Genomic DNA, 72,089 nt, shown 5'->3' on the forward strand with positions numbered 1-72,089 from the left:
AGGGTTCTATGCATGTCTGCTTCACTGCTGTCTCCTCATTCCATTGTGCTCATAAGTATTGGTTGCATAAATAAAAGATGAAAAATAAATACATGTATCAGTTAAATGTAGTTACTTCTCTCTTATCAGTAGAAGCTAAAATTGGCATGTGCCTTTAAAGAAAACATGGAAAATAAATTATTAGCATATTTAAATATTATTTGTTAGGCAATGCTTTATTATATATGTGCTCTATGAGAGGAAGTATTTTGCAAAAGAAGTACTTTATATTAAAATATATGCAGGTCACTGATGTCATCCCTCATTTATATTTTATGAAAACTAAATTAAGTTCAAAAGATAACAAATTTTCAGAATGGTATACCTGCCTATAAATTGAATATATAACTTATAAATTACTTATGATGAAGATCAAGTCAGAATTTTCTCTTGTTTATTACTAATTTATTTTCAAAATGTCCATTAACTTTCAATTTGTCTAAACTCTCCGAAATTGTATTAAAGATATATATGTATATGCATTATTTATTTAACACGTTTAAACTTAGCAGTGCATTCATAAATGTGGCTCAAAATACGTGCTTGTCCTTCACTTCAAAAGAATTTTATTGTTTTCTTTTTGATGTTGTAGTTTTATGTCCAGGTGGAGCAATTTGTAGTTTCAAAAAGACCATCTGTGGAAACCTACACATTTTTCAGCCATTCTTTCCTCTTAAAAGTAATGAACAATTTCTGGGGGGCAAGGGAATAAGCTGTCTGTGGTGTATTGATATAAAACTGCATTTATACACCACAGTAAGAGTGGGAGTCCTGCAGATAACAAATTATTGCAGTCAGGAACAGCAAGTATCTCAGGAACGTGGAGACAGGATGACTTCAATAAATCCTGCAATGCCTATTCTCAGTGAAAGTTTAGGAACATCAAACTTGTTACCAAAGCAATTCTCTTTTTCTCTTTTACTAAAAGAAGAGAATGGTTAGATACTTTTCCTAAAATAATATCAATGTACCAGGTCAACTGTTTACAAAGTTCTCCTTTGTACCTATGGTCAAATTCATAAAAAAGTGTACATGGAACACTGAGTCTGCTCCTGTATATCAAAGTTTAAGAGGAATATAGTTCAATAAGACCAAATTAGAAGCAATTATACGTGGGAGAGAAGTCAACTTTCACTATGGGATACATACCATTTACCTCCTATGGATATTTATTATTCCTTGTAAACAAAATGTGAGATAGTTATGATTACTATACATGTTCTACAGAAGAAATAACTGGGGTTAAATTTTCCAAGAACATATAATAAGCAAATGGAGTAGCTGGGTTTTCATTCTATATCTGACTGACTCAAAAAAACTAGAGTCTATTTGTAGTAGTTTACTTAGCTGCCATGAGAAAAGACCTTAGACTTAGACTTGGGTGGCTTAGAGAGCAGAAATTTATTTCTCACAGTTCTGGAGGCGGGAAGTCCAAGATCAAGGTGTTGGCACATTGAGCTTCTTTGAAGGCCTCTCTGTTGGCTGCTTTCTTATTGTGTTCTCACATAATATTTTCCCTGATTTCTCTTCTTCTTCTTTTAAAGACAGCAGTCCTGTAGGACTGAAGCCCCACCTTTAAGAACTCATTTAACCTTAATTGCCTCTTTAAAGACCCCCTATCCAAATACAGCCTCATTGAGAGTCAGGGCTTTAACATACGATTTTTATTTTGGGGAGGGGGGCACAATTCAGTCCATAATACTACTAGATTAGAGCCTAGTGTAAAACTAGAGAAATGCTTGGTGAAAAGGAGAATCCTTGGACTGGAGAATAAAAAACTAGATTGAGAAATTTGTTTAGATGGCTATCATGCCAAAGAAGGGTTTAACTTTATGCAGTTTCAGAGGATTGAGCTAAAACTTAGTTTTCGGAACAAGGAAGATCAATCAATACATGTGCCCAACAGTGACATAGGTCTTTCCTAACTGGTGACCTTTCTGTCTTCAAAGGAATTCAAACTGGGGCTGGAGTCTAAACTTGCCCTCTTCCATGTGGCAACACTAGCTACATGTGACTATTTAAATTTAAATTAATTAAAATTACATGAAATTAAAAATTTAGTCTCTCAGTTGTGCTAGTCAAATTTCAAGTGGTCAATAGGCATGCAAATATTTACTAAAAAAATTATCAGTGAGATCCACAAATATAGTTTCATGCTCTCTTCCTATTTCTTTTCTTTTTAATCTTATCAATATTTATATCTTAGTGATGTTTATAATGTCTATAATCTTCAGAGTTTAGATGCATTTACACTGGTGACTAGGTGGTTGGAATTCTCATGGGAATGTTTTTACAGGCACTTCCCAGTTACCACCTTTGGGCTTTTCCTACCTGGTATACCTTTCAAGGCAAAGCCATTATTGACTTACAAGGGCTTCTCAGCCTTTTTCCTGAACCATCAATGGTAAAACTTCTGGGGAGGGGAGGTTTGGTCATTGACTTGAATCTGTCATTACCCAATTATAGTTACATGGACTTTTTTTAATTATTATTCAAGCAAATGGTGGAGAATGTTGCTTACTTAACTTCAAGTACATGTTTTATGAAAGCATAAATAGAAAGGAGAAAACTGAGATACAGAAAGAGAAATCAACCAGCAAGTACTGGTCAGATTTCAAACTAGAATCTGTATTTCCCAATTCAATTACATCGCTGTCTTTTCAAATGATGTCTCCTACTTCCATCAGTTCCTTTAAGAGAAAATGCATCCTGTGATAAAGTCACTATTTTTTCCTCCTTCCTGATAATTATTCTGGAACAATGAGCATGTTACAATTTCCAGGATTTAATATTCAAAGAAATATTTTAGAAGATATATTGATGTCATGAAAAGAATTATCATCAAATATTTTTTAAGAGACAAAGTTTCATAATTATTATTTTAAGAAAATTTGAACTTATATAAAACATTTATTTTATCAAAATACATTTAAATTCTAAAATAATATCAAACTGTACATGTATTTGCACTGATTATATATGTATACTTATATTTATATCTTTATCTCTGCATCTATATTTATATGGATCTATATATAGATATAGATCCATATGTATCTAGATGCACAGATAAAGATACATAAATAGATGTAGGCTTAGGCATAGATATATACATATATAGGTATATGATTAGACATACATTTTAAAATTATAATTATATTCTAATTTTGATAAAAATTAATCAAAACATATAGCATAAAAATTCACTATCCTAAGTGCTATAAAGCTTCCAGAAATTATTCCTGCCTTAAAGGAACTTATCTTCTAAAAGCAGAGTTCAACATTTCATTTTCCCTTCCATTCTAGATCACTGTTTCTGTAAGTCCTATAATAGAAATATGCACAAAGTATATTAAAGAGCAAAAGCTATTTCAAACAGAAAGAGTTCATAACAGAACTGAAAATTCTTTTGAGACTTGAAAGCAGAGTAGGATTTCAAAAGGGAAATACATTTTTTGAAAAGGTGAGTGCATGTATTTTTTGAAGATAATCCTGGCATCACTATATATGCTACCCTAGAACAGTAGTTCTCAACCTTGGCTTCCCATTGAAACCACCTGGGGAGTTTTAAATATACACATGCCACAGTCCCTGCCCCTGAGATTATAATATGATTGATCTCAGAAGAGGCCTGGTCATAGGTTTTTAGGAGCTCCCTGGGTGATTCTCACTGGCAGCCAAGGTTGGGAACCATTGCTTTAGATGATAGTCAAGAGGTTGTATGAAGGGGAAAGATGGCTGTTTTACAAAGCTGTGGTAGAAATCTACTATTTAAAAAACAGTGTTACTCATGAGACTTCATAGTAATTTGATATAAACCATTCTTTTGTGGATGAAGAGGAAATAAACGGCCTCTTTCCCACATAATAGCTTTATGCATGTATATATACATGCATATATAGATATCAAAGTATAGAACTCTTAAATGCTAACATTATACTAATAAATACTTTGCTTCAAAGCAAATGTTATGAAACACTTGGCTTTATAATTGTCAAGAGCACTATTTATGCCATAGCGATGTTTTGACATATAGCCTGGGTCAAAACAAAAGCCAGATCTTCAAGCATTTATCTGACCAAACTATGGCCATGAACAAGTCCTTCTTATTCTGACCCCTGCTCACTCTTCAACTTAATTTCCTGTGTCCATCTTCTTCAACTTACGAGCTCAGAACACACTGGGCTCCTTCACTATACTTGTCTCCTTCACACTCGAAGACACCAACACTATTACCTCCCCTCCCCACCTCTCCCCCTGGACATACACCAGGTACTTTCATGTTGTCTCTGGCATGATATCTTCTTGGGCAGGTTGTCCCCACTTTAATTTAAAACAGACCCTTCTTGTTATCTGTTGGTTTTTCTATTTTTTTTTTCAGAAAATATATTGCAAGTTGTAATATAAGCAACCCCCTCAAAATATAAGCCCATGAAAGCAGGAAGGTAAATTGCTTTGTTCATCACAGTGTACCAATTTCATTTTAGTACTCACAAATTGTTGTTCAATGAATAAAATAAATGAATAAAGAAATGCAACTCTGGCATATGTATAATACAGGAACAAATCTAGCAGTTAAAATAGAACTTCTATGAATAGACCTTTGCCCCAGTGGTTTATGGATTATAGGAGTATGTAGAGGAATGCAATGTCCAGTTTCTCTTTTAGCTATGGCCAAAAATTCAATTAAAATATAAATTATTAATAGGACAAGAGACAATTGAAATATCCTTGGTACAAAAAATAGTTAATATCAAATGATTTTATCAAACATGGAAAATTACAAGTTCTGTTATTAGAAGATAATAGAATCTTATAAATTATTCAAAAGAAATAAGACAGCAACATATGAAATTGGGAAATGACTAGTTTTTTTAATGGTGGGACTATTTGTTTTAAAAGAAATATCAAGCATGATGATAAATTAATCTGATTCGTGGACATAAGAAGCATGACTTGGTCTTAAGTAAAAATGTTTTCTGTAACTCACTGACTTGCACCCTCCATGTAGACTGTCATGAATAGCAGTTTCTACGACTCTGTTTCATTCCTCTGCATTTGTGATATGCATAATTTGAACTGTAAAAGTGAGATAACAGAAGATAGTTGTAAAGCAATGAAACATCTGTTATAAAATAAGAATGTTTCATGTCATGAGGGCAGATCAAGAGGCATGATCCTCAATAATAATGGGAAAAGATATTAACTATGGAAATGATGTTAATTACTTTCTAAATGTCATTCATTCAGTATGTTCATGCTATATTAACAAAAGAAATATCTACTATCTCTTAACAGTTACTAAGGACAAATAAATACCATATTGCTGAAATAATTAAGTCTGTTAAATTTATTTTTAGATATTAAAGTTTTACATGGGTGAAAGTTTCAGAGATCTAGGTAAAAGTGACAAAGTTAATCTGTGCTTCTTAGAGTGTGGCTGAGTTCAGTTATGTAAATAAAGTAAATGACAGAATCAGACAAAAAGAGTATTAGAGATTCAGGACATACAAGTATTAGACATTCAAGAAAGAGATCTTGGGCAAAGGAAAGGTCGGAAGAGTCTTCTGAATGAAATGGTGGTCTGCCTCCTGTTGAAGAAGAGGCAGAAGGAAGGGTAATTGTGTTAGGAAGACTCTTAGACTGTACCATAGTTCCAAGCAAGTTTCAGCCAGGTCCCTAGGGAGTCCTCAAGCTAAAATCATCTATTATAGGAGTTTTTCACCTCACCAGATAACTCCTCAGTAACCCCACTATGCTCTATCATTGCAGCCCACATGAAGCTTAGCCTTAGTGGAACCTTACTGGAGAATACAGAAGGGTAGCAGCTAGTGTCTTCATATCTGCATCAGGGGATTGGCAGAACATATTTTCATGACTTCGATTATACATAGATCTTTATTTGCTCTCTTTCTTTCTTATGTGTCCAGGTCCCTAATATTATTTTATAATTGCTATATAAAAAGGATGTAAATATTTTTAAGGCACATAATACATAATTCCCAAATGTACAAGATAACTAGGGGTAAAGCATAATGTTTTCATAAATATAAGACTCAAATGCATCTTATTATATACTTCTTATCATTGGATGGTAATGTCATTATTAATTTTAATCTTTATGAGTTTGAGAATCATAAAGTTATATTCAGATTTGAATGCAAAGCTGTGTTGTTGTTGTTGTTTAGACTACTTTTGTCATTGCTTGGGGCATAGCAGAACCAGAAACTCAGTTCTTAGCATTTGGGCCCAGAATTCCCATTCCTTCATAGTACAGTATTTGCCTTTTGCTATTGCCTGACTAGGCTTAATGCCAGCCATCTCTTGAAATTCCACCAGTCCCTACTCCTCCCATTCACTTGTGCACTCATTCCATACTGTGCTGGGGCCATGGTAGGAGAGCATATGGAAGATCCCGCCTTGGGAATATTGGAAACAACAGCAGCAGCAGGCCTGCTGGTGGGGAAGCAGCATCTTGTTTGTTAAAGTCAACCCTCTACCCACGGAAGCAGCCCCAGGCAGAAGGGCCATGCAGCCAAGAATGTCAGAAAACATGGAGTGTCCCAGACCTTCACCCAAATTGGCATTTCAGGCAGGAAGACAGCGTTTGCCTAGGGGATGTCACTGCAGAGTTTGATGATTCTTGGTAATTAATCAACAGCTTCAGTGAAGGTGTCAGACTGTATCAGGAAGAGGGAATAAGGACAATACTTCACATGAGTATAAAGGAAACTAGAATTATTCTCAGCAAAGATGATATCACACTGCCATCTTCTCTCCAGAAGAGCGGGTCCCTGCATCTACAAAGAAAATCAATGTTCCTACCATTGCTTTATCGTGAATTTTAGATATAACCTTGGGCATAGGTGGATCTCAGTTTTCTTCACTGTAAAATGAAGCAGTGGATATGAGATCCCTAAGAACCGTTCCAGATTTAATGTTCTGTGTGACCCCATGAACATTTCCCATCTCCAATAGACTGAGGCCTCTTCCTTTCTTACCCACCTGAACTTAGGGGTCGTTTGAATTAATTTTCCTATATCTCTTCACCTTTATCTCTTCACTCAGTTTTGCTATGGTTATGATTATTAAGGAGCTATCTGAAACAACATTTAAGGTAAGTATGTTTCACTCATTCCTCAAAAACCATGTTCTTGTATGCCTCTTATCTTCAGTATGTGCCAATTCTTGAGCAAAATACTTTTCCCAAAAACTACTTTTTTTCCCCTGACTTATTGATTCCTATTTACCTTTTTAGTCAATCAAACTAAACTCCCTGGAATTTTCTTTTAAATCCATCTCCTTTTAGTGCCTTTCACACTTTTCCTCTATTTTCCTACCTTAGTATGTATGTAGTTTACACTACTACTTATCTCTTCATTTAGAGATTCTATATCCCCTTCTTTTCTCTTCTCTTAAATTATTGTATTTATTTACATTTAATACCAGGACAGTTGAGATAAGACTTTTCACTCAACTTTTTGGGGAACACAAGAAGTAGTGATTTTGTTGGTTTAGGATGAGTAAGCCTGGTTCTCGTGACAAGAGACAATGTCAACCAGTTAATGTAAATGAATTAAGCTGAACACTTTTTTTGTGTATGCAAACCAATTCCTAAAATAATTCACTATGACTAATGCCTACATTTCTATATCTGGGTTTTCAGGTATAGCTGATAATAGAAATCTGGCCAAAATAAGATAGTGAAGATTTTAGGCCATTTTGCTAATATATTTTTTGGCTTATCAAAAATTCAGCCTTAGTAATTTCTCTTCTTCTTTTTTGAGAGAGAGAATTATTTCTGTCTATAGCTTCTCTTAATAGTTATGGATCTATGCAGATTTTCTTTTTATTTTTGAGTCATTATTCATGAAAGAAAGTGAATAAAACTTTTGTAGAAAAAATACACATCTTAAAACTTACTGACAAAAGATTGCATTTAGAAATCCCCTATGTTTAACAAAATCTCTTCATATATTTAAGGTCCCCTTTTCCTTTCTAATGTTAAAATCTGCTCTTGCTCTCATTTATCCTTAAATAAATTTATCAGAGGCTTTTCTATTTTTATAGTCTTTTGACAAAAAAAAATCAATTTTAGGGTTAATTGATTGTGTTCTTAGTTTTCTATCTAATTTGGTTTTACCTTTATAATTTTCTTTCCTTCTACATTCTCTGGATTCACTCTGTGGTTATTTTTATAATAGAATTTTGAGTCCATATTACATGTCTGCTTTTGCTGATCTCCTTTCCCCAGCCCCATCTCACCCTATATGGGACATGGGAGAATCTAGGGTAGGTATTGATCATTAATAAGAGAAAATAAAGATTTGTGAATGTAGTATTGTTGCAATACTCCATGAAGCCCTTAGAGAAGAAGCATAAGGTACCATTCGTTCACCACCTAATATCTAATATTTCCTAAATGTTTATATTGGATTTGGGGACGGGGGGATAATTTGCACAATAATCCTAATTTTACTGATGGAAAAAGTTGAGTTTTAGAAGGCTAAAGAGATATAAGTTCACATATACAGTAAATAATGATGCTGTGGTTCAAATAATTTAAAAAACAATGTGCTGCAGCTGAAGAAACAAAAACAATGGTTAGAGGTGAGCTGTGATAGGGACAGAAGACAAGCAATAGCCCTGGAGATGGGGAAATACAGGGACAGATTCCCAAGACATGGGTGAAGCTAGAGCATCTGGGATAATCATCTTAAACAATTGGCTAGGTCAGCATAAGGTTAGGGTCTTGAAGTATTGCCTAGTCACTGTGACACTGAATTACTAAGTTGTTTGTGTTTACCAGAATTGACGGTTTACTGTCTTTGTAATGCCAGAGAGTTTTGGAAAAACAAAGACAGGCAAAATATTAATATAGTCATCAGATTGTATTGCTCAGACATGTTTTCTAAATGTGGGGTTAAGGGATGGGTTTTTACTTTATGATCATAAAACAAGTTCTCTGGAATGATGTCATCCTTCAAGCACCAGGGATACCTTCCTCAGAACTTTCTGTGGTTCTAAACATGCCTGCTGGATATAGCACCAAGAACAGATAGGTTTCTAGATTCTACACACTGTATGAATGCATGTACACTGATGCACAGACACACACACTTGGTTTTTGATGTGGTTCAGGAATTTACTCCCCATGTGCTGCATCCCCTGGCTTCCTAATGGTTCATTTTATGATATGATATTGTTTCACACATGAATGAATTGAAAGACATAAGAAATGATCTACCTGCTGTGAATGCCCTCCTAAATCCCTTCTCCTTTCTTATTCTCCATGCCTTTGAGCTTCTATAACCAAGTGCCAAAAATGATTCTTTTCACTGCTTGATATTTACACTCTGTCTGCATTTCTGCTCTGTCCCACCCTCAAAGAAAACATTTAGATTTAGCTGACAGTTCAGAAAGAATATTTGCATTATAGATTTTCTCTTAACTTTTGCAGTGAAAATGAGAGACAACTCATTCCCTAATGCTCCCATTAAAGGGTATTTGTGTAAAATTAATTGGGAAAAAATTAATATTTTATATGTTTCACATATAGACCCAGATATTTTCTTGGAACTGAGGTAGTACCATGGAAATGTGCAAAAAGTCATGATTTTTCAGAATATAGTCAACATAATACAAACATTCATTTTGTTTTTATTTGTATTGATAAAATGAGCTTCAGGGTTCATAGGTAAGATTTGAAAGAATTCAAATGGAAGGATTTTTCTGCAAAAAAAGAAAAAAAAACCTATCATGGTGCATTATAATAGTTAGTATGAGGTATCTGCAATTACTGATTTTTAATTTTTTTCTGCTAGTATTACTAAATTACATTTTCTTTAGCCACTCATAAACCGATACTATTGACTACTACTCAGTTATAAAAAGCAATGAAATAATGTCTTGTGCAGCAATTTGGATGGAACTGGAGACCATTATCCTAAGTGAAGTATCTCAGGAATGGAAAAACAAACACCACATGTAGTCACTAATAATTGGGAGCTAAACGATGGACACACATGGGCACAAAGAAATGTAAATGACAATGGAAACTGAGAAGGAGGGGTGGGAGGGGGTAAGGGGTAAAATCCATCAGGTACAATGAAAACTATTATGGTGACAGGCACACTGAAAGCCCCGACTTAAGTATTATGCAAGGTATCCATGTAATAAGAACATTTGTACCCCCCTCATATTTTGAAATAAAACAAAATAAAATAAAATTTTAGCACACACACACAAAAAGAATTACCAGGTCACAGTGCTCTTTAAGGGTGGATGCACAATTCACACTGCAGGGGGAGCTCGTGTTATCCACTGAGTCCTTCCCTGATATCAAGGACAGTAGGGGCATAGAGTATCTGGAGGGGAGGGAGGAAGGGATGGTTTGGAGATTTTGGAAGAAGCAGCAAAGATTTTAAAAGCTCTTTGTTCATAATGGAGCGCTTGTTCTTCTGAAAATTCCTTTCCTATTTCTTACTTTTGTCCCTCTTTTTGATCTTTTATTCTCTCTTTGGAATCTGTGCAAATGGTGGCATATGGGACCTAGTTTTGCTTATGAGGCTGAATAAGAACAAATATGGGGTCCAAGAGAAAACAGTCATAAATGAGACTGGTTATAAATTTAGACCAAGGGAATGTTCACAGTATAGAGAGAACCCAGATCAGTCCATCAGGATAGACAGTCCAATAGCAATATGAGAATCAAATACCCTCAACTTATAAGATAATTTTTCCCATGGTTCCCTTTCTGGGCACACATATCCTTCTGCAATATAATAGATATGGAAAATTGATTATTTTTTCATAGATTTAAGCTATTTATTATTTCTTTTTATCATTTTATAGAAATAGTGACCTATTGATATCAGTATTTCCAGAGAAGTTCCCAAATGGCGATTGACCACAGACACCACAGTGCAACAATTATTCCACCTCATGGAAACTTATAAGGATAATAAGTGATATATATAAAGTGAAGGGTCAGAATATCTGTCTGGAAGAGATCAGGGACCCTAAGGTAAATTTAATAACAACTGAACAGCTTCTATTTAATTGTAATTTTTGTTTTAAACCTGTCTGCTTGCTCTGTGAAATATATATCACAAAAGGCACAATAGGAAGAAATGTCTATCTCTTTTTTTAAGAATAGCTTTATAGAGATACACTTCACATACCATAAGTTCACCCACTTTAAGTGCATAATTCAATATTTTTAGCATATTCATAGATATGAGCAACCATCACCATAATCAATTTTAGATCATTTTCATCATTGCAACAGGAAACCCTTTTTTCTTTATTTTTTCCCCTGGCTGAAGAAATTATTTTATGTCTCTGTTAGATAGCTGAGAGGAAACATGAAAAGATCTTTATCAGTGAGTTTTATATTTTCATATGATTTCATGTTACTTCTTATCATCCTTTCAGTTCAAGTTGAAGAACTCGGTTTAGCATTTCCACTCAGGCAGGTCTAGTGGTGATGAACTCCTTCAGCTTTTGTCCGTCTGGAAAAATCTTTCTCTCTCCTTCATTTCTAATGGACAACTTTTCAGGTTAAATTTTCTTGGTTGGAAGTTTTCTTCTTCTTCTTCTTTTTCTTTTAGCACTTTGAATATATCATCCTCCTCTCTCCTAGCTTGTAAGAATCCTGCTGAAAAATCTTTTGAGAACCTATGGAGCTTCCTTGGTATGAGATGAGTTTCTTTTCTCTTGCTGCTTTTAAAATTCTCTTTGATTTTTGATAGTTTTATTATAATGTGTCTAAGTTAAGGTCTCTTGGAGTTGAATCTTTTTTTTTTTTTTTTTGGGGGGACAGGGTCTCACTCTGTTGCCCAGGCTAGAGTGCCATGGTGTCAGCCTAGCTCACAGCAACCTCAAACTCTTGGGCTTAAATGATCCTACTGCCTCAGCCTCTTGAGTGGCTGGGACTACAGGCGTGCGCCACCACGCCCGGCTAATTTTTTCTATATATTTTTAGTTGTCCATCTAATTTCTTTCTATTTTTTTAGTAGAGACAGGTCTTGCCCTTGTTCAGGCTGGTCTCAAACTCCGGAGCTCAAACGATCCACCCACCTCGGCCTCCCAGGGTGTTCAAATTACAGGCATGAGCCACCATGCCTGACCCTAGGAGTTGAATTTTTATGGGGACCAGTGAGCATCATGTGCATAGAATACCCACAGAGCCAAGAACTTGAAAATAGATTTGCATGGAGTGACAGTGGCTTTGAGGCCACGGGCACTGGTTAGCCTGTAGTGGTGGTGGCTCTAGTTCTGAGACAGGGTGCATACAGAGAAGTTGTGGAGCCTGGTCTATAGCATGGGCCTGAACAGAGCAGCTATAGAGCTGAAGTGTAAGTGGAGGTGCACACAGAGCAGCCTCGGCTCTCAGATAGGGGTGGCAGGGCTGGTCCTGGGGAAGCACAGCTGTAAATCTTTCAGAGGTGGGGTACTATAGTGTTTCCCTCTGCAGGGGTCCACAGCTGCTATTCCTTACATCATTGATGAAAGCAGCTGGTGTCCTCTGTGGAACAGACCACTAGGGTTGGAACTGACAAACCTATGGGATCCTCCACTGTGAAAGCTGTGGGAAGTTTGTGGCTGCTATGGTGCTGTTGAGGTCCTCAGCAGCAAAGGTTGCCAGGGTCACCACAGAGCAGGTTTCTGCGAACTATGATGGCATCCACCATATGGTTAACACGGATGACCACAACCTTTTTTCTATCTTCCTAGCCATCTCCAGATGTCTCCACTAAGCTGATCTCCTCGACAGTCTTTTCTGTGTGATTGTTTTCCCTTTTTTGCTCTACTGTGTTGCTGTACATTCTTAATTGGACTCTTGAACCCTCTTGGGCTATTTTCATTCATGCATAGCTGTTTAATTGTTGATTTTCATAGAAGGATAAAGGCTGGTAACTCCTATCATGCCATCATGCCGATATCACCTTGGAAAGTCCATGTCCTTTAGCAATCACCTCTTATTCCCCTCTACTCCTGCCCTAAGAAACTATTAATGTACTTTTTGTCTTATAGATTTTCTGATTCTGGACATTCCATATGAAAGGAATAATACAATATGTTACCTTTCATGAATGGCTTCTTCCACTTGGCATAATGTTTTCAAGGCTCATCCACATTATAGCATGTATTAATATCAGTACTTGTCTTAGTTCATTTCCTGTTGCTTATAACAGAATACCCAAAACTAGGTAATTTATGAAGAAAAGGAATTTATTTCTTATGGTTATGGTGGCTTACTGAAAAGTCCAAAGTCAAGGAGCTGCATCTGGTGAGAGCCTTCTTTTTGGTGCAGACTCTAAGCAGAGTCCAGAGGTTGCACAGGGTATCATTTGGTGAAGATGCTGAGTGTGCTAACCTGCTAGCTCATGTCTTTCTTCCTCTTTTTATAAAGCCATCATTTCCACTCTCATGATAACCTATTAATCCATTCGTGAAGAAAGCACCCTCAACACCCAATCACTTCTTCAAGGCCTCATGTTTCACTACTACCACACTGGGGATTATATTTCAACATGAGATTTGAAGAAGAGAAATATTCAAACTATGGTAGTACTTTATTCCTTTTTATGGCCAAACAATGCATCATTGTATGGATATATCAGTTTTGTTTATCCATTCATTTTTTGATAAACATTTAGGTTGTTTCTACCTTTTGTATATTATGAACAATGTAGCATTAAACACTTATGTACAAATTTTTGCGTGGACATATTTTCATTTCTTTTGGTTATATACTTAGGAGTGAAATTACTAGGTTACATGGTAACTGTTTGTTTAATTATTTGAGGAACTGACAGACTGTTTTCAAAATGGTGGTACCATTTTACAATTGCAATAGGAGTTTATAAGGGTTCTGGTTTCTCCACATCCTCACTAACATTTGTTACTATGTGACTTTTTTATTCTAATCATCATAGTTTCTCTAGAGGCTTTGATCTGCTTATTCCTGATAGCCCATGATATTAAGCATCTGTCTGTAGAATTCCTGGCCATTTGTCTATCTTCTTTAGAGAAATGTCTTTAGATCCTTAGCACACTTTTTAATTGAGTTATTTCTCTTTTTTTATTATTCAGTTGAAAGTGTTCTTCATATATGCTGGATACAAGCCCTTTATCAGATATGTGACTTGTAAATATGTTCTCCTATTTTTGTGGGTTGTTTTTTCACGTTCCTAATAGTGTCTTTTGATTATCAAAGTTGTTGATTTTGAGGGAATCCAATTTGTCTTTTTTTTTTTTTTATTTATTGCCTGTGTTCTTGGTATCATATGTAAGAGTTCATTGCAAAATATGTTGTTATAAAGATTTACACCAGCCTTTTCATCTAAAAGTTTTGTAGCCCTAACATTTAGATTCTTGATACATTTGGGGTCAGTTTTGGATATGGTATCCAAGTTTACTCTATTGCATGTTGCTACTGAGTTCTCCCAGCACCATTTGTTGAAAAGATTATCATTCCTCATTGAATTGACATGGCACCCTTGTTGGAAATCAGTTGAAAGATATATATGTTAATTTATTGAAGCTTAATTTTATGTCATTTTTCCTTAAGTTTATCTTCATTCCAGTACCACATTTTCTTGATTACTGATGTAGTATGTTTTGAAATTAGAACTTGGTGTGAGTCCACCAAGTTTGTATTCTTTTCAAGATTATTGTTTTTCTTTTTCAAGATTGTATGTGTCTCTTTTTATCTCAAAGAAAGTAAAATGAAGTTGACATTGCTGAGAGTATGGACCTACAATTTTCCCACTGGGAAATTAATAGAGAGCTCAAAAACAATATTTCTCTTGTGTAGTCATTTCAGGAACTTATCTAAAGGCTACACAAGCAACCTCACCTACCCTCAGCAATGCAAACTCTGGAACTCAAAATAATTTAGATAAATATAACATTTCCACCTTCAAGCAGAAACTCAGCAGAAGTATGGACAATTCTGAAAATTGTTTGTCATATTACCTGATGAGGAACAAATGGAGTTTAAGAAATTTGATTGGCTTATTATTCTTTCCCACTAGGACATAAGCTCTATAACAATAGATGCAAAACTGTTTCTGTGGCACTTTAGTTTCCAGTATATGAGAGGTATTCATTAAGTTGTTCTTCTCAATTGCATGAGACAGGAATTTGGGGACACTAGTGACAAAACACAGTATCAGAAAAGAGGAAAAACATTTTTAGTTTTGGCTAATTTTAGAACAGAACACTGACAGATATTATAGTGAGTCCAGAAGATTGTGGCCCAAATGACAATGGGATTGGAAATCATGACAAATAAATGATATGGGTGAAATAAATGAAATATTATCTTTTCTAAGTTATGAATAGCAGTCTTCAACATAAAAAAGACTAGCCGTTGTTATTTGAACCTCTTTTTCCAGACATTCATTCCCTATTTTGAGTCACTAGAGTGACTTAGAAATGAGAGAGCAAAATATACAACACAGACTAGTCAAGTTCACAATAGACTCATAAAAATTTTTCCTAGCCTCCTCCTTGAAGAAAATCGAATAGTCTTTATTATGATCTAGTTACCATGCCATCGCTACATCTCACAATAATTTATTATACAACTAACACCTATGGTGTTATATATTGTTTTATATATATATATATTACCTAATTATATAAATTATCTAACAATAATCCTGACAAAAACGGAGCAACAGAATGTATGTGAAGTGTCTCAGGCCTAACCAAGGAATACAAAAGAGTATATGTATAAATGGAGAGAATTTGAATCTTTCTGGAGGAGAATATCTAACATCAATGGTATTTTTATATTTATTTATTAATTTATGGAAACTTTTCAAAATATCAATGGTTTCTTTGGAAATTAGCAAAAGCATTACAAAAAATAGAATGTTTTAAACAAAAATATTGAGGGTATTCTAAATGAGAACTCTAGAATACAGATTCTTTTCTTGTAACAACATACTATAAGGTGAAAATTATTTTTATAATATGGACATAATGCATGAAACTTAATCAATGGAACAAAACAAATAGGTGTTCAGCTTATTTAGAACATATAAATGGGCAGAGAGAACTATCACAATCAATGGGAATACTGATAGGTGGCCCAACAAATGACATTAAAAAGTTCTACAATTTAGAGGAAACTTATTGGATCAAGTTATATTATTCTTTCAAATTTTGCATTAATTATGTTTTGCCTGATTAAAAATGTATATGTGAAAAAGATGGCATTTATGCAAACTTAAAAATACAGAGAAGCCACACATTTGGGAACAATGATAGTCATTGATAGTAGTCATGACAAAGTTCTTAAGAAACATTATATTTGGGTAAAGGGATAAAAATTTAAAAAAATATAGTATTAGTAGGAAATCACGCACATGGAAAAATGCAAAAATAATAACACAGCAGTAATGCCCTAAATTGAAGCATTAGAAAATTCAATAAGAATTTTCCAATAGTAAAACAGGCAAATGATACTAATGGAAGAGTTTCTAAATGAGTAATACAAATGATCAATAAACTTGTGAAACACATAATAAGCTTCCTTTTGAGTGTACATGAAAATAATACGCCATTTTTTACTTATTTAACTAGCACTTGATAAATTGCTATGGGTTTTATGGAGAAACAGCCTCATGTACATTTTGCTGCTAGAAGTGTGAATTGATTGCATTTCTCTAGAAATTTGTTTGGCAATGTCAATCAGAAGACATTTCTAATATTCTAATATTTGACCCAGTACATTTTTTGTCTAGTAATCTATTAGGTAAATGATCATATATATGGACAATTATATTTGATTTTGATAACATAAATACTGTGTAAAAATTGAAATAACATAAATAAGGAAAATTGGCAAAAAAAACTTATAAGCCTTAATGAAATATTTTTAAAAAATTAAAAAATCTCATTTTTGAGCATATGAAATGATAAATTTGCCAAAGCAAAAATTACATATATATATGCACATGCACAAAATATAAGCAGATACATTTATTATATGTTATTGCTTATAGTCCACACTTACCAGTGTTATCAGTGCCTATGGGCTTTGTGAATATAGATTTTTATTTTCTATTGTTTACTTTTATTTTTGTTATGAATTTTTTACTCTGCCCATTGGTTTTAAAAGTGAGGCCCAAGTCTTTCTGAGTGTCTAATATATCCACGAATGAGCTTCACTGTCCTACAGACCCCTTGAAATTGAAATTGCATAGAAAGACTTATTAAACATATAACCTCTCCTGACACAGCAGCATACTCTCCACTAGAAAGGGAAAAGAAAAAAGTATATTTTCTAGTCATCTTTCTCCTTCCTTTACCTATTTAAGTGAATTCTACCTTTGAGTATGATTTTGAGTGATATTCATAGTGTGGAATTTATAATGTAGATTGATAAGGGCAGGAAGAGAGAAAGAAACAAAAATAGAGAAGCAGGAAGGAATAGAAAGAGGTAGAAAAAGATAAGGTTGGTGTAGGGTGTAAATTCAAAGAAAGCATTTGATGGTAAATGACTATTGCAGTGAGTGGCTTAGGAACTGCTGGCTGAGAGTTGATTTGAATGTAAATAAAAGAATATATAATGAAGTGTGTCTTTAGGATATGAATGTGATCCCCTTAATATTTTCTTAGAGATGTAAGTAGTACTTGGAATCTTTTATTACTTTCGTTTGCTGGATTCTATTTCTTCAATGCAATACCATGCTGTGCCAAGATTAGTATACATGTGAAACTGAAATTTAGTAGGGTTACACACATTTATCTAAGGGAAAGGTCTATATAGGTTTAACTAGGCTTCCAAAAAAATCCATTTTATTAGTTGAAAGCAACAGTACTATTTACATCAATTGCATTTATGATTAGAGGCAAACAGTAGGTAGAATAATTTTCCAGAGACATTTCCTTAGTGTTGATCACTTCATCCATCTTTTTGTTTTTAGGTCTTTTTTAGGAATATAACATAGTCTTAGAGTTTTCTCTTTAACTGCATTTAAGTTTTTCTGTATTAATTGAATCGAGGTTCCAGAACATAAAGGGAAAATCAGAAGGGAAAATTAAAAAGAATTCAATAAGGAGATTAGTTATGAAAGTGTCATTAGGGTTAAGGAAATGAACAAAGTAGGGAGAATCACCATGGGTTTAGAAATAATAAGGTTTTGCGATTCCTAGGTCTTAGTTGTAAGCAGTTATTGGAACTTGGGAAGACCTGTACTATGCGAGACAGACCTCACACAAAGGATGTGCCTTTGAAAAAAGGTCATATACACACTCGCAAACCTAGATCCAGCAGGGAGGGGACCAAGAGCATAAGTTTCATGATTTCCATCTTCTCCCACCATCTAATCTCTATGCAGTGCCTCCTGCTAGATTGACCCAATGAGACTATTGTGGATAAAGAGGCATCTTTAAATACAATCCCTGTAGGTCAGGCCTGTGATGTACCAGGAAGAATGGCAAAGGGTAGAGAGCTGATCTTGAGGAACAAATAATGGATAGCCAACACAATTGAAACTACTGTCTATCTGGTAAGTCAATATTTCTACATATGAAGCTGACAGCATCTCGATATACATCCCAAATTACACACAGCATAAGCATAACCTGATTACAAGGATGACAGTGATGGGGCCTTGCATCTATATATAATTATCAGTTTCTCCTTTTGGAGTCTGAACCTAGTAGATGCATTGTCATCTACTCTAAATGGGAACATTTGAGCTTTGGAGAATTAAAGCACAATCTTTTTCTTTTCATTATTTTTTATTTTTATCTACTTTTAAAAATGTTTACCATCTTTCTTCTCAGTTTACTATATTAACTTGAAAGATGTATTTCTGGAACAACCTAGAATGTATTCAAATTCCAGGTCCCCTGTTACTCAGGGTGTAATGACTATTTAACTCCTTAGATTCTACAAAAAAAAAAAAAAAAGTGTACCCTTTTTTAAAAAAGGGAGACTGATACTAACCTCAAAAATAATTTTTGAAGGTTATGTAAGAATTTATAAAAGAAACATATCACTGTGCCTGCCCCATGATACTAATAAAATGTTAGTTTGAGGCTTAACACATTCATCCTGCAAACTTCTCCCTCTTTCCAAAGTAGTGGGCTCATGTTTCTCTCTGAGAGAGACTAAGAATATTCTCCAGCTGTCACAGCATTAAAGATTTAACCAAAAAACAAAAAAAAAACACTTTTATGCATAAAAATGTTTAGTTTAAATGAAGTACATTTGCAGACCTGTGGTTATAGTTGTACAAGTCTGTATGGTTAGGGGTATGGTTTATATCAAAGAAAGAAAACAAATAAACGGGGATATAAAGCTTTCACCATACTTAATAAAACTGAATAAATATGGGAAAGAAGATGGACTGATAAACTGATGAGGCTCTGACCTTTCACCATTGGGAGTATTATTCAAGTTCAACATGGTACCTGAGTGCCACAACTGGAACTATATCCTAGCTATCCGTGGAGGACACTGAATTGACTTCCTATAGGTAAACAGAGAATTGTTTGTTTCGTTAGCTGAGGGCCTAAAATCTGAAATTTTGTAAAAAAAAAAAAAAAACAAAAAAAAAAACAACAAACATTAAAATTCCCATGGTTTTAGTCTCTGAATTAGGAGCATATTTCTGACAGAGGCCTTCATCACCAATCAGTGCATGGTTGACTTTACATCTGCCTTGACAATTTTTCTGTCACTTAAATTAGAGAGATTTAGGATACATGCAAATATAGTTTCATTTGATTCACTGGAAGCACTCTTGTGTGCCTAGAGGGACCTTCCAAAATGTCTGTTTATGATGTACTACTCCAAGCATAAGAAGTTTGCCAATGCTGAGGTGATCAGCTGTAAAAGCCATGATTGTTAATAATTCAAAAGATATCTCTGTAAAAACTATATGACATTCTTTCCCTCCTTTACCATGTTTTTAGATTATCATAACACAACAACATAGCATATGATGATAATTATCTGATGAATTTTCTAGGTATAAAAAATAATGGAAATAAATTAATTTTAATTCTAATTAAAATATCTTTTCATGCAGGATTAGAGAGATTAAATGATAGACCCTTTATAAAGTACCTGGCATATAACAGATAAGTAATAAATAATAGTTACCTCTGAAATATCCCTTCCACTGCTCACCACCTCCATGTGTCCTGTAGCAATACTGTGGCCTTTGCTATGCTATCCTTCATTTTCTCTTATACAAAATAAGGACAATAGCTTCTGTTCTGCAGTGATACTCAAGGATTTGACTGGAAAGGTTTCAAGTGCCCAGTGTAGTGTCTTGCCTATAGTAGTATTCAATAGATTTTTAAAAAAATTCTTCAACTTGACATAAAGCTGACTCTTTAAATAAAATATGAGTCAGTTAATGAGCTATTGGTATAAATATATACAGACATTGCTCCCAGGAACAAACACCGACCTGAGAATACTTGATTCAGAAAGTGTTGCTTGTCACCAATAATTCATTTAAGGAGCCGTTAATTCCTATTAAAATTAATCTAAAACTAACAATATTTCCATTATTTGAAAAATAAACCCAAATATCATTGTGGTGATATTGATGGTATACATTTATATTTACATACTATAGATAACTGTGGAGTTTGTCACTCAGTTAATAACATTCAAACAAATTCCTGAAGCAGCCAGGCACTAAGTGGCAACCACAACATCAGCCATTTCCAATTGTTCAGAAAACAGAGTTAATTGAAACTGTTGAAATCATTCATGGATTATGTTAAACTCGTTTCTTGCATACCTGCATGGGGGAGGGGTACTTTGTGCAAAATACTAATTTTAAGATAAAGTAATACAGGTTAATCCAAACTATTGGTCACAATACTGCACAAAGCAGAGTTCTATACTGAAAACATAACTATGAAAACATGTTTTTCACTACACTGTGGCAGGTTCTGATATTCTATTAAGTACCCCCCACCAAATAACTCAAAAGTGGACATATAAGGCCTCAGATTTTATAAGAAAAATCTTATCAGAAAAGAGCAAAGAGAGTGGAGTGTGGTTCTATGCCTAAAGATCATTTCGACAAAATATACTATAAAATGATAAATATATTTGTATTTCTTTGATATCTAAAATGGACCAATGTAATAAACGTGAAAAATCAGCTTTAATTATGAGATTCTACATGAAAAACCATTTATCTGCCTTCCACTTCCCCACTCCCACTTCTGAGGGGACTTCACAGTGCAGCTAGACCTTGGTGAAAAAGCAGAATTTGAATCAAAACTAAACTAAACACAATGCATTAGATTAGAAACATAACCTGCTATTAATAAATAACATGCTAATAACCTGCTATTAATAAATAATGTGCTAATAAATTATTGTTAGCTCTACTATTGTTTTGATGATATTGCCACTGACTTACCATGTCAGAACTTTTTTGAATCCTTCTGAATGGGAAAGATATCTGACAGATTTTTCACCTGTGCAAATGTAAAGGACAGAGTTTTGCAGAGGGATGTAACCTTTACCATAGGTATGTCCCAGGCTTTCCACCTTGAAGGCCCAGAAACTCCATTTTTATTTTGTCTGTGATGAAAATATGGGTCATTCTCAGGAACACTGCTTTTAGTACAAGAGCTCAAAAAACAAAAAAACACACAAAAAAACCTATATGCAAATGAAAAGTCTAAAGCAAATGATTCTAAGTATCAAGAGAAGTGACTTTTCACATTTGCCCCAAAAGCAATATAATCAAGTTTGTTGAAAACCAGATTCTCAGAACTTGGCTTGAAGAAGTTTGTTAAATGAGCCAAATGTGCAACAGAGTCAGGGCCTTTAATGTGACGCTTCTATCTCCAAAATGGAGATTTAGCTCTTAGGCTGGGCAACCTTTACTCACTCCCCAGGGAGAGCTTTTGAATGGACACTGCCCCACCCATTCCTCTGCATTGATTAATTTTTTCAAGGCTCACAAGAACCCTGTTTGATTGGTACATTTGTTGATTGGACATTGGAGACAAGAGTGAGAGTGTTTTCCTATTTAGGTATTTAGTAAATGTCTTGTCTCTGTGATGTAAGCACTTCAGTCTTTAAATGAGAGTAGGAAACATGGCAAACTGATGGTAAATCAGACTAAATTTTTTTTCTTTAAGGCAAAGCAGTCTAATGGAAACAATGGACTTATGACTCAGATTTAACTTGATACTCTTCCTTACTCCTCATGTGTTAGCTCTGTGATCTTGAGTCATTTGTCAAAGATCTCTGAGCCTCAGTTCTCTCACCTGTATCTACCTTGTGCAATGATCACAGATGCAAAGTGCTAGAACTAAGTAGGTGCTTCATATACACCATCATTCTCCTCTTCTTTCTCTCATGCCATTAGAACACCTACAATAAAACTTGGGAGATACACTCACATTTATATTTTGAGAATTACTTGATTTTCTTGCAAAGCAGTTCATCAAATAACACAAACAACATTATTTCTCCCAAGAAAACCAAGTAATTATTTTCTGCCTGTTCAATCTGTTCCCTCTTCCATCACTAGTGAATTTCTAGATTTCAAATATTTTTAATATGGGGTCTTCTTTTTCATCCCGTGTCCTTCTCCCATATGTATTTTTTTCTCTTTTCTAAAGTGTTATGTCTCTCTTTCCCTCAGATAAAGAGGGTCAAAATTCACTCTTCTCCAACAAAGTTTTAAAAGCTACTTTTAATATTCTGCTTGCCAGGAAATTAAAGTTAAATATTAGCAGAGTTCCTCATTTACTCTTTAAACTTAAATCCAGTGCCTTCATGGCTGAGACAGTCTTTAATTACAATGATGACTTTCATTATTTACAAGTCACTGCTGATGTGTATTTTGTTTAGTCTATAACTAGTGTTTCTTATAGTTCACAGCTGACATTGAGGAGAGAAGGCAGAAAAATCTTTTGGCATTATCATAATGCATAACAATGGGGTCAAAATGTTAACAATTTAAATGAATCCCAAAAAGAAAAAAAAAAAAAAGAAATAGTTTCAGGAAGTTTACAGACAAAGCAAAGAAGTACAAGAAATATGGATTAAACATGGGTCTGAAAAAATCCCCAAATTCTATTTTTTCAACAATCAATACCAGGTTAGTATAATTAAGAAAGAAAAAATCCAATTAATAATTAGAGAACCATTAAAAGTTCCCTTCTTAGAATTACCACATCATTAACATTTTTATTCAAATGTAGTTTCTATATTGAAAGGAATATAATATGCAAATTATTTTAAAGATTCTTTCAAGTAGTTAAAAATATCAAGTATATGAAGAACCTTCCCAATTTATGTTTTTAATTTCAAAATTTCTTAGCAAACTGTTGTTTTGTTTGTTTGTTTGTTTTTTTACTTATTAAGCCTGAGGTATTACACAATCACTATCAACATTATCCAACTCTCTGAATAGATGGAGATCAAAATATTGCATCACTGTTGGCTGAATTAAGAGCATTGGTCTTCTAGAATGGCTGTAGAGTCAATTGTCTGACACTGATTTCATGATTGGCATATAGATCTTTTTACCCAATCCTACCACGTTGGAGAGTGGATGGAGGCCCATCCATTTCTCATCCAATTCTCTCATATCCCTCCCCTCCCACTCCATTCCATAGTAATCTGCTGTTCTCATCTGGTTACCATTATCAATTACTACCTACATTATACCCCAGGCATTTTTATCATATCAAATTTCTCTCTCCTGATAAGCTCTGAGCATTTTAAGGGAAAATACCAAATTTTATTAATTTTTATATCACTTGCAGTACCTATGAGCAGACAAGTACCAAAAGAGATACGTTATAAAGTCAAGAACTATGAAATATATTTTAGATAAAATTTTTGTGATCAAATCCATTTATATCACTTACATGAACTTACGCAAGCACTTAACTTTCCTGAGTTTTGGTGCCCTCCTTTGTAGAATGGAAACACAAGAACCTTACACATTATTTCATGAAACTTTACAAAGTTGTCTTATTTTTAAAGAGAAGCCAGGGTTTATTAGAAACATACCAATTGTGTGTGTTGAATAAGTTAACCTTGTAAGACTCAGTTTAGCAAAATAGATGTGAAAATAATTGCTCTCCCCTAGGATGAGAATGAATATCGAGTAAGAAAATGTAGCTAAATTTCTTAGCAAAGTGTTTTGGTAAATGATCAACTACTTCAACAATTTCACCATATCTCCCCAAAATGACAAATGATAATCTCTTCCCTCCACCTTCAGTCCACTTCTTCACTACCTGTGTGCTACACTTACCCTGGATGAAGTCTAGAATGTCAAGTTAAAAAAAAAAGAAAAAGAGACAGGTTGTGTGCTAGAAGGAGAATAGTTAGCTAAACTGGAGGGCAGGGTAGAGGGACAGAGTTGAATAACTGCCCAATGTTGTTAAATGACAGGAAATACTCATGTGAAATCATCTTTTCAAATATTAAAAAAACAAATAATACAAGGAACATTATGAATCTTTTGAAAAGAAGCACAAGAAGCCGTGGCTAAAATTTTAACATGTTAGAGGCGTTGGCTAAACAAATCCTGACAGCTTAACAGTCACACAGATACCTAACAAAGGCTTGATTTGTGAGGCACCCTTAATAGGTCCCTCTGCATTTTCCTCAAACACTCCATTTTGTTCCTTTTCTATAGATCCTAAAATGTCATTCCGCATTCTCTCTGCTAGCCACTTGTGCTTAAAAAGCACAGCTAACATTTTCCTTCATCCGTGGTCAAAAGAGATTCTCTTCTGCATCTCACTGTATTGATCCTCTATTAAAAAAGGGACATTGTTGAGGAAAGTTAATAACTTGATTCCTTTAAACTTTCAAAATGGACAGTCTTTCTTGAGTTTTTGTCATGTCCTCTGAAATGCTAAAACAGCAGGTAATTCCTATTGCTCCTATTCTTTCTTTTTCTTTTTTTTATTACTTCAGCATATTGTAGGGGTACAAAAGTAGGTTACGTATATTGTCCTTGCCCCCCCCCACCGTGAGTCAAAGCTTCAAGCGTGTCCATCCCTTAGTGCGCATCTTACTCATTATGTATGTATACACCCATCCCCTCCCCGCACCACATGTGGCATCAGTTACTTAAGGGAGAAAGAAGTGTGTGTGTAGCGGGGAGGACAGAATAAGTGAGACTTTGAGGTAGGGAGATAGTTTCCATTATTGTTTAATTTGAGATTATTTTACTGAACCTTTGTGAGTGGTATAACTAGAGAAAGGTGAGTTTGCATGTACATTTTCATGGAAAATCTATCCAGAGATCAATCATATGCTTTAAAAATAAGATATTATCAATACTGTTTTCATGTATTCAAAACAAAAGATCTGAATAGGTAATTTACAAAAGAAAAATTCTGATTGAAAACAGTACATATGGAAATATTCTAACCTCTCAGCCATCAAGTAAACACACATCCAGCTTCAGTGTTAACATGTTCATCTGTCAAATAAGCAAATGTAAAATCAGAAGAGTTAATATGAGAAAATTTACAGTAAAATGGTAGTCTTACTCCAATGGTAAAACAAAAATTAGGGTAGCTTTATCAGAAAATGTCACAGAATATTTCAAACTCTTAAATATTCGCCTAACCCTCAACTTTTATTCTTCTGGAAATATATCCTGAGGGGTAAATAAACAAAACAAACAAACAAACAAAAAACTCCAAACAATAAAAGGTTAAAATATCCACATTAATATATGTATTATATAGTCTTATTCAAAATACTGAACATTTGGAAGTAACACTTATGATTGAAAGGAGGGAAATGGACAAATAACTTATGGCATGATTTATACAAAGAAATGCTATCCAAGAATTAAATATATCTTTTCATATTATTGTAATATCATGGGAATATGCTTGTTTTCTATCACATGAAAAGATATATACAGTTGACCCTTGAACAATGCAAGGGTTAGGAGCACGGAACCCTCATGCAGTCAAAAATCTGCATATAACATTTAACTTTCCAAAGACTTAACTAAGCCTAGTATTGACCAGGAGCCTTACCAATAACATAAATTGTTGAGGAACACATATTTTGCATGGTATAAGTGTTATATACTGTATTCTCACAATAAAGTAAGCCAGAGAAAGGAAAATTTTATTAAGAAAATCATAAGGCAGAGAAAATACATTTATTATTTATTAAATGGAAGTGGATCATCATAAAGGTTTTTATCCTTGCCTGTGGTCTTCACATTGAGAAGGCTCGGAGGAAGAGGAAGAGGAAAGCTTGGTCTTGCTGTCTCAGGGGTAGCAGAGGCAGAAGAGGCAGAGGAAGTAGAAGAGGAGGCAAGAGAGGCGGACACACTTGGTGTAATTTTTGTTGAAAACAAATCCACATATAAGTGGATCTAAGCAGTTCAAACCCATGTTGTTCAAGGGTTAACTATACTTGCCTATTTTAATCTGATCTCAAAATTCTGTATAGATTAAAAAACAAAGTATCAAGGAATTAGTCCAAAGTGTTCATTTTATCAGTGACTCTGATATTATAGACACTCTATTTTCTGTATTCCAAATATTTTCTCATGAGCACATATTAATTTTTAAAATTGATAAAAATAAATATCATTAAAATTAATTTTAAGATGAGCCTTAGTGTTTGGAAGGCTTCTTGGGGAGGGTTTATCTTTGTTTTAAAACCTAAAATAAACTAATCACCACCACCTCCAAAAATGTCGGAAGATGTCATCGGAATAACATGGATCACTCCTGCACAAAACTGGATCACATTTCTGCTTCACTGTTTTTTTAGAAAACTCACCTTTCGACTATGTACAATATGGGCCATCATTCATATCGAACTTAATCAGAAAACAGTTTGGAAGTTGGAGGAATTCCTAATTTAAATCAATTAAAGGAAAAGTTGTCAGGTTCGCTTTGGGTTTGCTTATCTCTCTCTCACTGCGGGACTGAAGAGCTCTGTCTTCCCCAATCTCCTTGTCTTCACCCAGGATCGTGTCATGGTACGTAGTGTGTAAATCTAGGAATCTGTGGTGGCAATTAGCATCTGAGACTCCTGCCACAGCTTGGAGAAGGAACCGGTGACAAATGAAGGCATCCTAGGATTCTACACTGAAAATGCTTTGATGGGTGCTTTCCTTCACAAATGACATATCTGGTTGGTGGGGCAAGGCAGCCGTGTACTCTAGCTCTATTTCCGTTCTGTGTTGAGAGCTCTTCTTCCTTCCCTCTTCCTTGCCCTGAATCCTATTGTGTCACAGTTAATCTAGTTATCAAATGGAAAAAGCATGTCAGAGAGTGACTATTTAAGGAGCACGTTCCTTTCGCTGAGCCGATCATTACAGGTCTTTTACCTCTCTATTGCTAAAATAAGGTTCCTTTGCCTTATCTGTTGCCTACCCATATCTGGGCTGGTTTTAAATATGTGTTCCTCAATTTATATATAACTACTTGCTGTGTAGAAATTTCATCTGTTTCATGCATTCTGAAATCATCATTATCTGCCAAGCAAAGGGGACAATATATTAATATATTCTGTAACACCAATCATATATATATTTTCCAAACCCAAAATTGGGGCACATGATTCATTTATATATCTGTCTTATCTTTTGGGCTGTGGTCCTTAAGAACAGGGACCAAGTTTAAACCATCTTTATTATCCCAGTGTATAGACTACTCTCGGTTTATGACTTAGAATGAGAAAATAACATGTGGTTTGTATTACTTTTGAATACAAAAACAGTAGAAGGTTTCAAAATCATAGAATTTCTGAAATCTTTCAATAGTTTAAGAAAATAATACAGGATATTTAAAACTGGATGTACATCGAAAATCCACAATGTAGTGTATTTATACATTTGGTAGATCAGTAGGAATTTTTAGACTAGAGACTAGAAAATCTAGAATGTATTATGATCATGCACTTAGGGTATTTACTGGAAACCTTAGATAAAGGTTAGAAGACTCAATTGAGAATTTCCATTTCTATAACTAAAGAAGTAAAAGTCAAGACCGTTACTCAAATAATGGTGATGATAAATTATTTTTCCTCAAATAACTTTTGTGTACAGCTTTTGTCTCCCATCAGATTAGAAACCCCTTAAGGTCAGAAATTCCACGCTTCTTTGAGTTTCCAGAATTGCTTCTCCTGGACTGTGTACTTACTACTACAGATACTCATTTGGGTGGTTGTTGTTAACTAGCTAGTATAAAATGAGCAGGTTACAGAGATCTCAGTTCTTTTGCTTTTTGGTATTTTCTTTGAGAGCCTCAGTCTCACTTTATTACGGTCCTTCCTGAAGGACCAATCCGATGTGGACCAGTCCAGGATGGTGAGGGGCCACTGATGAAACAAAAGGGGTCTAAGACACACCTTAAACTATTTTTAGCTTTCTATGCTTTAAAATCATCTTGGGCACTTTTTTAAATGAAGATTTCTACGCTTACCTCAGATATTCTGATTCAATACTCCTGGATTAGAGCCCAGAAATACTCATTTTAAATAAGTATCTACTGTCATTTATATGTAGGTGACTCATGGACCACACACTTATTTGTGTTACTACCATGAGGAATATAATTCCTTCCTCCTCTCCGTCCCCCAATAATAGCGCTGGTCTTTATCTTCTCCTTCTAGAGGAACACAGAGAAGGCAAGGTGTGATCTTGCACAGGCAATCTTGGGAAAACAACAAAATGGGACTATCAATGCATTGCTTTAAATTTCAGTTCCAAAGAACTTTTGTGGAATTATTTTTCCATCTCCTCGTATTTGACACCCTCCTCCTAGCATCAGAACAATCTGTGTTTTAGTGTAAACATTCGGTCATCACTGAAAGAAGTGAAGTGGTGACAAATTTTACTGTTTTCTCTTTTATAACCTCTCTTAAGTTGCATTTCTGTTATGGGCTTTTGGCATGTTTTAAATTATGCTTCAACAATGAGTTCTGTAAGGCTTTAGAGGCAGAGAACCTCGCAACATCATAGCACCAGAGTGATAGAAATCTCACATAACAAATGCGGGAAAATTAAGAAACAAAAATAAAAACAAAAACTGTGTTCAAAATACTCAGAGCAACTATATATTTGCATGCATTCGTAAATGCATAGGAACATTTTTGAAAGAACACACCCTGACCTACTCTAGGCTACCCCCAGGGAAGGGCACAAGGATTGGGAGGTAAATGACCTTTGGTTATTATATGTTTTTGTTAGTGTTGTCTTTAAAAATTTCTTTTAAGTTCTGTATTTTTACAGTTAATGCACAATTTATTATTTAAATTGGCAATACATTTTGTATTAATACATTTTGAAATATTTCACCTATATATATATCCTAATAATAACAGGAGATTATAACATGAAGTGTTCCTATCCTAGCACTCCGGGAGGCTGAGGCGGAAGGATCACTTGAGGCCTGGAGTTTGAGGTTGCAGTGAGCTGTGATGAAGCCACTGCATTCTAGCCTGGGCAACGGAGACCCTGTCTCCAAAAAACCAAAACAAAGCTATTTTTAATAGAAAAAGAGAGGGAGTATAGAAAGGTTTCTGATTGCAATGAAAGATTATCTACCCATCAAAGTGTATATTAGGCAGAGTTCACCCCAATTATGATGAAGCATCCCCATTTAAGCCTCCCTCAATTTATCTGCAGAGAGTTTCCTGGGAGCATTTTTGGAAGAGGCTTTTTTTTTTTTTTTTTTAACATCACCTCTCACCTGAAAGGCAATAGGTAGCTCCTATCTAAATATAGTATTATGTATGAATGTATAGATATATGGATGTGTTATTGTAAGTTGTTAGAGGGTAAAACACCTTGATTTAATGGTGCACATACATATACATGCATACATCCATACACCAGCGTATCACTGTATCTGTGTTTCTTCACAGTGGAGTACTCTTTATTAGCTGGGGATTTACCTAGGATATGGCAATTGGCACCAGAGGAGTAGGATATAAACATTATGGTTGCTGTAGCATGACAGAGAGAGAGAAGGAGATGCTGAGTGTGGCATTCAGGTGAAAGCAGTAGGTCTAAACCTTGGCTGCATATCATTATTGACGAGGGAGCTTTTACAAAGACACAGTGAAGCCCCACCCTCGTAGATCCTGATTTAATGGTCTGAGATGGGACTCAGGCAAAATTATTTTTAAAAACTCCCCAGCTGATCCTGATGTGCAAGCTGGGTTACAAAAAATCACTAGATTAGAATGAAAGAGTCTGTAGCAGTGGATGGCAAAGTATATTGGTAGAGCAAATATGGGTAGCAATCAATTGACAAACATTTCAAACATGAGAAAATTAGAGTGTTTGCTTGGCCAACCTTCAGTTAGGATTCTGAACCTTCTCCTAGGCCCATATGAGCACTTCCGTGTACAATTCAGTTTTAGCAAAAGAACCCTGCTAAGTCAACTTAGCCAGAACTTCCTAACCTCGATATCTGATTATCCCTGATATCTGATCAGGTTCCTCATCCTCCACCATCCCCCAGGTGATGTCTGATCACCTTGGCCTGTCTTCAGCAAGAATCCTATTAGGATGGTTTAGCCAGAATTCCCCTTACCCCTGAGGTTTCCTCTTAGTCATTTTCCACCCACTGACCCTCACCCTGCTCCATGGCTATAAATTCCCACTTGCCTATGCTGTGTTGGATGTTGAGCCTAATCTCTCTCCCCCACTGTAAGACCCCATTGCAGTGGTCCCTATAGCTATTGTGATGGTTCTGAATAAAGTTTTTCTTACCATGCTTTAACAAGTATCACTAAATAATTACTTTCTTTAACAGAGTATTTCAATCAATTTTAAGATTAGGCATAAGCGATGCCAGAAAGGAGTTCTGAATCGTGAAAGAAACTCATTGTAAGGCACAACAGGGAACCAAGATACTTCAGGACACATTGAAGAGAAGGGAAAAAAAGGCCAGACCAGAATAGAGACAATCGATTCATTCAGGATCTGAGCACTCCTTTCCAACTATGCTGGCTAATGATTCTTCTCAGTTTCGGTATTGAGAAAGAACTAGACAATCATTTTGGAATGTGCTGCACACCCCATGCAGTCTATTGTCTATATTCACGGTTATTTTAACATGGAGTAAAATATTCATGATTCTCATTACATATTTGGGCACATTTGATGTCAACGAATGTTTTCAGTTATATCTGGGATAGGCTACTTTGTAATAAAAGCTATCTTAAGTTCTCAGTGATATTATTCAACACACATTTATTGATCACCAAATAGAGCATCTATTCAATGTAACAGTGAAAGTCTCTGCTCTCAAGAGGGTTACATTCTAGGTGAGGGCAGGTCAGTTAGAAAAATAGAAGGAAGTGTTTTTGGAGGTATTTCTCTGTAGTGACACATACTAGGAACTACACAAAACAGCATCATACTGGTGAATGCGTGAAATGGAGTGATCCTGAGGTTCCTAGACAATGTGGTGAGGAAAAATACGTAAAATGATGCACAAATGACTCTAACAAAAATCTGAAATAAAGGCTATTTCAGTGAGAAGAGTAAATATAATATTAATAGCTCTGGGCAGAAATGAGTTATTAACATCAGTGAGGTCAGAATGATTTACCTTGAAAAGTGATTCAGTGGCTAAATATGTGCTCATCTTCTAGAAATATTTTGATGTATTAAACAGCTCCCGTGCTGTTCTAAGAGCGTTTTATTTTCTTTAATTGGCAATGACCCAAATTTAGGTGTCCTGCCTAACTGCTCACCCTAGGCTGAATACTTATATGCACATGTACATACAGTCATACACACTTAGAGTACAATTTTTATTCCCTACAAACTAGCAATGTTCAGTGTGACACTAGTTTTATAATCTCATCCATAAATAGTGGGTATGAATGATTCTATCCTCAATATTCAAAGCACAGTCTAAGGTTTCTTAGGCAAATATTATTCTTTATACAATTCAGTGTTTGAAGTACTTTTCCCTCTTCATCTGCCTGGGCCGTTATGGGCCCACCTGTTTCCTCCCTTTCCCTCTTCGTTGTTTGCTAGTTAGGAAGGTTAGGGTGGGGCTTCACTCTCTGGATATGTTAGTGTGTGTATATCATAATCATAATAGCATTCTTATTGACATAGGTTTCTAAATGTATCAGGCATCATTTAGAAATTCATATGTGTGTGTGTATATATATGGATTTGCCAGGCCCCAGAAGCTAGTACAATATTTACAACTTGGTTAATTTTCTGTATTAATAAAGGGGCGAAAATCTTTTTACATTTTTATTTATCATCTTTTTAAAATATCTTCATTTATTTTCTAGGGAGTTTGATATTTAAACAGTCTTCCTTTTATTTGTTTACCTGCTTGTTTTTAACTTTAATCCTTTTTGAAATCATTATGGGCACCAACCTGAGGCTTTTGGATTAGTTGTTTCTTGGCTGCTGTTAGTTTTAATTACAATGTTAAAATTTTGTTAGTATATTTACTAAATAGTAGCCAAATAAATCAAATCAATTTTTGGCTTACTTGTATTTTTAGGAACAAGATGAGATTTTTTTTTTTCAGAAGGTCAATTATGGTTTTCATCTGGAAAACTTCAATGCTTTTATTCCACAATTATATTGACTATTATCACTAAGTAAACTGTCATGTTCATTCAATCTGGGTTTTTTTTTGGTTGCTGTTGTTTTTATTGCTGTTTTAATCAACTTTAAACAATGAGAGTGTAGATATGTGCATGTGTTACAGGGGTCAGTGATTTATAGTCAAAAACAAAATAAAGAAAATATAAATCTCCTTTCGTTTATATATCATATAGTTGCAGAGGGTTTTTGTGGCAGCCACTTACAATAAATTTTAAACTCTTTAAAATGGCTAGCCTCTTGATTCAGATAAGAATATGTCTTTATTCTTTGCAATTTCCACCTTAAAATATATCTTGAAAAAAAAATAAACAGTTAATTTCTTTTCCTGTGAGAATAAGATTACTACAAATCCTTTCTAAGGATCTCATTTCGTTTTCTTATTACCTGAACATAATTTTCAAAGGTGTGTCTAACAGTGGTCTGTAAATAAATTCCAGAATCTGTACTTATTAAAATCTCTACCAAAAGTCATTTTGAATTATTTTTATTAAACTATTATTTATTCAATGTGAGCCTTGATATCTAGATTATATATTTATAGATTTACTTTAAGAAAAAGAATTCCTACTTAGTTCAGAGGATCAAATAGCAGAATTTTTTTCTTTTCTTTTTTGTTTTTAGGTGGGACAATGATGGCTAACATATGATATTTGATTGTATGGAGTTTGTATTTGGAACCTAGAACAGACACTGGGATTGAGTATTTGACACTCAATAAAAGAATAGAAGGAAGGAGGTAGGTACAGAGTTCTTCTACTGTCATTTCTGCCTGAGTTAGCTTTTTACTTTTTTCCAAAATATGTAAACCTGAAGCTTAGTCTATGTCTCTGTATGATAAGGATCTAGCATCCAATTTTTTTGCTATATTTTACTGGAATAGCTATTTTTGCAATATATGTGATATTAGATAACACTATCACCTTTAGAAAAGGCTAGACTAAAAAGGCTTTTCTATCTGATTTCTGTAGCTAGTCATAAGAAAGTAGCAGTTAATTTGATTTTATTTATGATAAGGAACAATAAATATAATCTATGTCAATTATAAGAAGATATAGAACACATCAGATAATTTCACACATAAGCAATTATTTCTGGATTCAAAAAACCAAAATAGATCGACTTCAGTACTGACATTGAGCACATAGCTCTATTTTGAAAGTGCAGAGATTCAATAGAGTTGTCTGTCTATCCAAAACATGTGACTTTTTTTCTTGAATTTTGAAACTGGATTAGGTATATTATGAAAACATAACTTTTTATAAAGATTTTTAGATGAGAAAGGTATAAGCAATTCAAAATTAAATTATATTTCTAAATCAATAGAACCAATAGTAGAAAAAGTTCAAATACGGATAACAAATTTTATTTCATGCCTTCAATCAAGTATGCTATCTTTACAGTTTAATGAACCTTTTATTTTATCAGAAAAATTTATAACAGTAGGTAGAATTTAGATACTGGGTCTACAGAACTTGATCCGTAGTTATGACTGATAAAAGAAAGCTAAGTTATACATCAGGATAGTATGAAATTTAGGGATACAAAAGAGGAAGAACTTTTTTTTCTCCCTTAATTATTTATTTTTGTCCATTTATTACATAATCATTATTTATTTTGGTACTTAAGATGTTTCAGAATAGGAGCTCCATCAATTAGCTTTTGTGTCTTTTTGAAAAATCTCCATCATTTTTTATTGTATATATTTAACTTATAACTTAAGTAATATTGTATGATGCTATATGTAGCATAAGACCTTACTATGCTATACTTTCATTGCCCCTCTACTGGCCTTTTTAATATTAATAAATTGTTATACATTTAACCTACAAATATATTATAAACCTCATAATACATTTTTATTATTTTTTACTGTACATAATTAACTTTTAAAGAAATAAAAAAATATTTTATAATTATTCACATTTATAACTTCTGATGCCCTTAATGGCTTTGTATAGATATACACTTTTCATCTGGTATAATTTTCTTTCTTCCTGAAGGACTTTTTAAAACATTTATTGTAGTACAGGTCTGCTGGTGATGAATTCTTTTAGCTTTATATATCTAAGAAAGTCTTTATCTCATCATCATTTTTGAAGGCTATTTTATGTATTGAATTCTAGGTTGACGGTGTTTTCTTTTAGTAAAGTTATTGCTGCACTATCTTCTGGCATGCATTGTTTCTGATGAGACATTCTATCATTCTTATCTTTATTCTTTTATTGAAAACATGTCATTTTTCTGCAGCTGCTTTTAAGACTTTCTCTTTATCACTGGTTTTGAGTATTTCATTTATTATGTGCTTTGGCATTGTTTTCTTCATGTTTCCTGTGCTTGGGCTTTGGTGAGTTTCTTGGATCTGTAGGGTTTAATAATTGTCATCAAACTGGAAAACATTTCAGCCATTATTTCCTCAAATGTATTTTTCTGGTATCTTGTACCCCTAGTTCTTGTCCTCTGGGAACTCCAATTATACATCTGCTGGTCCACAGCTTACTGATGATCTGTTCATTATTTTGTTTCTAGTCATTTTGCTCTCTGGGTGTCACTTTGGACAGATTCTATTGCCTTGTCTTCAGGTTTGCCAATCTTTTCTTCTGTAGCATCTACTCTGCTGTTAATTCAAACCAGTGCTGTAGTCTGGAAACCCTCACCAGGCCATACCTTGGTGGCAATTAAAAAGTTCATCTTTCTCAGGTATTGCTGTCCTGTGCTGTCAAATGTGCAAGATCAGAAAAATGTTTTTTTTTCATAGATTTGGTCTGTTTGTTATTATTTCTGGTGAAATGATAAATCAGGCACCTGATACTCCATCCTAGCCTTAACTTACATTTTAGAAAATCTTGGCAGAATACTCATGAGAACTTGAGGTTTAATGGAAAATTTATCATTACTAACCAAATAATGAGTATTTGACCATCGAGAGGAGTATTTTACTAGGATTACTTTTTAAAAACTTCCTATTTCTTAGAGTCCTAAAAGTAGCATGACATGGGGCAGGAGGGTAGAAAGAAAATGAAAAATCTATTGAGTGTTAAAAAACTAAGCATTCTCACGAATTTTTTTTTTCAGGTACTTGGGTCTATACATTCACAATTTTCCAGATGAAGAGATATTCAGGCAGTTGATTTTAAACAGATTATTTAACCTCTTTGAACATCAATCTCTGTCTTACAAAAAAATTGGGGATTGGCTGGGTGCGGTGGCTCATGCCTGTAATCCTAGCACTCTGGGAGGCTGAGGCAGGAGGATCACTCAATGTCAGGAGTTTAAGACCAGCCTGAGCAAGAGCCAGACCTCGTCTCTACTAAACATAGAAAGAAATGATCTGGACAGATAAAAAAATATATATATAAAAATTAGCCAGGCATGGTGGTGCATGCCTATAGTCCCAGCTACTCTGGAGGTTGAGGCAGGAGGATCGCTTGAGCCCAGGAATTTGAGATTGCTGTGAGTTAGGCTGATGCCACAGCACTCTAGCCCGGGCAACAGAGTGAGACTCTGTCTAAAAAAAAAAAAAAGGGGGATAACACCTACATCAGTGATTTACTATAAAGATACATGGTATAAAACTGACAAAAGCAATTTACACAAGGTTTAGTGTATACTAGGCACTCAATATATATCATTTCTCCTTAGACCACTTTGATTAATTTTTAGGCAGTTTCCTTTCTCAAAGTTTCTCCATTTCCTTTTCTACAAATGTAAGTTATTTTACCAGCTAGCTGTTTTTGATTTTGTTTTTGCCATTTTCCTTTTTCACTTCCTCACTCTGGGAGGCTATAAACCATGCTGTGTCTATAAGTAAATAAAAAAAGTCCTCAGCCTCCCCAACAAAGAATATTTTTTGGCAAACACACTGCACTTACATGAAGTGTCATGATTTCAAAGCCTCTCCAAGGAGTCTGGCAAACATATCTAACGGAAGGTAATGGAGTGATTATGAGTCCTTTTCAAGGCAGCAAGATCATTCTTCCAAAAGAAAGTCAGACTGTGTAAAGAGTCACTTGCTTATCGTATAAGTCCTTTAAAGGCAGGAAAAAAAAATACATGCAGACAAAGTTTGAGGTATTGTTAGCTCAAAGATGGAAATATTGCTTGAAAGCTATGAGTTATTTTTAAAACTTTGCTGTAGTAAATACACAAGAAAACGTAATCCTTCTGATTATGTTTCATCCATATGATAGTCAATTGTATTAACAAGTATATATTGGGCAAATCATGTCATTTTTAATACATTGCACTTTAATATTTTGAAACAAAGATACTGTGAACTGTGTGGGCAAGAACTTACTTGCATTAACATTTCAACTTTTTGATTAATAGTTCTGTGACCTTGAGAAAATGATTTAATATCTCTGAACCTCAGTTTCTATCTCTGTTACCTATGGATACTTCATAGAGATTTTCTGAGGGTCAAGTGAACCAACACAAAGAAAGGATCAACCATGGTCCCTAACTTATAAACAATGAATGATTGTTCTGCTGTTGCTACCACCATTACTAGTCAGCCATTAACTGTTATTACATTTATCACTGAATGTTTTCAAACAATGGACATTTTTAGACATTTCCAATTCTTGCCAAAAGCAGACCTCCTAAAGTTCAAACAAGGAAATAGAAAGAAATGAAATATTATAGGCATGGTGATGAAAACTCAAGAATAAAATCTATCATGTAAGAAAACATGGCATTTAAAGTATAAAGAATTATTGCTCATATAAAAGAGTAGAAAAAATAGAAAGAATAAAGTATCATTCTACCACTTTAGCACCTTTTCCCTTGTATATTCATTCATCCAGTCATTCAACAAATACTTATTAAACACATATAATGTTCTAATCACTATTCTAGGTACTAAAGATAAAGAAGTTAACACAGTTGATACAAATTGCATAGAGATTCAATTCTACCAAGGGAGATACAGAATAAATATCATATCTTGTTGTGTCCTATTTTATTCTATGCTATCCTATACCTCCAAGGGTGGTAAATATACTATGGAGAAAATTGAGACAGAGAAAAGGAAGAAATGTGTGCATGGGTATAAGGGATTGAAATTTTAAATAAGGTCACAGGAGAAAATCTCAGTAAGAAAATGTGAACAAAGACTTAGAGCAGGTGTGATTTTGACCCTACTGGATAACTGAAGATAGGGCGTTGGAGGCAGAGGAAATAACCAAAACGTCAGCTCTGAGGTAGGCATGTGCCTGGACTGTTGCTGGAAGATGGAGCAGACCACTGCAGTTAGAGTGAGCACGAGGTCAGAGTTATAATTTGAGGCCAGAGAGTTAATGAGAGGAGAGGGCTCAAATAACAGAGGGCCATGTGGATTATTCTAAAAGCTTTGGCTTTTTTTTTTTTTTTTCCCTTCGGTCAAAGAGATGGGGAAATCATTCTGGCTTCTATTCCAATTACAGATTAAAAGAAAAGGAGAGAAGTAGGAAGATAAATCAGGAAAGGAGGAGTGGTTGGCTTCTAGATATGTTTTGATGGTAGCATTGACAAAATTTGGTAAGTCATTGCATATTGAGTGTAAGAGAATGAGAGAAGTCAAAGATGACTTTAAGGTTCTGGCCTGAGAAATCAGTAGGTTAAAATTTCCAGGTAGAGAGATTTAAAAAAAAGACAGTGTAAGAGCACATAGAGGGAGATGGATGAAGGTGAGATCAGGACTTCAGTTTTAGGCATATTAATTTGGAGATGATTATTGGACATCTAAGCCAAGGTGTCATGAAAACATTTGGATACAAGTCTCAAATTTAGAGTAGAGATCCAGGCTAGAGATGAAATTCAGGGTCATCAGCTTATAGAATTTGTTCCACATATTTCTTTCACTCTTTTTCTGTAGATTTGTAGAATTTATATGTCATTTCTTCAGGCTTATGTGAAAATGTCTTGAATACAGCCTCACACCAATACAAAGTATTATTTTAAGAGCAGTGTAAGGCATCTAAAAGATATGGATATAAATGCTTGATTTCACTAGGTATCATTTTGATATCTTCACTTTCAATGTGCTATTTTACCCTGGTCAACCTCAGGTTCCTGGTCTACAATAAGATATAATACTTACCTTGGAAGATTTTTGTGAGGATCACATATTAGAATACTAGTATTAATAATTTTAGTTTATAATTGTTGAGTAACAGGAGACATGCAGTGTACCAAATGCTTCATATCCATCATCTTGTTTAATCCTCTAGTGGTAGGTAGAATTATCCCAATAAGAATATTGAGCAGGAATGAATAATATGCTTATGTGATTATTGCTTTTGTTTTACTTTGCTTTTTCTTTCTTTTTTTTTGTTTCTAGACATATTCATGTAAATGTGATTCCAAAGTACCAGAAATAGAATAACACACAATAATTAATCAATATATTCATTATTACACGTTAGAAGGCTGAACAACAGCATTAAAGCAACATCTAAATAGTCTTCTATGAAGATCAAACAAAATTATCATTGGAATGAATAATATATGCATTTCTGGTAATAAAGTACTTTCAAATGCAATATTTTAGATAAGTTAAGCAACACTTGCAAATTTACATCCAGGCCAGGTGCAGTGGCTAGTACTTGCAATCCCACGGCTTTGGGAGGCCAAGGTAGGAGGATTGCTTAAGCCCAGGAATTTGAGACCAGCCTGAGCAACATAGGGAAACCCTGTGTCTATAAAAGAAACTGAAAAGTAAATTAACCAGGTATGGTAGTGCATGCCTGTAGTCCCAGCTACTCGGGAAGCTGAGACAGACAGGAGGATCTCTTAAGCCCAGGAGTTGTAGGTTACAATGGGATAACTGAGACCGTGTGTCTTTAAAAAACAAACAAATGAACAAATATACATTCATTTGTGAATTTTAGTTGCTCAATCTGTGGGATAGTACAAGGTGCTCAATACCTTACTAGGTGCATTGCTCTAAGATCAATGAAAATTGAATCCACGGAGGATGGCTCATTCACCCAAGGTGCCTGCTTCGCCAGTGTTCTCTGAAAGACCTGCTGGTAATACTTTACTCTCCTTCTAGAGCCTGCCATTGAGGAATATTTATCCCAGACATCTAAGTGTAACCTCGAGTTCATGTGCTGGATGAAATTAGCCCATTAAATGGCAAATACACTTGGAAAGATATAAGATAAGGGTGGTAAAATACTTACTCTTTCAGTGATCACTATTACACCCAAGCCAATTTAAAGGAAATCTCATTTCTGTAAATAACTTTAACAGTATCTGTTTCTAGTTGTCTTTTTTAATCTTATTGCTATTTATTATGTATGTTTCACTTTACCTATATAACAAAGAAATATTTGGACAAAAGTTCTGTGTCCAGAGTAGTCATGCATGGGCAGGACCACACGCATTATGCATGAATTTGTGCTTTTATCATGTGAACCTGATTTATGTGGGTAATTTCTCAGAGAATTAAGTGTTCTCATGTGTAAATTAGAAAGGGGATGCTGTTCTTTCAGGATTTATATCATAACCAAATCATGTATGTTGCAAGGCATAAATAACTTATTGTTAGTGGTAATATCAGTGCCACTTAATAATTTTAAAACCCAATAATTGTTGAGTACATATGAATTAAACAAGTGCTCTAAATGTTACTGTGGAATAGCTAAAATAATACTTGCAATGACCCTTGAAGGTAAGTATTATAATTACATTCATTTTACAGATAAAGAGACTAGAAACAGGAATTAAGAAGTTAAGTAGCCAGTTCAAAAAGGTATGGCCAGAGTTTGAACCGCTGCCTCTTTGATTTAAGGGCCCTTGCACTTAAATGTAGTTCTTTAGAGCAGCATTGCCCACTAGAACTTTCTGTATGAAAAAAAAAAAAGTTCTTTATCTGCTCTGTCCAATAAGGTAACCACTAGCTACATGTGGTCATTATGTATTTGAAATGTGCTGAGAGAGATAAAGGAACTCAATTTTTAATTTTATTTAATTTTAATTTTACTTATAATTTAAATTACTTACTGTATCAGGCACTGAAGCTCTAAAATGAAGACCTACTAAACTGTGAGACCCCGCAGGGCTTGCTCTATGTCTCATTTGGTTTTGTGTCAGGTGCTAGTCCAAACCTTGGAACATAGTTAGTGAATGTTTGCAGCAGCCAATGAAGAAGAGATGTAGTGATGAGTTGTACGCTTAATTTGGAGGTCTAGATTCTGGTTGCTATTTGTTCCTTCACAGTTGTTCTTTTTCACATCTTCATTGTCTTTTATGTTCTTACATTGTGAAACTTGCCTTGGCTTTGCTTCTACCTCCTCTGCTTGGTTTAGACACCAGAAAGGCCAGCATTTCCCAGAGAAGTATTATATATGATGGCTAAGTATGTGGGCTTCCAAACATGACAGCTTTGTTTCCCATGCATTCTGAAGGCTTCTGAGCTGACTGGCCTCTCTCAGGCAAGTCATTGCACCACTATGCATCTCAGTTTCCTGGCCTATAAGGTATATATAATAAAAGTTCTCATCACATGAGGTTGTTGGGAAGATAAATGGAGACAGACCTTGAAAAGATCCCCTTTGCAGAATCTCTGGCAAGTATATCAGCATCAACAGATATGAGCTACTTATATCATTTTTCTTTCATTATTCCTACTTCTCTCTTCCTTTGAACCTCCAATGCACCACAAAAGTAAAATTTCAGGAGAGAGTTTTACAGAAAACACTTTGAGACATTTATTAAGACTGTCCACAGGATGTTGATTTCTATCTTTCATTTTAACAGTCATTTTTTGAGTGACAATAATTTGCCAGACTCTTGAGATGTAACAAATAATGTAGAGATAAATCTACTGCTTCTCAGAATCTCACATTCTGATAGGAAAGACAGCTCACAAACATTACAGAGCAGTGTGAACATTAAAGAGGAAATAAATATGAGGCAATGATCATCATTGCTGGGTGGGTTGGAATTTTCAAGGAGGTCTTCATGGAAGAGGTGATATCTGACCATAAGGAGCCCATCTACTGGATGCATGTGAAATGGAACCTTCAGTCTTTACTATAGGAACTTAAAAACTGCGAAAAGTAGTTCCCGTCTCTGTATCTGTATGTGTCTTTCTCTCTCTTTCTCTTTCCCTGTGCAGGTTGGGTTAAAAAAAAAAATCTGAAATGTATTATAAAAGTCAATCTTGTATCCAGATCTTGCTTCCTCCACACAAAAATCTTTTCAAAGTGTTCAAATGGGAACTAGAAACAGTAATTAGTATATAATTATATTTGGGTTCTCAAATTAGAGCAGATGCCATATTAAAGACCCTTATTTAGCAAATCCAGATGACAGGAATATCACGGAAAATACAATTCTTTTGTGTATTAAAAAAAAAAGTATGTTAAATAATCACCATGGCTGGGAAATTGATTATCAGCATATCTGGAGAAGGAAAACACCAGATAGACTGAAGAGCAGCTTGAGCTTCCATCACTGGAAATATGTGTGAGTCCCAGAGAAGCCACACGGCCTTGTCCTGCCAAGACCCCTCGTATAACTATGCACAACCCATGCTACCAGCAGGACACATTGAGCGAGAAATTACACATTTTAAATTAGATGCCTGAAAGAGATTCTCTAGTTGCAAAGTGGAAGCAGCTGCACGAAGATATTTGGCCATCTCTATTTTCTGTGGTTTAGCTCAATTTATTAAGAGGGAGCAGCATGTTTTAGATCTTTGTCACGAAGGCACTAAGGCCTGGTGATTGAGAGAGTGAGTTCCGGAGATAGTTTTGATTCTAATCCCATCTCTGATTTTTCCTATGGGTGTGACCTTCAGTAAGCTATTTAACCTCTGTGTGCCTCAGCTGTCTCAGCTATAAATTAGGGCAATAATTAGTACCTACTTTATAGTATTATCATAATTCAGTAAGGCAACATGTAAAGTGTTTGACTAGTGGCTGTCATAATTAGTAGCCAATAAATTTAGATATTGCTTCTCCTATTATTCTGTCAATTTAGACTATGTCTTCATGCACTGTATCCTTCTAAGTCATTTGGCCTTCAATAAATTATTGCTCAGTGAAGGGGTGAGTAAATAAGTGCCTTGTCTTTATATATAGGTTTTGAAATCCATCAAATAATTTACTTTTTCTCTGATTCCAGCATTGTAATATTAATGTTTTATTACATAATTTGAACAAGTGATGCCTTCAATAGAAAAATCATATTATTAAACATGTATAATGCTCCATATTGGGGACAAAGTGTGGAATGTAGATTAATTTTAAGATTTTTTTTAAGTTTTCCTGTTGATATTTGTCCATTGATTATGTATTCATTTTGTCATTGGTTAGTGTTCATTTACAGACAAATGTTTACCTATTTCAATGTATATATGAAAAAATTTACAGATTATTATTAAAAGGTGGATGACAAGTAAATCCTGAAAAATCACTTTTGCACAGGAATATTTATTGAGAACCACCCTGTAGTTTTCCTGACATCAAAGGCATAGAATTTTTCTTCTGTACATTATTATCACAAGGGACAATATATTTTCAGCGTGGAGTTAGGAATCAGAAACCACCAGAATCTGGCATCCAGGTTGGGTAAAACACACTTTTCTTTTTAAGTATAACTAAACATATATTGTGAAGATCTGAACTTCAGAGAAGTTTTATAAAAAGTAAATAAAAAGACACCTAACATTTCCTTTAATGAATACACTGAATCTCATGAGAAAGAAAAAGTATCATTTCAGATGTCTTAAGAAAGTGTTAAATTCATCACTGCATTGTAATTGGTCAGGAATATTTCATAATACTTGAGTCGTTCTTTTGTTATAACCCAGCATATACTAGCAACAAATGTGCCATAATGATTGTTGAGTTTTACTAAAATCCATGGGACTGGTGCATTTTCACTTCTCCACTCTGTAGCTCCACGGCTTATTCCTGATCTCTCACTGAACTAGAGAGGTTTTCCTTGTTAGGCTTATCATTTGGATGGGGCTATTCTCCTCAGCATTTTTTCCCTCAGTAATTTCTACCCTCGCTAAGTTAAGTAAGAGGCTGTGAATCTGTAGATTTTATCTTCTTTAAAGATTCCCTTCAGGTACAGCAGGGGATGAGCAAGCCTGTTTGTGTCTTTTACTGCAGCATATTCAATTTCACCTTTATTATTAAAAAAAAAAAAAACCTTTATTTTCTGCGGCTATCTCACTTTTTTCTTAATATGGAAGTGTTTCTTTTGGCTCACCCCTTTCCATCCCTAAATAGCTGGCTCTCAATGTGCTCTTGAACAGGTGTCTGTGAGACTTCTTTTCTCACTTGGATTAACAACTGTATCCCTTGGTAGCGAGAGGGGTAGTACAAGGATTTGTCTGAAAGTCTTATATTAAAATGTAAGATGTAGTGGAGGAAAAAAAAAAAACAGAGAGAGAGTTGTCAGTAATAAGGTTTTATCTTAATGTTGTCAAGTGACTTCTGGAGTTATCACTGGCACATTTGTGGGTATTTGCCTCAACGACGGAGTCTGCCTTACAAAATCATTTTGTGCCAGAAGAGACTATTTGAAATTGTACTGCTGCTGCTGTCTCCAGGCAGGAATCCGTTATTAGCAGCGGTGATAAGGAAGGCTGCAGACATGTCATGACATTGGTTACCCTCAGGATAAGAGTAGATCAAGGCTTTTGAAGGAAAGGGTAGAGGAAGGGCAGAGGGGGAGAATTACTCATCGTCACTGCCAGATTTTGTGGCTACCAGCAAAGAATCACTTTAAGCTGCTTCCAACTCAGGAAATTGGGAAAATTGCAGCTCCTACATCGATGATTGCTCCTCTCAGCCTGCCCTCTTCGGGGCTGTGGTTTGCGGGGACTGCACTGAGGCTCACGGTCATGGCAGTTTCCCCTGCAAATAACTGAAGAGTTACTTTATCCGTGTGTACCAGGGCCTCAGGGTCAGACGTAGCGAGCTAAAGCATTAGTGACACTTTGTTTTCTCATACCTTTACACATGCACACCCCAAAACACACAGGTTATTTTGACAGTATTGGCTATGAAATGAGTGATTAAAACATTACTTTGTATAGGGGAGAGGAGGTATTAATATTCTTCATTAATCAGAAAACCTTTTTAAAACCCAATAAAATAGAATTGACTTGAAATAAACACATTTACATGTCACAAATTTTAAATAAATATTTATTAATCAATTTCTCCCACCTCTGGAAGAAATCATGGGAATGACTGAAAAATTTTGTGTCATATTGATAGAATTAATGCCATTCACTCATATTCTGGGCTATTCTTAAACAAAATAGAACGAACAGCAATGAAAGAAAAAGGAAAGACTGTGTGAAATCTAAGCAGACGCTTATTTGAGACTGAAGACTAAGTATTATTGGATATGAAATGTGCAAATCTTTATTTCCATTCCCTTTTATTCAAAGATCAAACTGTTCTTAATATACTGGAGAAGAAAATACTGAGTACATTTTGGATTCAGTAGATATCACCAACTCTTTTTTCAAGTGTTCTGACTTTAGCAGAAGCCAAGAAGCAGTTTGCAAAGCACTTTCCCTTAATATTTAAATTCCCTTTGAGGTTTAAGAGAAATTTAATCCGCATGTTTCTAATTCATTTGCACTCAACTCATAAAAAAATGTTCTTCAATTTGATCTCATTGTGGTCCAGGGGCATTAAAAAGCTTTCAAATGAGCCTTCCTCCTTGAATTGAAATCCAGATGTTGTGTTTTGTCAGCTCTAAGCAAATTTGAAACTCAAAAAAAAAAGTCTTGGTCATAAATGAGAAGGCACAGATGGTTTTGGAACTCGGAGAGAAAAAAAATCCACAGATAATAGAAACTCTCTTAAAACATAACGAACTATCGTTTTTAAGGATTTCATTCAACTGGTGAGTAACATTATGCTCATTTAAAGATGGCAGACTCTGCAGCTAAGGGAAATTGAGTAATCTGGGGCCAAGCTGTGAGTGAGAATACAGCCAGAAATAGACTCTCAGAGCCCTTCTTTATACTAATCGCAAGTAGTGATTAAAATAAATAAATAGTAGGAGGGTGAAAAGGATGGAACCAAATGCTAAAGCCATATGGTAACACCATCAGGAAGAGGAAAAAAAGAGTTATGTTTCACATGTCAAATATACCCTCATATTAGCCACTGAGAAGATGGGGAGGGGAGAAGAGATTGAACACTTTTCAATACAAGGCAACAACAGTCCCATTTTAAATAATTTTATTTCTGACATTTCCTAGGAATTTTAGCTTTTCAACATTCAAATCCAGGCACTCAATTTACAGCATTTTGAGGCAAAATATGATTCTATTCCTCTTAAACATAAAATCTGTTACAAATACTTATTTTTTCTATGTCTGTAAGCCAATATGTGGATTTGCACAAACATAAACACATCACTAACTTCCAAGAAATAATCTTTTTCACCCTAGAATATAGATTGTTAACTTTTCTGCTTTAGCCATAAATATATTAACAAGCAGGATGAATTTATCAAAATCATTTGAGACTAGTGGTGACTTCCACCTGACAGTGTTCTTATAGTTTTGGAAGTACCATGAAGCTACATTAATACAAACTCCTCAGCTCAACATTATTTCTTTACTTAGTTTAACAGGAGCATATATGTTAGTAGGTTTTTCCCTTAAAAACCACTTTAGAATCAACCAACCTCGGTTTAAATTCTAGATCCGTATTTACTAGCTGGTTGACTTGGGGGACCACACATTGCTTTTCTGATCTTCAAATTTCTCATCTCTGAAATGATAATAAAAAGATCCATCTGGAAAGTTTGTTGTGAGAACTGAAAGAGTAAGAGTTTCAATACCCATTTGTTTCTTTTCCACTCACCATTCCCTCCTTCCCCAATACAGTGAGTTATATGTAGGTAGAGCTCAGTCCTTGATAACACCATGAAAACAAACAGAATCTTGCAAGATATTTTTATTTAACTCACTCTCGTTTTTGCTCTGTACTTTATAAGGCAGTGCTATGAAGTTTCTTTTGCATGTAGGTGTATGTAGCAAAAACTTGACTCCTGGTCTGGATTTAGCATCCTTCTATCCTGATTTCCACATTTCTCTTTTTCTATTTCTTTCCAATAAAAAGGGTAGGAGGTATCTGCGTCTACCACGAATCATTCACACAAGTCTCAAAACAGCATCCCAGTTTCCGTAATGAGCCCTTTCCTCTTCATTCCTGAGGAGTCAAATAGGGCTGATGCTATGCCAGGGCCACCGAGGCATTGATTGGTTCAGTGTCAGGTAGGCACCTGACTTAAGGAAGGACGATATGAGCTACTGAGAAACTCAATTTCTGCACTTTTGATTAAAAGAGTTGAGGAAAGACACTCTCTTTGGGGCTCAGAAGGAAGATAGGTTTGATATCTACAACTTCTTGTAGCTTTGGCTGGTATAAGGGGAGAGTCTGACTGAAGACAGAGCCTGCATGGAAGAGAGGAGAGCAGAAGCAGAGAGTCTGAGTTCTGGTGGCATTGGCCAAGTGCTTGGAATCAGCCATGCCTGAAACTTTCTGATTACATGAGATGACACATTCTCCCTTTAGCCTAAGCTGCTATGAATTCCATCCTTTTAAATTAGATAGTACTTTCTCTAATACTAATATATAAAGAATACATAGATAAATGCATTTTATCAATGGATAGTAAGATGTTTTTGATAAAGAAAAGTGACTAATGGCAATTGTTTTTCTTGTTGTTATTCCTGTGATGATTACTTGTGGCTGAAAATAACAATAAAGGATAGCTTTATGTTTCCATCCTTAGTAGGGTTCACACGGTTGTTTGAATTTTCAGTTCCACCTCCTAGACCCACGGTGTTGTAGGCATAGGCAACTACTTTGTTCAAGGGGAAAAAAAAAAGATTGCTCCTTTCCTTAGATGTGCCCAGCAGGTCTATTTAACTACTGTGATTTCTCAGTCATTCACAGTTACTGCATGTTGCTTACAACTGTGTTTCAACAGATGCTTCACACTTTTTATTTCTTTTTTTATTCCCTCTCTGAAGACTTGCTCACTATTCAATACCTGCGTGGGTATCCTGATACCATCGATTCTAGAAAAGTTCCACTGCTTCTGGTTGTTGAACACCTGAATTTTCTTTTGAGAATAGATCCTAATTTATATCAATGATGTTGATCATGGAATCAGACAGAGAGGAGAGTTCCAAGAATGATAATTTTGTTAAGAAATAGGAAAAATAAGGAAATGGCTATTATTTTAAAAAGACCAAATAGATGGTGGGAATAAATGTAAAGGAACCGCCTTTCTTCAATGATGGTTGAAGGACAAGGGCCATAACCACCTGGGAGAAGGTGCTACATTTGAATTACTTTCCTTTGTACCCCAGCTGCCAGAACAGACAGAGGTATAGTCATAGGTTGTCACCCTCACTTGTTTAAGAGCTGAGCTACTATTGGTGGCCAGAACCTCAGCAAAGGAGATGGTAGAAATAGATTTTAATGTTTATCCTTGTTCTTATGAGTTTCCACATGCAATTATTAGGGATTACACAAAACTGTCTCTAACTCCATTTTAGGGAAGATTTTGGAGTTTATTTGGGCAAAGACAGAGTTTCCCTTCAGCTATATTGTCTTTAGTAGATAAAGAAGATTTATTAAATTCTTTCCTATCACAAAAATCTAAACATATTTCCTTGGAAACTAAGAGATCAGGAGTGAGAGAAAACTCAATGACTTTATTTTAGGGTGTGGTTTAGTGGCTGGGAGAAAGTGAGACAGCCACTCTGCAGATTGTTGGTTAGATGTTGAGAATAGCATTGAATAAACACAACCTGGCTTCTTTGAGTCTAAGTCCCTTTTGTGATGGCCCGTGCATCCCCCAAACATTTTTTTAGTGAGCATCACATTCATAAATAGCTTATAGGCCTGTAGTTTTGACATATTCCTTCCTCATCCCCTACTGATGTGCTGATATAAGTTTTATTGCTACTCATTGCCATACGACTCTTGTATTCCTCCAGAAGATCATTAGTTCTTAGTACAATATAAAGTTTACCTGATATTTTTCAGAAATGTTGATATATGACTTCCAGCTGACCTTCCTGTCCATTGTATCTGTGTCTTTCCAACAGTAGAGATACATACTTCATGGTGTTCTGCAGAGGGAATTTGTCTTGGAGCCAATGTATATATACTGTGAAAAATGTATACACACATATATGTGTGTGTGTGTATGTGTTTTAAACTTCAGCTTATCTGTGTTACTAAGTCAAATCACCTAATTTCTAAGAGCTATCAAACCACCAGTGCCTTTTGTACAATCAGAGGGTTTAATCAGATAATCAGTGGTGCTCTAAAGAGATGACACTTAGTGGCCAAAGCAGAGAACATAGGGATAGTTCCAACAGTTGTGCTAAACCTCTGCAAAATTTAAATATTCTCAACTTGCAATTAAATTGCCATTTCAAAGTACCTGCTCTTTTCCATTGACAACACTAAACAACCATTCCCAAGGGAACTATGGATATTTGCATGTAGGCTGATTCAGCTTAAATTCATCAATGTTTCCATTTTTGTCTGAAAATAAGTGCTTGTGAAATTATTTAAGAATCTATGGTACTTTTTTTTTTACTTTATAATATGAAGGAAAAAGTTTAAATTTTAAAATAACAGGAAAATATTTTGTACTAAATAAATCACTCGACTTTGTGTTTATTCCATAAAGCCAAATGAACACAATTAAATAACAAGTATGACATGCTTCAAATAACATTTTTAGAAATGATGGTTAAGATGTGAACTATAATTAATGAATTTAAAATCACATTTCAGTTCTCTGGAAATGGAAGTCCTCTTAAAACATATCACTTCAAACATATGGCAAAAAATATTGTACCAAATTGTTAAGAATAAAAATATTTTATTTCCACAGAATATCAAATTTAACTGTGTAACTTTCCATCATCTTCTTTGTTTTATTCTTAAAATTATAAACAAGAACTTTGCTGAATTTTTTTCTTTACCAATGATGTTCCATTTTGAGCATTACCAATATCTCATAGTCATCTTCACTCAGGTAACCTTAGTTACCTGTAGTCACCTTAGCCATATCTGTTTTGTAGCCGTGCTTGGGATCCTTTTGTGGAATATCATTTATTTATCCTAATTTAAGTTGATTACAGAGATAAGTGAATTCTTATTCCATATGACTTAGTGGAACTGTTTGTTAACAACTATGTTAAATCACATTCATTCTAGTTATTTGACATAGAAGCTGTCATTCATTTATTCCACCTGTTCACACACATGTTGAACATCTGCCGTGTGAAAAATACTACATAAGGGAGCTTAGTAGCAAGGTAGAAGAAGGGCAAGCATGAATAAGGAGCCCTTGCAAGGGGGGAAAACAAGAAAGTACATCATTTCTCTGCACTGTGGTTAGAGTGAGCCTCAGAAGTTATTTTCTAAGAAGAAAGGAGAGCTCATTCTCCCTGTGGGAGATGATGCCTTCACAGAGGATGTAACATTAATTTTGTCTCTGTCTTGTAATCATTCATTTCAGAGAAGTTCTCTAATGTTTTGGTTGTTAGTATATCTTTTAGGCTTCTCTGAGGTTATTCAGAGGATATTTCTGTAAGTAAGAATATTCCAATATGCAATGTCTTCCAATTAATTTTATGCCTAAAATCTTTGTTCTGTTTTGTTTTCACTTATCCCTTAAGAATAATGACCCCATATAAGTCCCAAACAATCCATTTCTCTCTACCCATGTGGCACCAGGCAGTTCCAATGAGCTTCTATATTGGTTCTCACTTCCTTCTTTGCCAACTTTAGTGCATTCTCCACCCATAGCAGAAAGAGAGAACATGTAAGTCAATTTGTCGTTTGCCCACTATTAACTCTCCAAAGGTTCAGCAAGCTCCAGCTTCATCTTTTATCAGTACCACACCCCTATGCCAAATACCTTCATATTTTTAGAGTCTTCTGACAGGAGTATTCTTCCTTCTTTTTCTTTGGCTGACTCTTCATTCTTTAGTGTCTCAGCTTAGATATCCCTTCCTGAGAGAAGTCTTTGCTAATACTCTATTATTTCATAGCGTCCTGCACTTTCCCACTGTACCATGCTTCATTATTTGTAATTTGCATATTTATTTTCCACAATAGTATAAACCTTGATAATAAGGGTTGAGACAGTGTAGACCTCATCCCTACCGCAGTGTCTGCCATGTGTAAAGCATTCAAGAAAATTATTTTCTGAGTGAATTAATGGCATAACGTTTACATTTAGGTTAAATATTCCATCAGTATGTTTTTAGTATATCTTGATCATGTGTACTGTAAATTGAACTTTCTAAAATTTGAGGGGGGAAAACAAAACAAAGATTATATGCATAAATTAATTGGAAATCATGTTGCCTATTGGAATATTCTTACTTTCCTATGCAATTGAACCTAGTTTCAATATGTTCCTACTATAGGCTATGTTTACTAAAATCAAACTGCATTCAGCTATGGATAACCTGTCTTTGAACATATGCTGTAGGCTGCATTCTACCAGAGGAGTGGGCAAGAAGCTGTGAGACTAAACTTTTATCATCATCTCTATAAATCAAGATGAAAGCTATAGACTTCCTCCTGTGGACCTCATGCTGCCTTTAGAAAAACAAAAAGGTGAAATATTCTAGATTGAAAAAAAAGTAAATCTGAACACAATTATTTGGCATTAATACAATACTGTTGACTATTCCATTTTCTTAAAAAAAAAAAATCTGGGTGACAGAGAATTCCAAAAATGCCAGGAAGCATAATTGGAGATATCTGGCCTAAGAGCACGGCCAATATTTTGTTATAATATCTCAGTTAATGATGCCAATTTCAACTTAAAATAAATTTCCTCCAAATATTTTTATGTTTAGATACAGTCACTTTTTCTTGAACATAAGTAGAGACTAATTCTAAACCAATTAAGAGGTTATATTTTTCACATTGCACATTTTGTTTATTTATTCATTCATTCATTTATTGCAAATGTAGTTCTGAAAGAATAAAATGGTCTTTATTTTGGACTTGGAACATGAAAAGAAAAGAGATGAAATATAAACTGGGACAAGTATCAAGCTTCATATCATACACAAAGCATAGGTGTCCTGATATCTAAGGGCCACTAGAATTCTAGATATTCTTTTCTACAACATCAGACCATTAAAAAAAATCAGTGTAATATTAATCTGCCTATGGGTAGTAGATAAATCAAATGTACACACATTGCAGTGTTTATTACATTTAATGGGTAAACATTAAAATAAATGTATACTTTTCTAGTAATTTTCCTTTTAAAATCGTTATTTTTAGCAACAGCAGCAAAGGAATGTTTTTTTAATTGAATTTAATAACACATTGAAAGAAGGCTGGATTTAATCCAACTGTAAAATGAAGTTAGAGTTGCATTTCATACTGCCAACCTTTGTGCACCTTAATCTAATTTAAATGCTGTTTAAGTATAGCTTACTTGCTCTTCATTTAATATTGGAATGATAGAAAATAGACCTAATTGTGACAAATATATTTAGCTTCTACAAAATAACTATGTTTTGTTGTTCTACCTTTTTTCTGAAGGTTTCCAAATACTTCCAAATATTCTGTCTTACTTCCTTCTTTCTTCATCCTATGAAGTATAATAGAAAAATAAAATTTGATGAGAATTCAGGGAATCCACCTTTAGTTTTATTTTCTTCCTATCTTCTGATTGCCTGACTGGCTCTTTGTGAGTAAATCATTTATTAAATCAATCAGTGCCTCAGTTTTTCCAACTATGGAATGAAGCCTTATCCTTTGCTATTTTTTCCTTGTACAGTCAAATGAAATATGAAATTAATTGTCTGTGTCTCCACTGAAAATGGTGCCACAGAAACTCAAGTGATGCTTATTTGTATTTTCTAATTGACAAACTAACTTACTTCCTATGTCAATTAGTTATTGAAAGAGATTCAACCTTTATAACCTGAGCTTTCCTGGAAGTTTTGATGGCAGGAAGCAGAAATTCTTTAGCTAGTCATCAACAAAGAGAACATTTGATATTTTACTAATACATGGTTTCAGGGAAACAATATTAAATTTTGAGTCATTCTGACAGTTAAAAAATGAGTCCCTTTTATGGATCATAAAAGTAAAATGTAGGAGGTGGAGAGAGAAATAAATTCACTTTAGTAAAAATCTGTGTCAAGCATTGTCCTGGTAGGGACTTTACTTATCTAGTAAGGTTGCCAGATAAAATACAAAACATCAAGTTCAATTTGAACTTCAGATAAACAAGAAGTAATAATTTGTTTTAAGTATAAGTATCTCCCATGCAATATTGGGGCATACTTATACTAAAAAATATTTTGTTGTTGTCATTCATCTGAAATTCTAATTTAACTAAGTACCTTGCATTCTCATTTGCTAAATCTAACAACCCTATTCTCTTGGTAATTATGCAAGGCAGGCTAATATCACATGATATTACAACTGGGAAAACTAAGATTCAGAGAATTCATATTACATGTCTTAGATCACAACCCAGGCCCGTGTTCCCACAATCACAGTGTTGACTGCAATATGCCCTCCTAGCACACCCATACATCTGGCTGGAGAATCAACAACGAGGCCAAGACACACATTTCACCTTAGCTAAATAGATCGAGAGAAAAGGAAATATTTCATTTCATTCCACCTCCTCCCCAGGCAAAATCCCCTTGCTCTACACATTCTGTCAGAGGAGAAAAGAACATTCTCATTTACTCTTACCACATAAAATAACTGCAACCACATTCCCTCAGGGGGAGAAGCCTAAAGTACATTTGGAGAACTGAGGGACATATTTACAGTCTCCTAAGCTCCTGTCTCTGCTCCTTACCACCATTTATCATGTTTGTGGTGAGACATATTTTGGGAAGTGCGGTGGTAATTCCCTCAAAGCAACAGTTCCAGGACTCTCTAGTGCCGTAGGTGGCCGTCCGTGGTCTGTAGATTCTGAAAGGTGAAAGAAAAACGGAGTGTATTCACAGTTAAAGTGATGGAAGTGGCAGCTATTAAAGCTATTAGTTACTATTTTCTGTTCTGAGAGAGAGAGAGAGGATATTAACACTAGGGGCAAAGGAAGATGTATTGCCGTGCTTCCGAAGCCTCGCCCTGCAATCTGTGTTGCTGCTCCCACACGGTTTGGCAGGGGACAAATAGTGAACAGTGTTCTATTTTTAATTTTAAACTTTTAAGCAGAAGGCTATCAAGAATAATCTGCTCAGTAAACATTTGGTCTTGAGTCTCAGCATTTCTCTTCTTTCGGCAAACAGTATCGCAAATGTTAAATGTTAAAGAAGAACCAATGGCGTGCGTGTTTTATCAAGTGAATCCTTTGCCAAGAATATCTCTGGATTTTTTTTTTTTTTCTTTTCCTGAGCAGTTAAGGGAAAAAATGATCAACATAGCTGGAAGGTGGTGCATGTGGGAATCACACATGGACTTTTAGCCAGATAGACACAGGTTCAAGTGCCAGCTCCACAACTTACTTGCTGTGTGACCTTGGACATGTTTCTTAAATTTCCTACACCTGTTTCCTCCGAGAGTGGAATTAATAGCAATATCTACTTTGTTGCAAAGATGAAAAGAGATTTTGTACATGAAATGCAAAATAGTACTATGGACATATTAGACATCCAAAAATGCTTATCAATTCCCTTTACTTTCATCTGCTTTTTAAATTATGAAAATGTAATTTATTGAGACAGAAAAGAACTGTATTATGCAAAAGAAATTATAGATTTAAAAGCATCATATTCTGTTATTTAAAATTGTATCATATGTTATTAATCTTCTGGACATATAGGTATGCTGTAGATCCAAAGGCAATAATAGTATAAGCTTATGTAATATTCTTAATATTTCTATAATTCTTATAGTACAACTTGGTTGGATTCAGTGGGTGGGTGCCACAAGGACCATTATTATTTTTTAATATAAGAAACTATCAGACATTGGCACTGCATATCAATGGAGTTAAGTGATTCATGTGGTAATGAATTTTCTACTCAATTAGCATCAAAATAACTACACGTGGGAACCTAGTAGAAAAAAATTCATTTTCAGGAAAAAATAGGTGCATCACATGGCTTTTAAACCGAGGTTTTTTTTTTTTTTTTTCCAATTTTGAGATTCTGCATTTCTAAGTACAAATTCTATAACCAATTCATTGAATGTGATTTAATGCATCTATTCATTTATTAATTCATTAAAAGTGCATTTATTAGGCTCCCATTATATGTTTGACACTAATACAGGTACTTAATTAAGTAACACTGTGTAGAAACCATAAAGAAATTGTATTGAAATGTAGTGAGGAGAAAGAAAAAAAAATCGTCAACCAATAGTTCCTTGTTACTGTACATTGAGCAATATATTTTATCCCATTACATTTTATTTGTGTCACTTCCATTCTGCTCTCAGTATGAACAGACAAGGCTAATATTGTTTCCGGTGAAGGCCTGACAGCTATTCTGTTGATTTGTTTGGCATTACATTTGAGCTGCACTCATGCGGCCCAGAAGGCTGAAGGATGGCCTGGCTGAAAAGAATGGGCAATATGCCCTAGGGAAAAAGGACAGGAATTTGGAAGACTAGAGGAATTTGGAACCAGTACTTGGACTGCCATAGGCTCTGAAAATCCCCACTTGTAGTTTGGGTAGCTAAAAGGGAAATGACAGTTACCCTCTATAATAGAGCCTGGAGTAGCATAGGCTAATTTTAAAGAATATGAGCCCTGATGTCACATGGGCCAAGCCTTGCTTCTCTGTTATAATTAGCTATATATATTGCTTTTTCAGCAAACTTTTCCACAAAATATACCCTGTTTTTCCTTTAAGGAAATTAACCTGAGCTGAAGTTGACCAAAATGAACTGAAGTTTAGCATTCAATCCTTCTCCTAAATGTTACCAGCCTTCAATATACTCCAGAGTTTCAAAATACTTATATTAGACAGATTCTGCCAGTTCAATTGTTGTCTAGGTGGGGTGACAGATTCCTGGGGCTTTCTACTTCATCACCTTCCCAGAACCCTCTACCACCAGCCCATTTTTAATATATATTTTACCACATGTGGTTTCATATATAGACAAAATATATTAAATTTTAATTTATATAAATTCTACCTTTTTGTCTATATCATTCTACAATTTGTCTAACATTGTTTTTGAGATCTATTTATGTTGATTAATGTAGCCTGTATTTATTTATTCATGTTGTCTGATGTATAGCACTATACCACATGACTATATTGGTGGTCATTTTGGTTATTTTGTATTTTGCAATTAAAAATGATATATGTGGTTGCTTGTGGGCGTGTATGAGAGATTTCAAAGAGTGAATACCTAGAAGTGAATTCTGGGTCAGACAAAGGCATATGCATTCTTAGCATACAAAATATTGCTAAATTCATATCCATCTTTCTATCCCCTCCAAATTACATATGTGTGTGTGTGTGTGTGTGTGTGTGTGTATAAATCAAACTAATGATAGTAATTTGTTCTTTAAGATTTTCAATGAATTGTGTCCATTTAAGAAGTCAAAATGATTCTACCACTGTTTTCCTGTCTCCCCAGTAGAATTGATTACTGACTAGCTGGAACTGATCAATAAGAGCTTAAACCTTCCTTTATTGTGATCCTTGGCAAAGAGTCCAGGTTAAAGAGAATGGATTTTTTTGGCGAATGATATAGCTAGATAGCTCCCAGGCAGTCTAACTATTGAGAAACCAGGAGATGAAGTAGGAATAAAGAATCAAATGTCTTTTAAAACGTTTGATAGTTGGATCAACCCTTTCAAATGTTTTCTTTTTTCTGAAAAATCTTCAATTGTTATTGTTCTGTTTTTAAAACAGGAAATTTTACCATATGTTTGAGACAACGTCTTAGACAACTTGCTATAGAGACTGTGTTAGCTGAATTCAGTATGGATATCCATTCAAAATCATTTATTGAATGCTGCTTCTGTGCCTGGAAACACGCACGGCTGGGGATAGAGATATGCTTCTGTTTTGGAAGACTCTACAGTCATCTACAAGTGAAACAAATGTGTAAGCAAATTATTTCATTCAATTATTACAAGAGTTTTTATAGAATTCTGTATAGAAATGAAAGAGCATTCCTAGGAGGGACAGGCCACTATGACTGATGAGAGTGAGGGGAGCTTTAAAAGGATTTTGCCTTAATTTTTTTCTTAAAAATGATTTTTGTAACTCAACAATAAGAAAAAAATTTAAAAATTAAAAATTAAAACTATCAGAATGGATACCTCACCAAAGATAATATATTATACATATGACAAATAAGCATATGAAAACATGCTTAATATGGTGCGTTATTAGGAAATTGCAAAGTGGAACAACAGTAAGCTACCACTACACACTTACAATAATGGTGAGAATCTACAAAATCAACAATACCAGAAGCTGGTAAGGATATGGAGAAACAGGTTTTCTTTTTCATTATTATCGAGAATAAAAAATAGTAAGCCATTTTAAAAGAAACTTTGGCAGTGTTTTACAAAGCTAATCGTAATTTTACCATACAATCTAGCCATTCCACTTCTAGATATTTGCCCAAATGAGTTGTAATTTATGTTCCCACAAAAACCTACACATGGATACTCACAGCAGTAGCCTAATTGCCAAAACTTTGACATCCTTTAGTAGGTAAATGGATAAACTGTGGTATATTCAGAAAATGGAATATTATTTAATACTAAAGAGAAATGAGCTATAAAACCATGAAAAAAACATGAAGGAAACTTACATGTCTATTGCTAAAAGCAAAAAGCCAATCAGAAAGGCTACATAGTGCTATGATTCCAACTACATGACATTCTGGGAAAGATAAAAATATAGCGATAGTATGAATAAAACAATCAGTGGTTGCCAGAGTTTTTGATGAATAGGTGGATAAAGGGGGATTTTTAGGGTACTGAAAATTTTCTGTATTATACTATAATGGTGGACACATGACATCATCCATTGATGCAAACCACAAAGCTGCCCAACACAAAGAGTGAACCTTATATACTATGGGCTTTAGTTAATAATAATGTATCTATATTGGTTCATTGGTTGTAAACAATGTACTATACTAATGCAAGATATTAATAATAGAAAATTTAGGGGGGTTAGGAAGGGTGTATGGGAACCCTCTGTACTTTCTGTTCAATTTTTCTTTAAATATAAAAATGCTCTTAAAAAGTAAAGTCCATTAATTTAAAATAATGATTATTGTATGCTCAACAGGAAAACAAGAAAGGGTCATGGATTGGAATAATGATAGCATTTCCCACCAAGAGAGGAACAAGGAATTGGTGGATATAAAACAGCCTACTGTGTTGTTTGAACTGTGAGTAGTTCTAGGATACACCATGGGGAAAGACTTGTTGGGGGATGGGGGGTGTCAAGATCACAGAGACTTTAACTTTAGAGCTAAATCATTAGATATTTGTTGTTGTTCTCAGTAATAGAACAGAGGCATGAAATAAGACTTTATAAAATGCTCTTCAATTTCCCATGTTGAGGCTGCAGAGTCTCAAAAGACTGTTTAGGAGGCCATTGGCTCTGTGTGCAAGATCTGTGACATGGATTTTGGCTCAAGTTATGCTGAGGAGGTAAAGGAGACACAGCAAATTATAGAGAAAGTGGAAGGAAGAGGCAGAATCCAAAATAAATTAATTTGGAAACAAGCTAATGCAAATGCAAAGCCAATAAAGAATTTCTACTTACACTTTTTTCTCCCCTACTATTAACATTTGGATTTAAACAACACCACTACCAAAAACAAATAAGCAAACAAAACAAAAAAAACAAAACCCTGGGTTTCTACGTATTTTAAAACCCACTATCTCAGAAATTTTGTACCAATTGAAATTTAACATTGTATAAACTATGGAGAATATAGTAATTATACAAAATGCCAGTGATTTAAAACTATTCAAATATTATATTTGATTATTTAAAACTTAATTTTAGGGACAAAAAAGCAATAATTTGTTCCTATAACATACATATTTTCCTTCTGACATATTTATGTATAAAAATAAAAAAACAAACTTGGTATAAGTATTTTTGATGTACATAGAGGGAGTTATGTTGCAAACATGATAGAAAAAAGCATTAAAAATTTTAGATTATATGCATACATATTTTAAAATCAGATACCTACCTTAATATGTGGAGATTTGGAAATCAGAGTGCATTTTTGGTTGAAAGTGATAGATGTTTCAAAAGAGGTGTTGTGGTTTTAGAAATGCCATAAATGTTAATAAGCTGGACTACCAGGTAGCTGGAAAAAGTAATTCCAGAGTTAGATGGTAAGCGGTTGGAAGACAGAGAAGGAAAATAATTATATTTCAAATACTTATAAGATCATGATCCAAAAATATTTTGGCAGTGTGCTAAAAGAGTGAGTCAGAAATTAGCAATAAAATGAAATAGGACAAAACATATGTCTGTTATAGCAATCTGGTATTTTCAAGGTGGGTGAGGGATGAATGAATATCAGAAGCAAATAATAAAAAAGTATTAAGGTTCTAGTTGATGGCAATTTCAGCAAAAATCAATACTAATGGACTACTGAATAAGTCTAAAATTGATCTAGAACTTTGGTACCCAGAGAATATTTGGCACAACTTTTCCATGTTGGACAGCCCACACTACTGTCCGGCATAGGTACAGGGCATTAACAGGGACACAGAAAGACTGAATTTTTCAAAGGTTCTCATTTAGTGAATCCAAGGATAAGGCTCATAAATCACAGGTGAAAGAAGTAATTTTTTTTTCTATGATGTAGTATTCAGAGAGTAAGAAAATGCTACTTTTAAATAGCTGAAAGTTTCTATTAGGAGTGAATCAGGCTTATCTTTTTTTGGACCCAAATGATAGGATTAGAGCTATAGGAAGAAAGCTTCTTCAACATAAATATCTGCTTAACAAAGGAAAACTTTCTAAGTAGTAACAAGGAAAAAGACATCTTGGGAGGCAGTGAATTTTACATCACTTGAATTTATAAGAAGGGCAACCATTTTTTTTGCAGTGATTCATATATTGGATAAAGAATCCTCTCTAATTCAAGGTCTTAATTAGCATGCTAAAATAAATTACCCAGAAGAGAAGTAGAGTGGCAAACTCCAAGGTTGATATAGGACTCAAACTTATAAACTATGAGTTGTTAAAAACAAACAAAAAACCAAACAGTTGGTCAAATTCAGCAACAGGTTCTGTTCCACTTAAGTGGCTGATATGTAGGGATTACAGGCTAGAATAAAGAAAGGACCTAAAAGGTATCATTGCCTCTCCCATACAGGCCCTAAGATTGACCTTAGGTACAACTGTGTCAATAAAACACAAGTCACCAAATAGAAAGATCTTCAAGAAGGAGGAAGTAATAAATGACATGAAGATGCAGAATGTCAGTAGCCTTAGGACAGAAATACAGAATGCTGCAGTGGACCTTATTATTTAGTCTAATTGCATACAATTACAATTAAATTGCTTATTGGGATTTCATTCCATATTAGCTCCATCCTGTTAAGCAAGGCTAAGAAAAACAAAACACAAGCAGAAATATGCTCACTGTTCTCAGGAAACCTATGGTCTCTTGGCAGGAACAGTTATGCAAAAAGACAAATATAAAACTACTCCTGATTTGGAGCACATACTGTTTGACAGGCACTCTATATTATAAAAGTTTAATTCATCTAATTGTGGCTAAGCTTTTCAACCCTAAGAGGTATGTATCATTTTTAGCCTCATTTCCCAAAATTGGAAACTGAGGCCCAGAGAGGTTATATAGGCTATTTCAGGCTTACACCCAGTATGAGATAGAGCTGGACTCACACCTAGGACTGACTGACTAGTTCCAAAACCCACGCTGCTCAAAAACTATGTTGCAAATAAAACTCAAGTGCTAATGCAATGGATGGGCTAGGCAGGAAGATTCCAGATGCAAGAAGATCTAGTTTAAGGTCTAGCCAGGAAAGAATGAATGTCAAGTTCTAGATTCTGGGAAGAACAAAGAAAACTAAGGCAATGGAAAGATCAAGGGACTCACGGCACCTGTCATTAAGAATACAAAGGGATTACAGCTACTGAAAGATCATAAATCATGATTAATTCAAATCTCAGAAACACAGATTTTTCTGACTATTTCAGACACTATAAAATTGTCCTAATGTTACCTTTCCTAAAAGGCAGGCATCTAAATAAGAGAGAAGGAATGAGACTTTTCTGTGGGCAGCAGAATTGTTATGAATGAATTTATTCATATACTAGCTTAAAGGTGGAAAAATCATGAAAAAGAAGCTGTGGGCAAAGTTCAGTTACCCTTTTACACATAAACATAATTTCTTATTTTTACATAAAGTGAGACCATTTGATCATGTGGTATACGTCCAAAAGCTGAAAAAGAAACTAATTAAAAACAAAAAGTTGCTCAGGGTTGAAGTTTAATTTTCAAACCAACCACTACGTTCAAAATTAAACTTGCAAAATTCTCTGTGCTTAATGTTTTTAAGAGAAATAGTCTTTATAATTTTTGAAATTATGAATCCCTGTAATATACGTTGATGTAAAAAATACTTGTGGATAGATGTTTAAAAATGAGTCCATTATTTTATAACATAAAAGAAGGGTTACCTTCATTGGTTTAGGTAGAAAAATTCTCAGTAACCATTATGATGGATCTTTTTTGTCTGAGAGATAGAAAATTTTATTTTAAAAGTGGCTGCTGTAATTTTACAGGAAAATAAGAGATCTTTTTAAATGATAATTCCAGCTTATTACCATTTGAACAGCCGTTCTAACAGCTAAAGGAAAATGTATCTTCATCTTTTATTTCATAAATCCACAGTTGCCAACACTATACCCATACGTTTAGATGGAATGCAATTTCATAAATCTTAATTTATCTTGAATAATGAAAGCCTGTGACTTCAGCACAAAATATACCCAGAAACTAAAAATGGATTGTTCCTTGTCTTTTTAAACTGTCCCTCAAATTGTCAACTCCATGTTTTGTTTACTGACACAGAAAACCAATTTGAGAATAAATGTTAGAGAATACTGTGGGATGTGAATAAAAGATAAAAGGCTTCTTGAATCCTAGATTCACCCAGGGGTAGAAATCTATAAAATGGCACAATTCCAGCAAGGAAATTAAAGGCCAAGCAGTTGGGCACCATAAAAAAAAGCCATAAAATCTGTGATGCAAGATAAAAATAGAGAGAAATTCAATCGTAGAATTTTACATTGTGGTGATAAATAAAAATGAAAAACAACCACGGAAGTTAGTAAAAGAGACTAACTCTAAATCATCAAATATAATTGAGGCTACAAAGAATGAACAGTGGTAAAATCCGTAACAGGGCAAAGTGTGGAGGGAGAGAACATGCAGGTCTTGGTTACCTATCAGTTTCCAAGTCAAACATTTAACATTTAATGGGTAAACAGCTGTCATGAAACCGATGAAGGAAAATATAACTTTTCCGAAGTCGTCTATTAGTAATAAATCCCCAATGTTCTTTTTTTTTTTTTTTTTTTTTTTTTTTTTTGAGACAGAGTCTCACTCTGTTGCCCAGGCTAGAGTGAGTGCCGTGGCGTCAGCCTAGCTCACAGCAACCTCAAACTCCTGGGCTCAAGCGATCCTCCTGTCTCAGCCTCCCGAGTAGCTGGGACTACAGGCATGCACCACCATGCCCGGCTAATTTTTTCTGTATATATTTTTAGCTGTCCATATAATTTCTTTCTATTTTTAGTAGAGATGGGGTCTCGCTCTTGCTCAGGCTGGTCTCGAACTCCTGAGCTCAAACGATCCGCCCACCTCGGCCTCCCAGAGAGCTAGGATTACAGGCGTGAGCCACCGCGCCCAGCCCCCAATGTTCTTAAAATAAAATACGAATACATTACTATGACCAAGAAGAGTACTACGGACTAGTGAAAAAAACTATCTGTTGAAATTTTAGGTGATTAACTTTAAATGGAGACTACAGTTTAAATTTCTAACCCAAAGATGACCTTGGGTTTTCATTTCTTTCATGTGGAGTAAGAGCTAGGAGAGAAGCTCCCCACATAATTCAATGATTCTCTGTTACTCCTTTCGGGGATGTGGGCATTCTCTAGGAAAAAATAACTCTATTCTGGTGATATGTTCATACCTGGCCTTAGGTGATATAAGCCATTCACTCTTTCCCCCGCATTCTTCAAAACTTTGCTGGGACCTTTTATCTTTAAGGCATCCTCCATCCTTTCCCAAATTCAAGGTGCTCAAAAATGCACACCCATTTCCACAAATACCAATTTCTTTTACTTGTTTTGGTTACTTGACCACTATAACTTCTACGAATACCTTCCTTATCCTTTTAATAAAACTTAACTTTAGCTTTTTCAATTCTAAGCATTCACTCTCTATCCATGAAATGAATATAACCAAGTCAAAGGAAATATTTAAAGATAATTAAACAGAAATGGAAAAAAAAACACACCCACTGGAAATGCTAAAATTAAAATGACTGAAAATACCAAGAGTTCGAGAGAATGAGGATCAACTATAATACAGTGGGGCTGGGAGAGTAAATTGGTATAACCATATTGAACATTTGTTTGATAATATCTAGTGAAGTGGCACTTATGCTTACACTATGACCACCTTTTCTATTACTAAGACATAAACCCAATAAAACCATACCAATGCACCCCAAAAATATGTGCAGAAAATGCTTACAGTAGCATTGATTTTAAGAGCTCCAAACACAAAACACTCAAATGTTGATACAAATCCCATGGATAAATAAAAACAACCTGTTAACTAGATTGGTATGATGGAATAGTATGCAACAGTGAAAATGAATAAATTACTGATATATGCCACAGCTTTTACAAATGTCACAAATGAAATATTGAGAAAAATTAACTAGATTTCAAATAAAAAAGGAAGACTACATAATGTGTGGCTCTAGTCATATATTAATAAATTTTAAAAACAGACAAAATTAATCTGTGATGATAGAAGTCAGATCAGTGATTACTTTTGAGGAAGAGGGGGACTAGTGATGGGGGAGGGGCATGAAAGCTGCTAGGTGTAGATTATTTTATGATATGGGTGGTGACTACCTGGATGTTAGCACTGTGCAAAAGTTCCCCAAGGATGCATGTACATGTTTTCTCTATCTATCTGTCCATCTATCTATTTATCTACATATCTATCCATCTGTCTATCTACAGATATATACAGCTGACTGTTTCTTACAAAAGGGAATTAAATATCCAGAATGCCAGCAGATAAGAATGACAATGTGAATGATGGTGGTGGTGGTATTGATGATGGTGGTGATAGTGATGAAGGGGAAATCCGCTGCTCTACAGGAATGTATTGTATATAATGACTAGCTTGACTATAGGGAGCAGTCTACACATGGTAGTTAAGAGCTTGAAACTGTGCTTTTAGGTAGACGTGGATTTAGATACAACTTCTACCACTTACCAGTTATGTGATGTGAAGTTCTAGAAATACTATGTAATGTCAGCTGTTTCCTTATTTGTAAAATTGCATTATGAATGTTACTTAACAGTATCAGGGTGAGGATTAAATTAGATAACCAATCTAACTCTCTTTTATTGACTTTAGTATTCATTGCTATAATTATCATCATTGTGTCTTGCCATTTTGATTGTCAGTATTACCATTCCTGTAGCAATAGGCGGGGTCTAAATAGATGATAGCTTTGGTAATAAGAGGTGAATTTCACCCTTGAGAATAGGAACAGACTACATATGTAAATGAGGTTTCAAATGTCCATATAAGGAGACAAACAGAATTTGAAATTAGTTTTTTTAAATATCTTTTTTACTGACAGTATATTTTTAAAAATTGTGTCATTAAAAATTTGCATAAAAACTAAAACTGCAAAAGTTGGGCAATAAACATGCTATATCCTCCCAGAGAGCTAAAACAATTATAAAAATCCTAATTATGTCTTTTCATTTCAGCACTCAGTTTGTATTTAGTTTAAATGAACATATGATTGGGACTGATGATTCACCATCATAGGCATGCTTTAAGTTTTTATCTCTTTTACATCAACTGCTTTGATGTCCCTGAGAACTAACACTTCTTTAGACTAGTTCCATAATTGGTCTTATTTCTCACTCAATTTTATAAAGGAATAAGGTTATGCTGTAATAAACTGTTCATTAACTGCACAATGAAATTCTGGTGAGCTGGTAGAAATAGTGTAGGCTACATTAAACTGGTAGATGGCAGGCAGCACCCTCAAGTGGTAAACTGAAATGATCCTTCCACTTGTTGCTCTTTCAAAGTTATAATGTAATGCATTCAAAACAGCGTACTTTATTGAATACAACGCACAAAAGACATTTTAAGGGTGTCAGTATAATAAATAGAACACAAGTCAAACTGAAAATAATCAAAAACTACCTGAATCATTGTTAAGTCTGCCACTTCTATGTTTGTTTTTTGGTTTCTTTCTGTCTGTATCTCTGTAATGAGTTATATTAAAACCTAAGACAGGGCCAATACAAGTATGGTGGGTTACTCATAGGTACATCAAGACAGCAGAGTGTGTACAGGAAGGGAAGGCCATTTTGCCCTACTCCACACAGATTTGGGGTAAAGAAAGTTTGGGATAAAGCTATCAGGTATAAAAATAGAAAAGAAATTTTGAGAAGGCATCACACAAGGAAAAAAGGGACAAAATACCTAATCTGAGCCATGAAGTTAGGCATTTTCTCTTATACTTACAAGGCCTAAAAATATTTTCCAAAAGTTTTACCGGGTCATTAGTATATTTATGACTTAATTGTATTTTTCTTCATGTTCTATGTATTAATAATGTAGACCGCTACACTGGTATATTTACAAACTTTGTATACAGAAAATACATACAGAAGCCCACCTCATATTTAAGACCACAACTTAAAGATGACACCACTTGCATTTGCTCTAAAACATATTTAGTTTTTTTCATTTGTTTTGATGAGAGATAAGGGTGGAAAGAGTGTTTTCAATATTGGTAACACCCTTTAAAATTTAACTTTCTGGTGTAATTTTCTTTACAAATCAATTCTGAAAGTTCACACTTTTCTAAAAATAAAAATTGAATTTTTATTTTCTGTACCTGCAATATTTTGTTGTTAAACAATTAATTATTTTCCTATTGTACAGTGTTTACTATTTGTATAACAGTGGGCAAGTCTCTTAGCTCTGCTGAGCCTCACTATAGTCACCCCAAAATGTGTACAATAGTGGCCATATTGTAAGTGCTGACAAGGTAGAATGAGAAACATATATGAAAGCATTTAGCATGGTATTTAGCAAATATATAATAGAACTCTTTTATGTTTTGTAGCCTCCCTTCCTTTTTTCTTTTCTTCTTTCTTTCCTTCCCTTTTTTATATGCCCCTTGTACTTTTCTTCCTTATACCCATATGGGGAGAGAGAAAAACAATACATTGCAATTTTAAGCATCAACTTGTTTATAACATTTAATAATTTAAAAAGAAAATCTAAACAAAGATCTTCTGGAAAATCTACAGATCATAGAAAGCTTGTATTTTAATGGTAAAGTTCTTTTAAAATCTCTCAGATATATCTCTTACTATATATTCAGTACAAGAAAATAAATGACAAATGACACAATGAATAGAGACCCATTTATCCGTAGAAAACACAGAGGAAGCAGATTTGTAAGGAGGCTGCTAATGACTGCAGTCACTTGCCTGCAGATCATAATGGCCAGGGTCAGAAGTGAAATAACTTCCAAAGTACTAACCTGGAGAGATTTCAAGTATGAAAGATCAAAGTTGAAGTGCACTTAACACCATGGTGGTACCCATCAAAGGGACTGTTCTCAGCAGCTGACCTGCACACACCCACTGTCCAAAACCAGAGTCTTACTGGTATGAAACAATAGTAATCGAAGGACATTTTATATTTCACCCTAATGCTTCCTCATTTTCAAAAAGAATATTATCTAATAATTATCCATTAGGTTGATTAGAGAAACTTTTTGTTAAATTTCCCTCTACCCCAGACCCCTCTTGCGAGGGAAGTCAGCACATGATGAATTTAAGTTAACCTTTATTAAATAACATTGTATCTGTACTCTGAGGGGTTTCATTTTGCATAAAGGGCCCAAATTGACATATATTCCTTCTTAAAAGAATAGGCTTTACAGTCTGTTAACCTTAATTTCCATTTTAGTGCAAAATTCTACAACATAAAATAAGACTCTTAAGAAAATGTCATGCTGTTTTGAAATATGTACCCCCAAAATAAAATGACCCTTCCAGACTTTGGATGGCATTTATAGGAAATATTTAATTTGGTTTATGAGTCAGCCTTCTGACTTGAAATTTCCAGGTTTTTAGACTTGTTTTTCTCAATTCTCAAAAATGCTATATTTTTAATGACTATGTATGTTAAGCCAAACTTAATACTGGCTCAAGCTTAAACAACTAATTTTTTTTTTCTTATTAACAGCATTCTAATTTGAATTAATGTTATCATTTATGCTGATGGGGTTTAGGATATACTACCCCTAAATATGGTACCTTGGCATTTAAGAAAACAGCAGAAGCAGGAAGGTCACTCTCACCTTTTCCTCATTATTCTCCCCTACGAGAGATTTTCTGAGCGTCCCCTGAAACAGGTCATAAGACCCTCATTCAAGAGGTGCCCTCCCTAGGCCCAGAAGAAAAGAACATCCTTTTCTCTGAAGACACAGGGTTATGGAGAGGAACCTGAACAAAAAGGCCGTGCTAAGTTCCTCATATTTTATTACAATTCGATCATAATTTTTTAGCCAAACACACTACTTCACAACTATCCACTTCTTCATCAAAATTATCATAAAAAATACACAGAGTTTACAGTATTTTGGGGGTCTTCATTTCCTTATAAAATCTCCCATATCACATAAAATTATATTAAATTAATTTGTATGCTTTTCTCTCATTAATTTGTCTTTTGTTATAGGCCTTGGCCCTTATGTGAGGAAAAGGTATTTTTCCTCCCCTACAAAGACATTGTGTAGATTCTTAATATGTAAAGAATATAGAAAGAAAGCTGTAAGGTTCTAGAATGAACAATTTTAACCACTGTATCTAATGTTTTTACATTCTCTGCTTTAGCCCTAAATTGCAGTTAGCAGTTACCTACTCTCTAGTTGAATATCCCCAATGTCAGGAGAAGCTAAGACATATTCTAGTTCGATAATATAAATGTACTGTTGAGGAAAAAGTTCTTTCTTACCTTTGGATCTCTGTAAATAAGATGGCGGTTAACAGTATAGTCTTTAAAACATGTGTCAGTTAAATCAATGGTGGGCTGGTCGATGATTAACAACTGACTCTTGGGAAGGGCTGGTTTATAGCACTTGCCAATTTTTGTGGTGTAAATACTTCTCCCATGGATAATTTGAGGCTACCAACATGACACTGTTGAACACAGAGTTGGGAAGAGGTGAAATACAATCAGTTCTTAGGAGCCATTGGGAGGCAGCTCCAGCATAGCACTGGTTAAATCTCAACTCTATTACCTGGAAACTATGTTACCTGGGGGGTAATTTATTTGAGCATTTTTTTTTTCATTTCATTTTCCTCAAACATTACACAATACATTATAAAAGCATCTATATTGCATGTTGAAAATTAAATGCTCTGAATCATCTAGCACATTATTAAGATAATGTTACGTAAGGGTCATTATTCTTAACATTTTACTCATCTGCTGATGCCTAAAACATCGTCCTTCTACATCATGGTCATTCAAATATTTGAATCAAGATATTTTCCTCCCTCTAGATCATCCCTTCTGAAACATAAACCTTATTTTGTTATTTTAAAGCGTATTTCTGTGTACAGTTCACGTTGTTTAAATTGGCCAATAAAAGATAGATTCTATTAATACATTACAGCTTACCCTTGCCACACATGCACATTGGATGCCAACATTTTCATGACAGTTCAATTTCTTGCTTCTCCTGATGAATTTTGCAAAAATTAGCTAGGCTATTCTTTAAGATTGGGTAGGTACACAATCTGCAATTCTATTTCATCTAGAATTCTGGCCATGTCACTGATTAACACTTTTTGCCTTGCTTTCATAACTAGATTTGAATTTGAGTGCTCTGAATTTAATAGATGTTTGTCTAATATAGGCTACTCAGAAATATTAATAAATACAGCATTCCAGTTGAGATATCATAATGTCTCAGTAAAGCAAGACCATTATTGCCTTTGTAATGGATACTGAATTTATAGTGGTAGGACCTAAATGTATAGCACTTTACTTTGGAATCATCTAAAAAGGAAATTATTCTCTGGAAATAATATTACTTTTTCTTAACATGGACAATTATTTTTCATACAGATTTTTTTTCAATATTTTTCAAGTTTAGTATAAGGTACTTGAAAATAGAGAATATATATTATTAACCTATTTTTTTTAAAAAAGTACAAAATCAAAATGAACACAAGAAGAAATGGAAAATCTGAAAAGCTTGGTAAGGGGCATTAGGAAAAAAACATGCATTTAACATCTTCCTTAATGATGACATAAATCCTTGAACAATTGAAAAAAAAAACAAAGCTGGTATAAATAATTCAAAGTACCTTTCTAAAGCTGTACAAAAAAAAATAGATATAAAGATTTAAAGAAATTGATCAATTAATTTAAAATAATTAATGCATACACAGATTTTTTTTCAAAATTGATTACAAGGAAAAAGACAATATTCTACACATATGTAGGCAAAATAAGTAAGAAAACTACAGCTAGTCTCAGACTTTTCCTCTGAAACACTTAAATCAAGAAGGCAGCACAGCAACTGATTTGAGAATTTTGTCAGATGAGTTGAATCAGTTTTAAATAAGGCATTCCTCCTGTTCAAACTTAAAGGAAGAAGAGAAATTTCTTTTAAGTATGTAGAATTACTTTTTATTAATAAAAGAACAATAGAGTGACTTAATATAGAAAGAAAATCTTAGTTTGATTTTGGTCTTGGGTTTACGTTAGAAAACATTTACTTATAACTAAACCTGTATAGTAGTGTCATTTTTATAGAATTACCATATTTGCAAGTATAAAGGTCATTTTTGCATAATAACTGCACTTAAGCTTTAGAATCAGATGTTTGTCATTTAGATAAGGCTCCTATGTGGATTTGCTGAATGACTTCCATCTTCCGAATTGGGAACCAAAAATAGGCGTATCAGCTGAGTGTAGTTTTGATGAGTCCTGTATTCTCAGGAAGCAAATATATGCATTTCTCCCAGTAAATGATCCATAATGTTGTAACAATAATAATTGGTTTACTTGAAGAAACTCAAGGTTTTTTAAATCTAATTATTTACACTCATGATAGTATTTCTGTCTACTTCCTTTCTAGTGGTGTCTGTTTCTCGAATATTCACGTACCTGGTCTTCCAAAGCCCTCACTGGCTCTTCACTCATCATTTATGAGATCTATGTATTTTCTATATCATAGATCAAATGCAAATTCTTCTATGAAAATTTATTAAATGTTAGAAATGCAGATTAAAGAAGAAAAATTTGACAATATATCCTATCATTCAGGAAAAACCAAAGTAAACCCTTAAAATTTTCTGCATATTTATACCATCTATTTTTTCTCATTGATTATTAAATTAAGCAAAACTCTTCTCAATACATAAAGCAATATTTCCAACTATTTCACTAGCATAATGCCCCTTTTTCCACTTAACTTTTTTTGCTACATGCCACCTACATGGTTCCCCAAATATGCAAGTTTTTTTCTTATTCCAAATCTTTGCCTGTGATATTACCCTTGTGTAATCTAGTCCTCATTTGCCTGCTTAGCACCATATATAATTCTTAGTAATCATTTTGCCTTGTCTTATTAAATTTTTGTGTAATAATTTTTGGCTAAGTCGTCTTCTTTTTCTTGCTTTAATTCAAGTATCTGAACAAGAGAGACTATCAACTTTCTTAATCCAAACCTAGGGCAGAGTCCTGGAACATAGTAGACACACTAGTCAACTTGTATTAAGATATAAATGAAGAGGATTAGAATGAAACATAGGCATCAAAACATATCAGACTAAGTTGCAAAAATTAAATAAAACCCACACACGTTTACTTCTGTCCATCAAAGCCCTTTTCCCATTATATTTTATGTCACTGGCTTATAAGAAGTTTTTGTATATTTCTCTGAAATCACATCATGGACTATGATTGCCCATGAGATTGGATACTGAGAATAATTTGTTTTGTTTTGTTTTTTCAGTGGGGTGGTGTCAGAGGATTCTCGCCCAAGCATCAGATGTATTGGGACAAATCTCCTGTTTATCATTTGTCTTACTCCCTCTGACCTCTGTTGGATACCCAAGTTTAAAGAAGCTGTAGAATCCCACAGCCCCTTCAACCATGAAAAGGTATCATAAATTTTGTAAGAAATTTAGTCTGGAGAAAAGACCTTCTAGAGGCCCGAAGCCGCTGCAGAGGATTAGAAATTATGTAGACATAGGCATGTTCTTTTATTCTTCTGGGTCTTGCTGTGCCTTGACTCTGTCATCTTGTTTACCTGGTATAAATTTTTGCATTAGGCTTTTCATAATTGCCTCTTTCTAATACCCAAACCTCAACCTTCATGAAGAGGGGAATCACTTCTACTATGCCACCAAAGCACCACTTGTGGGCTTTTGCCAAACCACTTGTCACACGGTATTGCAGTTGTCATTGCTGTTTACTTGTCTGTCTGCCCCGTGAGACAGAGAGTTCTTTATGAAAGCTGAATGTGCCTAACTCCGCTTGCTCTCTAGCATCTTACACTGTATTTGGAGCATAGCATTTCTCCTTTTCTGCTCACTACCTTGGCAAACATTTCCTCTCTGGACTTCGTCCAGGGAAGAGTGAAATTTAATCACAGATCATACAAGGCAAAGTCGCTGGCCCTAGTGCTATGGGAGGAAGGCCCGGACAAGGCTGAGTAAACCCATAGAGGGACTTAGGGACTTCGTCAGTTCAACCTTCTAAAAGTTTCCTCCCATCCCAAGAATAGTCATATACTTGATGTTCTAACTTGATGCTGTGGTTTAAAGAAAAATTATCCATATAAGGAATGGTCCAGAAAGGGAAAAAAAAAAAGGAAAAAGAAAAGAAAAGGAAATCAGTGTTTTACAAAAAACCTTCATTAACTCAAGCTAACCAATTCTGTTACTAACCAATTGTATGTCTTGAAGTAGGCCATTTTACATTACTGGATCTCAGTTTGCCCATTTGGGAAAGAAAGGGATTGAAATAAACATCTTCTAATCCCCTTTCAGCTCTAACTTCCTATGATACAGGGTAGGTAAATTGCCTACATGATATATGCATGATTACTTCTTTCCAACTTAGAGATACATGT

This window comes from Eulemur rufifrons, chromosome 23 (genome assembly GCF_041146395.1).
Source record: "Eulemur rufifrons isolate Redbay chromosome 23, OSU_ERuf_1, whole genome shotgun sequence".
NCBI classification, from domain to species: domain Eukaryota; kingdom Metazoa; phylum Chordata; class Mammalia; order Primates; family Lemuridae; genus Eulemur; species Eulemur rufifrons.